Source organism: Microtus pennsylvanicus, chromosome 4 (genome assembly GCF_037038515.1).
Source record: "Microtus pennsylvanicus isolate mMicPen1 chromosome 4, mMicPen1.hap1, whole genome shotgun sequence".
NCBI lineage: Eukaryota > Metazoa > Chordata > Mammalia > Rodentia > Cricetidae > Microtus > Microtus pennsylvanicus.
In genome coordinates this window covers 132,182,002-132,234,960 of record NC_134582.1, presented here as the reverse complement: position 1 = coordinate 132,234,960, position 52,959 = coordinate 132,182,002, and the positions used below count along the sequence as shown (strand labels likewise).

General features: G+C 42.2%; 1 protein-coding gene and 1 pseudogene across 2 annotated transcripts; one reads left to right on the top strand and one right to left on the bottom strand.

Annotated features, from left to right (window-relative positions):
- Nucleotides 1-1,139: 1,139 nt before the first annotated feature.
- On the bottom strand, nt 1,140-51,758 carry Tmem236 (transmembrane protein 236). Of its 2 annotated transcripts, XR_012910419.1 has the most exons (5): nt 51,439-51,758; nt 32,940-33,012; nt 28,776-28,920; nt 1,884-4,610; nt 1,140-1,380 (listed from the first exon to the last, which is right to left on the bottom strand). XR_012910419.1 is itself a non-coding variant. In XM_075970533.1 (4 exons), the coding sequence occupies exons 1-4, from the start codon at nt 51,693-51,695 to the stop codon at nt 4,042-4,044; spliced, it is 1,044 nt and encodes a 347-aa protein (XP_075826648.1). In that variant the 5' UTR covers nt 51,696-51,758; the 3' UTR covers nt 1,747-4,041. The 2 variants fall into 2 exon arrangements, 1 of the variants encoding a protein (XP_075826648.1); XM_075970533.1 differs by lacking the exon at nt 1,140-1,380 and having other exon boundaries at nt 1,747-4,610.
- Nucleotides 5,196-6,684, top strand: LOC142848939 (holocytochrome c-type synthase pseudogene; annotated as a pseudogene).
- Nucleotides 51,759-52,959: the final 1,201 nt, after the last annotated feature.

The window sequence follows — 52,959 nt, the reverse complement described above, 5'->3', positions numbered from 1 at the left end:
TGCACAGCCCATGTCTGCACACACAGCAAGTGTCTGCACACAGCCCATGTCTGCACACACAGCAAGTGTCTGCACACAGCCCATGTCTGCACACACAGCAAGTGTCTGCACACAGCCCATGTCTGCACACACAGCAAGTGTCTGCACACAGCCCATGTCTGCACACACAGCAAGTGTCTGCACAGCCCATGTCTGCACACACAGCAAGTGTCTGCACACAGCCCATGTCTTCACACACAGCAAGTGTCTGCACACAGCCCATGTCCCCACACAGCAAGTGTCTGCACACAGCCCATGTCTGCACACACAGCAAGTGTCTGCACAGCCCATGTCTGCACACACAGCAAGTGTCTGCACACAGCCCATGTCTGCACACACAGCAAGTGTCTGCACAGCCCATGTCTGCACACACAGCAAGTGTCTGCACAGCCCATGTCTGCACACACAGCAAGTGTCTGCACAGCCCATGTCTGCACACACAGCAAGTGTCTGCACACAGCCCATGTCTGCACACACAGCAAGTGTCTGCACACAGCCCATGTCCCCACACAGCAAGTGTCTGCACACAGCCCATGTCTGCACACACAGCAAGTGTCTGCACAGCCCATGTCTGCACACACAGCAAGTGTCTGCACACAGCCCATGTCCCCCACACAGCAAGTGTCTGCACACAGCCCATGTCCCCACACAGCAAGTGTCTGCACACAGCCCATGTCTGCACACACAGCAAGTGTCTGTACAGCCCATGTCTGCACACACAGCAAGTGTCTGCACACAGCCCATGTCTGCACACACAGCAAGTGTCTGCACAGCCCATGTCTGCACACAGCATGCTGCATTTTCCCTCTTTCCATGCTTGCACCTAGGGTAAAGGCCACTCAGTGAGTAGAGTGCTTACTGGACAGCTCAGGTTGTAATACTAACACACTGTAAATGTAAACACCAACTTACAGAAAGAAAAGGCACCAAAAAAATTACATCTTTATTAAAACAGTTAGATGGTATTAGTTGAGTCGTAGATGCATTTTTATGCGTCTCAACAATTAAGCTTATATGGAGTTGACATTTGATGAAGACATAATTATCATCCCAGGTTTTATCTGGAGTAAAATACTATATAGTCTAGTACAGATCTGGCATTCACACTTGACAGCAGAAATTAAGCTTTTTATTAGGACACAAAACCTTAATACCAACAACTATAAAAGCTATGAAAATTACAGTATCATTTAGTAATATAGGTTTTAATTACATAGTGTAGAACTATCAGTAATATATTAGCATAATTTCTTATACTATCTCTTAAATACCATTAAACTTTATAACCATCTATACACTCAGTTAGGCTCGAGATTCAAGGCTTTTCCTGCCTTACATGATCTGTCGTACATGCCTTCATTATCTGTATCAAGGGTTGCCCACATGTCGTACATGCCTTCATTATCTGTATCAAGGGTTGCCCACATGTCGTACATGCCTTCATTATCTGTATCAAGGGTTGCCCACATGTCGTACATGCCTTCATTATCTGTATCAAGGGTTGCCCACATGTCGTACATGCCTTCATTATCTGTATCAAGGGTTGCCCACATGTCGTACATGCCTTCATTATCTGTATCAAGGGTTGCCCACATGTCGTACATGCCTTCATTATCTGTATCAAGGGTTGCCCACATGTCGTACATGCCTTCATTATCTGTATCAGGGTTGCCCACATGTCGTACATGCCTTCATTATCTGTATCAAGGGTTGCCCACATGTCGTACATGCCTTCATTATCTGTATCAAGGGTTGCCCACATGTCGTACATGCCTTCATTATCTGTATCAAGGGTTGCCCACATGTCGTACATGCCTTCATTATCTGTATCAAGGGTTGCCCACATGTCGTACATGCCTTCATTATCTGTATCAAGGGTTGCCCACACCCCCAGATATCAGGCGTATTCATGTTCAGCTGTCAGATACAAATGCAGGTTAAGCTCACGGAATACTTCAGAGTATACTGAGTGCCATTCACTGTATTTTTACAAATTAAAGATATATACATTGATATAATGAGTTTCACATTTATGGATATTGTAAATTAGTCACTTGGTTATAGGCCTCTCTTACTTTTAAAAGATATACAGTATGCATTTTATGTTAGAAATATTGGTGGAGATAGAGGTGTGGCTAACCATGTCGCTCTCAGGCTTTCTCTTACAAGGGTGACAAGTTAATGAGGAACCAAGAAAAGTAAATATATAATCAAATGCTTTCAAAAACAAAAAGTGCAGTCTAGGGGTTTGGCTTAGTGACCGATGGCTTATATGGTACTGGGGAGCTGGAGAGGCTGTGTTTAACCCTCAGCAATGCAAAATAAAAAGACCCTGTGTTGGGTGGATGGCACATACTTGCAATTCTAGCATTGGGGAGGTGGAGGCAGGAGGGTGGGGAGAGTTCCTATAAGCTGAGCTACACAGTGAGTTCAGAACAGCCTGGGTTACGTACCGAGACCCTGAAAACTCATAGAAGTTCTGTTCAAATGGAAGAATGAATTCTCACACTCACTTCCATCTAAATATTTAACAGATCATTCACAACTGACTACAAGAGTAACTGATTAAAAAGAACTAGTAGTCAGGGTAACCTTAAGATTTTACATGTTATGTCTCACAAACGTTGGGTATAAACTATTATTCCCAAAGGGTGGGCAGGAATGTGGCTTAGCATCCACTAAGGTGTTATTGTTTATCAAACACTGTGTTGAGAGTGTTCCAAATCCTCCAATCACCCAAAACTATTACAGCAGTATTTATATTGTGTTCATCTATTCAAGGATAACACTCAAGGAACCAGCCCCAAATGGCAGAGAGGGCAAGCAAGGCTTAATAATTACACGTAGACTTGTTCTGCAGTGTGATAACCATGAGACACTGGAAAAGTGCCCATGGACCTCAGTGCAGAGGCCAGGAATACCCAGATTATCCATGTATTCATAAGCTTCTTGTTTCCACGCATCAAGGAGGAGCTGGTGACATGGGTCATTGCCCTGCACACATAACCCTCTTACAACCCTCTCGTAACCGAGACCCTCTGCTGTGGCTACGACATCTGTGCCAGCACAGCATGTGCAGAGCTCATGACCTAGTGCAAGATAACACGCCTTTACCATCGTGCTAAGTTCAAGCTATCATTTTCAATATGGCTTGTACAGGATATTTTTTTTATGACGGCATCAAATTCCATAACTATTACCTGTTTACACTTTGTCTTTGGTTTCTGGTTTCCATTATAGACTTTATCTAGGAATCACAGTGCTCCTTGTCTCCATTACACTCAACACAGAAGCACTGCCCTGCATACCAGCCTGAGAGGCCTTAATGAAGCCCTGCTATGCTGGCATCAGCTCAAGTCCCCTGTTTTCTGTAGTTTTTTTGTTTGGTTGGTTGGTTTTTTTTTTTTTTTTTGCTTTTGATTTTTTACACAATGAGTTGGATAGAGGTCACTGTAGTAGGGCAAAAAAAATAATGTATTTCTAAGACTAAAAATGCAGCTCATTGGTAGAGTGCTAAAATAGTGTGCCCAGGGCCCTGGTTCAGGTCCTCACTGCTGAAAACAAAACACACGGGGGGGGCAGGGAGGGGGCAGTCGGAGTAATTGAATGTTTTGAAGGAGACCCTAAAGCTACAGTTTTCAGATTTTCAAGCAAACTCTAAAGTCTATTCAATATCTTCAGGTTATGTTTTTAAATAATTTCAGTTAATTAAGCCATGAAAGGTTCTTCAATGTACATGTGATAAAAATCTCATTCTTAAGCTAGCTCACGGTTCCCACCACTTAAAAAGGCTTTATTGAGGGGTTATTTCTAGCAAAACGTGGGACAGGCATGACTAAAATCAACGACTAAGGTTTCTAGAAGCCCGGAAGAGCCAATTCGGAAGAATATGACTTTGCTTCAATATATTTAGGGTCTGGAAGTGGTTAATTCTATACTGTGCAAGAGCTTATGCCTGGAAAGACTTTACAATCAAGAGGGCTGACTCTTAACATTGGCTGCTTAAAACGGAGAGGTTTCAAAGGCTGAGAAAGGCCTGAGCTTGGTTAAATGATTGAAGTAGATATAGGAGATCGTCACTAGGATGTTTTTACAAAGGCCCAGTACTGGCGTGATCGTCCCCAGGGTAACGATTAAGCTGAGTCTAAGGAAAATAAAGGGAAAATCCTGCAGCAGGACCCCCAGGAAGCCGAGAAGAGGGTTCTTAGGTGTGAAGACCATTCGAAGGAGAGATATAAAACTGAATATGTAGACCGGGTACACCCAGCCCGATTTGTACACCTCTGGGAGCCCAGCCACACGCATCATTTCTATAGTGTCCGACCATGTGAGGAAGCTTCTCAGAAACAGCTCGGCCCGGACATCTCTGTGAGACATCGTCCTCCGGAATCCAGAGTCATAGTAGGGCTCTATGGGCCCCGCCAGTGCACCCGTATTGTTGTGAGGCAGGGACATCATGGTAGGCTTGGCTGTCTGGGCAGGTGCAGGATTCTTATTACCACGTCCCACCTGTTCCGCCACGGTTTTTACCTGCTGCAAAGATGTTATATAGATGTTTGTGTCTTCATAACCTGGAAAACATTGATTAATTTGCATTTTAAGTACCTCTTTACTCTAAAAATGTTTGATTTACTTGTTACTAGAAAGAGTTTGATGGCAACCCTATAATCCCAGTAAGGGAAGGAGGACATGGAGGTTGGAGGATGGCAAAATGTAGGCTAATCTAGGGTACATAGCAAGACCCTGTCTCAAAAAAAGACAATGTAGCAGATAGATAGGTGATAAATGATTGATAGAAGACAGACAGCTAAGGCAATATTGATCAGTTAATAAAATCTCTTGTCAGGCAACATTGATGACCTAAGTTCAATGCCCAGAATTGACTACCGAAAGTTCTCTGTCCTCCGAATGCCCATCTTGGCAAAAGCATGCCTGCACAGCAGAGATGATTTGTCCCATTCCTTCAGAGGATCCAAGGAACCTGAGTTTGGTTCCCAGTACCCATGTCTGGTGGTTCACCATATCAGCACCTGCATCTCCGGGGAGCCTCCAGTCCTCCCTCCTCAGTGTGTAACTGCATCCACACATGCATATCCATCTACACACATACGGACACGTAACAAAAACAAATCCTAAATTTTAATCCTTAGAGCGGTGACCCCCTTTGGGGTAAAGAGGAGGAGGAGGCGGCGGCTGCGGCTGCGGCTGCGGCGGTTGGTCGCTGTGGTGAGTATCCGGCTTGGCGGTTCACCGCAGTGGCCTCCGGGGCCAGTCCGGGGGGAGACTGAGGTGGAAATTTGAGACCGGGAGTCATCCCTGTGGTTCCAGCCATGGGTTCCTCCACATCTACTCCTGCTGCTGCAGTGAACACCTCAAACGGTTCAGATCTTCAGCCCCCTTCACCGCCTTCCGGATGCCCGATGCTTGAAGTCCGGAGGAGGAAAGGCTGTCCCATGACTGCAGTAGCATCTGATCCAACCGGTGAGAGCAAAGCACACTCTGTGCCTGCCCACCAAGATCGGACCTATGAATACGTGGAGTGCCCTGTTACTGGTGCTGCAGCTAAGAATAAGGAGAACCTAGATCCTTCAAACCTGATGCCACCGCCTAATCAGACCCCAACCCCAGGGCAGCCATTTACTTTGTCTACCTCAAGAGAGGAGTCATCTATTCCAAGATCAGACTCCAAGAAAAAGTGGGTTTAACTTTCTGAACAGATGTTTTGGAATGCCATGCTACGGAAAGGGTGGAAGTGGAAGGATGATGATATTAGTCAGAAAGATATGTATAATATCATTAGAATTCACAATCAGAATAATGAGCAGGCTTGGAAGGAGATTTTGAAGTGGGAAGCTCTTCATGCTCATGAGTGTCCTTGTGGCCCATCATTGGTCCGATTTGGAGGCAAAGCCAGAAAATATTCACCAAGGGCAAGAATTCGTTCCTGGATGGGGTATGAGTTGCCTTTCAACAGACATGACTGGATCATCAACCGTTGTGGCACAGAAGTTGGTATGTCATTGATTACTATGATGGTGGTGAGGTTAACAAGGACTACCAGTTCACCATCCTGGATGTGCGTCCTGCCTTTGATTCATTCTCACCAGTATGGGACAGAATGAAGGTTGCTTGGTGGCGCTGGACTTCGTAACCACTGTTTTGTTTGTTATGAAAAAACTGAAACTTTTTTTTTCTGAGAAAGATGTTAAAACTAAATGCATTCATAATGTCACCATGGGTACTTTAAAAGTGTGTAATCAAACTTGATCTTTCATGCAAAGATGCTATGCTCCATTAAAGTTATATTGGATAAGTGTAAGAATTCACAAGAAGTGGGTTTTTTTTTGTGGAATGTTTCCATCAATTCACCATCAGTTTTATCTTTGTTTTAAGCAAGACTAAGTTTGCTGCTGAAAACTTGTTTTAATTTTAATTATAGCAGCATGTTAGAAATAACTTGTTTTCTTAAGTGCTGATACAATGAAAATATAATTTATCCTAAATACTGTAGAATTAAATTAGTGGATGGTGTTTGTATCTTTGAGTTACTAATTTGATGTAGATTTCTTTGTTATATGATGCTTAAAATCCAACATTTAAAAATATCTGTATTTTTTAAATGAAGCTGACAGTTGAAAGATTCAAAAAAAATTAATCCTTAGAAGTCTAAAGTTTTGACATGGGAAAAACAATAACTGAGTAATATACTAAAAAAATCAGAGATTCTAGGCACTGTGGCATTTTTTTCTGGATATGGAACCTAAGTTATATTCACATTTTGACAGAAGGGCATAATTGATTAGTTATTGGCTCCTTGAAACAAATGAAGAAATGACTATCAGTCAATTTTACAGATCTAGCATCTGAAGCCCATGAGGCTAAATGATGCTCAAATTCAAACTCAGTGGCAGAGGTGGAGCCCTCTGCCTGAATTGCTCAACTCCAAATGACAGACTTTTAACACCATGGCTGCCATTGTCAATGTAGAAGCAAGACAGTGTGCACTAGTTATAAAAGATAAGTAGGAAAACCAAGTGAATTGACAAGCTTACCAGTTCAAGACTGTCACTCTGTAAGATGAAACAGGCTCTCAGGACTGACTGAACCTTAATTCTCGAGCAGGGAAGTTCAGTACTAAGAAGGAATCTGTTTGACCCACAGAGAATCATGAAAATAATTCAGCTGTTCCTCCCCAGGAGTTTAAGAAGCAGCCAACAGGACTGGTAGGCTGAACCATCATGTTTGAATAATAAGACTGTATACTAATCCAGATACCTGTCAGATGAATGGGAAGATACCTGATCACTGTCACACTGTGTGTGTGCGTGTGTGTGTGTGTGTGCGTGTGTGTGTGTGTGTGTGCGTGCAGATGAATGTGTGTGTGCAAAGGTGTATGTATGTGGATGGGAGCAGTTAACTCTGAGTGTTGTTCCTCCAGTGATGCCCACCTTGGTTTATGGTACTAGATCTCTCGCTGAGAACAGGGTTGGACTGTCTAGGCAGAAATACCAAGAAAGTCTATCTGTCTCCACCTCCCCAGTGTTAGGCTTACAAGTACTTACAATAGCCAATATTTTTACATTTCTTTGAGAGTTGTTTATTTCATTTTATTTGCATGGGTATGTTGCCTACATGTTTGTCTCTACCATACATGTATCTGGTGCCTACAGAGGCCAGAAGAGGACATTAGACCTTTTGCAACTGGAGTTACAGGTGGTTGTGAGCCACCATGTAGGTGCTAAGAGTCAAAGCCCTGTTCTCTGGAAGAGCAGCCAGTGCTCTCACTTGCTAAGCCATCTCTCTAGCCCCATGTCCAGACTGTATGTGGGTTCTGGGGACTGAGTCAGGAACTAATGCATGCTTGCAAGTCCATCACTGGCTGAGCTACCTCCTGAGCCCTATAGCACACCATTTGCCAAACACCCATCCACTTAAACATCATTTTGTTGTTGTTGTTGCTAAGATTTTATCAGCCTGGCACAGTTTACTGGGAAAACATCCTGAGAGGTCCTGCTACCTCAGAAGACAAAAGGTAAAGGGAGTGTTAGGGAGGAAGAACTGAAAGTCAAAGAGATGATTGATGTCAAGAAAAACTTGTTGGACTCAACGTGAAAACATTGTGAGAAAAGTAAATTTTGATTCATGACTAAGACACTTAGTTACTAAGTTAAGAGTATTGAGTATTCAATAAACCTCTGTGATTTTTCGAACTAAGTATTTTTATAAACTACAAAGATTAAATATTTTTCTTTTGTTTATATGTGTATATGACTGGGTGTAGTATGTGCATATGTATATGTGTGCATGTGTGCATGTGTGTGCATGTGTGTGTGCGTGTGTGTGTATGTGCGTGTGTGTGCATGTGTGTGCATGTGTGTGTGTGCATGTGTGTGCATGTGTGTGTGCATGTGTGTGTTTGTATGCGTGTGTGCGTGCGTGTGTGCATGTGTGTACATGTGTGAGTGTGTGTGTGCATGTGTGCGTGTGTGTGCACGTGTGCGTGTGTGTGCATGTGTGAGTGTGTGCGTGTGTGTGTGTGCATGTGTGCGTGTGTGTGCATGTGTGTGCATGTGTGTGTGCATGTGTGCGTGTGTGTGCACGTGTGCGTGTGTGTGCATGTGTGAGTGTGTGCGTGTGTATGTGTGCATGTGTGCATGTGTGTGCATGTGTGTGCATGTGTGCGTGTGTGTGTGCATGTGTGCGTGTGTGTGTGCATGTGTGCATGTGTGTGCGTGCGTGTGTGTGCGTGTGTGTGCATGTGTGTGTGTGTGTGTGTGTGTGTGTGTATGTTTAGAAGCCAGAGGTCAACTTTAGGGGCCTTCCACAATTGTTCACTTTCTTTCTCTCTCTTTTTTAAAAATAAAATGTAATTTTTTCCCTTTGTTAAAAATAGAATTTTTTCTTACGTAATATATCTTTATTACAGTTTACTAACCTTCTATCCCTCCCAGTTCCTTCCTACTTCTCCATTCAGATCTACTCCCTTTCTGTCTCTCATTAGAAAAAAAAACCAGGATTTTCCAAGATAATAACAAAATATAGTATAAAATAATATACATATATATATATACATTGGAACTGGACAAGACAAACAGAAGGAAAAGAGTTCGGGAGAAGACAAAAGATCTAGAGACACACTCAGGGGTCCCACAAAAACACCAAATTGGAAATCATAATATACACAGAGGGCCTGGTGCACTCATGCAGGCCCTGTGCATGTTGCTTTGGTCTCTGTGAGTTCACATGAGCTCTGTCTTGTTATTCTGGTGTCCTCCATCACCTCTGACTCTTATACTTTTCCAGCCTTGTCTTCTGGGGGGTTCTCTGAACCCTGCAGGTAGGGATTAGATGGAGACTTCCCATTTAGGGCTGAGCATTCCAAGGTCTCTCACTCTCTGCATAATATCTGGATGTAGATCTTCGTATTCTCTGAGTGTGGCTGAGCAACAGTTTTGGTGACCAAGAACCAGAGAGTAGACAGTCCAGGAACTTAGGGTAAAACTAAATTTTACTGTTCTGGAGAAAAGAAGTAGCAACAAAATAACTCCTAAAGACATTCAGTTATGCTCATAGATCAGTGTTTTCCACATTTTTAAAAAAAAATTTATTTAAAATTTTTTCAATTTATCTTGACTACATTCTTTCATTTCCTCAAACTCCTCCCAGATCTCTTCCCACCTTGCTACCCACCTAACTTGATGTTTGTTCCCTCTCTTTGATTTTTTTGTTCATAAAAGGTAAACAACTAATTCCCATGTCTCACCATTTTTCCTGTGCATGTTGTGTACTCTGGTTATCCCAATTTTCTGATCAGTTTTCATGTTATTGAAGTCCAGCCTTAGTAACTTATATTTCTAAAAATTTTACTTATTATTGCTACCAGTTGTTTTTATTTATTTAGTTTTTTTTTTTAAGAAAATGTCTCTCACTGAACCTGGAGCTCACTGGTTTGCTAAGACTGGTTGGCCATAAGCTTCATATCTGTCCTTCTCCATACCCCTCTCTGTATATACCTCAGCACCCTGGTGCCTGGTTTTCTGCTTTCGTCTAGGGATCCATAAGAACATGGATCTAATACTTGTCTGTAACCCATAGGTACCTCTTTACCCAAATTAGAAGCCACAGTGCCTGAATAGGTAGCATTTCACAAACAATACTAAGAAAATGTGGCATTCCATAACTTATTATTGCTTTAAAATCTGTAAAATTCTCTCTTTAAACTCAAATGTTCACTTCTATATTTCGCTAACTTTTAAAGAATTCAGTAGACGGTTGAAGAGATAGCTCAGCTGGTGGAGTACTTGCTATGAAAGCATGCCAACCTGGGTTTGGTCCCAGAAGTCACATTTAAAAAAAAAAGTTCTGGATGTGGATAAATGGAGACAGGCAGCAAGGATTTAATGGGCAGCCAGCCTATCAAAATTATCAAGGACCAAATCTGTGGGGAATCTTTTTTCAAAAACACAGGGAGCTCAGGTTGACCTCTGAGCTCTCTATGTATATGCTGCTGAGTAACAATTTCCTCCATGATTGAAACAGTCCCTCCTATAGGAAAGCTCTTTAAGCAGGGAGGCAAAGAACTCAAAACAGCTTTAGGAAGTCCCTGAAGCTGATCAGATTCACTAGGCCCCTCCCTGCCGGAGGAAACAAAGTTGAGAGTCCCTCTCAGACTAAGGAAGCTGAGCCGCAAAAAAGACTCTGTAGTCAGACCAAGCTACCTGGAAAAGATTTAGACCAACTGAGGCACCCAGGAAAGACACTCTTCCAAACTGTTGAGCTGCCTGGAGGCTGTGCTGTATGCTCCAGGTTCCCAACTTTTGTGAGCTCTTACCCATACTGGGTTGGGCTTTGGTGACACAGCTGTCTTTGAGTCATTTACCCACAATGGGATGGGCTTTGGTGACACAGCTGTCTTTGAGTCATTTCTGCTTCTGTAAGTAACCACTCAACCATATTCCTGTAAGTAACCCTAGTTAAATTCATTGGTTCATCAAGTGGGACTTCAGTGGTATCTGTACTTTGTTCTGTTGTGGGCTCCCTATCTGAGGTGAATAGATGTGGGTGCTACATCTCCCCTTAAAAAAGGTTTTATTTTTCACATAACACATGCATATATGTATATATATATATACATATATATGTATATATATATATATGAAAGAAGTCAAGAGAAATTTTATTTCGTAGAGTATGCAGTGGCATAGAGAATTCTTCTTTGCTCACTTAGAAGACAAAGTTGTTTGTATGAACAACTAAATCTTGAAAGTTGTAGACTTTAGAAAATCATGAGACAAATGGCATGGAAACGGAGCTCACAGTAAAGACGCTGAGTCTCCTGTAGTCAAAGCAACTAGGATAAAATAATACACGGTGGTGAAACTTGAAAGGGAAAGTACAGTCATCCCATGGGATTGGTTCCTAGAATGTTCACGGGATGCCAGATCCAAGGACGTTCTAGCTCGTGATAAAAATGATGCAACGTTTACAAATAAGTGATTTATATCCTCCTGTAGGGTTCTCTCTATTCCTAGTAAATATGATACAGCAAGAATGTCCTATGGTTGTTATGATATATGGTTTTTAAGGAATGATAAAAATAATTCAGTGTGTGGTCAATGCACCTGTAGTTTTTCTCAGACCTTTGCTTTTTGATATGTGCTCCTGTGTGTGCACACTAGCAAGTGGGTGTCCTACTCAGTTGTGCTCCTGTGTGTGCACACTAGCGAGTGGGTGTTGTACTCAGTTGTGTGCTCCTGTGTGTGCACACTAGCAAGTGGGTGTCGTACTCAGTTGTGCTTCTGTGTGTGCACACTAGCGAGTGGGTGTCCTACTCAGTTGTGCTTCTGTGTGTGCACACTAGCGAGTGGGTGTCCTACTCAGTTGTGCTCCTGTGTGTGCACACTAGCAAGTGGATGTTGTACTCAGTTGTGCTCCTGTGTGTGCACACTAGCAAGTGGGTGTCCTACTCAGTTGTGCTTCTGTGTGTGCACACTAGCGAGTGGGTGTTGTACTCAGTTGTGTGCTCCTGTGTGTGCACACTAGCGAGTGGGTGTTGTACTCAGTTGTGCTCCTGTGTGTGCACACTAGCCAGTGGGTGTTGTACTCAGTTGTGCTTCTGTGTGTGCACACTAGCAAGTGGGTGTTGTACTCAGTTGTGCTCCTGTGTGTGCACACTAGCAAGTGGATGTTGTACTCAGTTGTGCTTCTGTGTGTGCACACTAGCAAGTGGGTGTCCTACTCAGTTGTGCTTCTGTGTGTGCACACTAGCGAGTGGGTGTTGTACTCAGTTGTGCTTCTGTGTGTGCACACTAGCGAGTGGGTGTTGTACTCAGTTGTGCTTCTGTGTGTGCACACTAGCGAGTGGGTGTTGTACTCAGTTGTGCTCCTGTGTGTGCACACTAGCGAGTGGGTGTTGTACTCAGTTGTGCTCCTGTGTGTGCACACTAGCGAGTGGGTGTTGTACTCAGTTGTGCTCCTGTGTGTGCACACTAGCGAGTGGGTGTCCTACTCAGTTGTGCTCCTGTGTGTGCACACTAGCCAGTGGGTGTTGTACTCAGTTGTGCTTCTGTGTGTGCACATTAGCAAGTGGGTGTTGTACTCAGTTGTGCTCCTGTGTGTGCACACTAGCGAGTGGGTGTTGTACTCAGTTGTGCTTCTGTGTGTGCACATTAGCAAGTGGGTGTTGTACTCAGTTGTGCTTCTGTGTGTGCACACTAGCAAGTGGATGTTGTACTCAGTTGTGCTCCTGTGTGTGCACACTAGCAAGTGGGTGTCCTACTCAGTTGTGCTTCTGTGTGTGCACACTAGCGAGTGGGTGTTGTACTCAGTTGTGCTCCCGTGTGTGCACACTAGCAAGTGGGTGTCCTACTCAGTTGTGCTTCTGTGTGTGCACACTAGCGAGTGGGTGTTGTACTCAGTTGTGCTTCTGTGTGTGCACACTAGCGAGTGGGTGTTGTACTCAGTTGTGCTCCTGTGTGTGCACACTAGCAAGTGGGTGTCCTACTCAGTTGTGCTCCTGTGTGTGCACACTAGCGAGTGGGTGTTGTACTCAGTTGTGCTTCTGTGTGTGCACACTAGCGAGTGGGTGTTGTACTCAGTTGTGCTCCTGTGTGTGCACACTAGCGAGTGGGTGTTGTACTCAGTTGTGCTCCTGTGTGTGCACACTAGCAAGTGGGTGTCCTACTCAGTTGTGCTTCTGTGTGTGCACACTAGCAAGTGGGTGTTGTACTCAGTTGTGCTCCTGTGTGTGCACACTAGCGAGTGGGTGTTGTACTCAGTTGTGCTCCTGTGTGTGCACACTAGCGAGTGGATGTTGTACTCAGTTGTGCTCCTGTGTGTGCACACTAGCGAGTGGGTGTTGTACTCAGTTGTGCTTCTGTGTGTGCACACTAGCGAGTGGGTGTTGTACTCAGTTGTGCTCCTGTGTGTGCACACTAGCGAGTGGATGTTGTACTCAGTTGTGCTCCTGTGTGTGCACACTAGCAAGTGGGTGTCCTACTCAGTTGTGCTCCTGTGTGTGCACACTAGCGAGTGGGTGTTGTACTCAGTTGTGCTTCTGTGTGTGCACACTAGCGAGTGGGTGTTGTACTCAGTTGTGCTCCTGTGTGTGCACACTAGCAAGTGGGTGTTGTACTCAGTTGTGTGCTTCTGTGTGTGCACACTAGCGAGTGGGTGTTGTACTCAGTTGTGCTCCTGTGTGTGCACACTAGCAAGTGGGTGTTGTACTCAGTTGTGCTCCTGTGTGTGCACACTAGCAAGTGGATGTTGTACTCAGTTGTGCTCCTGTGTGTGCACACTAGCAAGTGGGTGTCCTACTCAGTTGTGCTTCTGTGTGTGCACACTAGCGAGTGGGTGTTGTACTCAGTTGTGTGCTCCTGTGTGTGCACACTAGCAAGTGGATGTTGTACTCAGTTGTGCTCCTGTGTGTGCACACTAGCAAGTGGGTGTCCTACTCAGTTGTGCTCCTGTGTGTGCACACTAGCGAGTGGGTGTTGTACTCAGTTGTGCTTCTGTGTGTGCACACTAGCAAGTGGGTGTCCTACTCAGTTGTGTGCTCCCGTGTGTGCACACTAGCAAGTGGGTGTCCTACTCAGTTGTGCTCCTGTGTGTGCACACTAGCGAGTGGGTGTTGTACTCAGTTGTGCTCCTGTGTGTGCACACTAGCCAGTGGGTGTTGTACTCAGTTGTGCTCCTGTGTGTGCACACTAGCGAGTGGGTGTTGTACTCAGTTGTGCTCCTGTGTGTGCACACTAGCCAGTGGGTGTTGTACTCAGTTGTGCTCCTGTGTGTGCACACTAGCCAGTGGGTGTCGTACTCAGTTGTGCTCCTGTGTGTGCACACTAGCGAGTGGGTGTTGTACTCAGTTGTGCTCCTGTGTGTGCACACTAGCAAGTGGGTGTCCTACTCAGTTGTGCTTCTGTGTGTGCACACTAGCGAGTGGGTGTTGTACTCAGTTGTGCTTCTGTGTGTGCACACTAGCGAGTGGGTGTTGTACTCAGTTGTGCTCCTGTGTGTGCACACTAGCAAGTGGGTGTTGTACTCAGTTGTGCTTCTGTGTGTGCACACTAGCGAGTGGGTGTTGTACTCAGTTGTGCTCCTGTGTGTGCACACTAGCAAGTGGGTGTCCTACTCAGTTGTGCTCCTGTGTGTGCACACTAGCGAGTGGGTGTTGTACTCAGTTGTGCTTCTGTGTGTGCACACTAGCGAGTGGGTGTTGTACTCAGTTGTGCTCCTGTGTGTGCACACTAGCAAGTGGGTGTTGTACTCAGTTGTGCTCCTGTGTGTGCACACTAGCGAGTGGGTGTTGTACTCAGTTGTGCTCCTGTGTGTGCACACTAGCCAGTGGGTGTTGTACTCAGTTGTGTGCTCCTGTGTGTGCACACTAGCAAGTGGGTGTCCTACTCAGTTGTGCTCCTGTGTGTGCACACTAGCAAGTGGGTGTTGTACTCAGTTGTGCTCCTGTGTGTGCACACTAGCGAGTGGGTGTTGTACTCAGTTGTGCTCCTGTGTGTGCACACTAGCCAGTGGGTGTTGTACTCAGTTGTGCTCCTGTGTGTGCACACTAGCCAGTGGGTGTTGTACTCAGTTGTGCTCCTGTGTGTGCACACTAGCAAGTGGGTGTCCTACTCACTTGCTCTCTACGTTATTTTTTTGTCAGGCAGAATATCTCACTGAAGCTAGAGCTAACAGATTCAGTCAGATCTAATGGCCAGCAAATTTTAAAGATTCTCTTGTCTCCATTGTCCCAGCTCTGGGATTACAAGCCCCTGACTTTTTATACATGGATTCTAGGGGTTTAAACTTGGGTTTTGCCTGCCTGCACAGCAAGTACATTGCCCACGGAGCCATCACCCCAGACCTCTCAAACATTTCTGATGTAGGGTTGGTGAATCTGTAGAAGCAGAAACCATGGCTGGTGGGGAAGACAGTCAACTGTATAGTCTGTGATGAAATGCAATCATGGGGGTCTCCAAACAGTCACAGGAGTCAAGGGAAGAGCTCCTCTGAGCAGTGACAGATGCAGAAGGAACTCGACAGGAAATGGGAATATCCTTCAGTTATCAGAAATGAAAAGTGTTGCTGAGAGACTGGAAAAGCAGAATAGAAATGCCATGGGGAGCTAACTTTCTTTCTTCTGTGCATCAGGCACAATTCTAAGCTCTTTTTTTTAAAAAGAAAAAACCCAACCATATGAAGAACATTGTTTTCTCATTACAATTGTGAGTGAAGTGAGAACAGAGAGATTAAGTGCTATTTCCAGTGTCACAAAATTCACAAACAGAAAGAACAGAACTAGAGTCCCAATCCTGTAAAAACTATACAACAATATCTGTGGTAGACATAGATTAAATAAAACATTTGGGGGCCAAGATTGTTTCAGACTTTATTCTGAATTAGGTAGTAGAAACTTTAAAACAAGGATCTGAGCAAGAGAAAAGCCCGCATTAAGGAGAAAAGAGGTCAAAGAGGACCAGTGAGGTCAGCAAAGGCACAACTGACAGTAAGGGCTCGGTTATCCAGACACAAAGAATTACTCAGAAAAAAAAAATGGTATTAGTCTTTCAACAGTCTCTAAACTGCTTTCTCTGAGAGTAACACATTCTAAAGAAAACTAATCTATGATTCACACAGAACATTGTGAAAAACTACAGAAAATTAACTGTTGTTTTAATATTTCTTTAAGACAAAAACAGGCAGTCACAAAGCTTATTTCAGCAGAACACTTTCAGAAGACAGGAGGAAAAGAAGGCAACACATTTGAGTGTGTGCCAAAGGAAATAACGGGCATTTTGAGTTTAACACTACAAACTCCTTGCGGCAGGAAAGACAAACAATAATGCCAACTAACCAATGATGAGGGGTGCCTCCTACCTCACAAGGCCCCTTCAAAGTAGGACTAGGTTGATGTCTAAGAATATTGGCTAGAGTGTGACCCCTACAACAGCTATAGATGTGTTTAAAAACAAACGGCAAAAATAGCTTAACAAAACTTTAATCTAACTGGAGAAGAACAGAAAGTCAAGAAGGTGAAGCAAACAAGTGAACAGAAGCTTGTCACATTGTGGTTGTGGGTAGCTTGGTGCCTATGGGGAAAGTCCAAAAGTTTGAGAAATAGGGTAACACGGCTGTCTTAACAAAATCATGAGATGATTCCTTGTATTTTCCCATCCTCACCGCAAAGAAGGATGCACCCCAAATCCCCATAGATAGAATATCTGGAGTAGAGGCAGCTTATACCCTCCAACAAGAGCTCACAGTGTGCACCAACTCCCAATTCTGTGATCAGTAGACAGGGATTCATCTTGGTTTGTGTATTGGTTTTTGTAGGTATGTTTACAACACAGAAACTGGCAAGTACTATGAATCGGGGGCTGGGAGGTGGCTCTTAGCTAAAGTGTTTGCTATACAGGAGGACCTGAGTTTTGATGCCACGCATCCACATAAAAGATATTGGGGAGGCAGAGACTGAAAAATCATGAGGGGTCACTGGCCAGTCAGTCTAGCCAATCTGGCAAGCTCTAGATTTAGTAAGAGACCCTGTCTTAAAAAAAAAAAAACTGGGTGGATGACAGAGGTAGACATCCTGGCATTAATTTCTGCTCTCCACATGTACACACACATGTGCCTATGCACCATCACACACATACACACATGCACACATACATATGAACATGTATACACACACAAACACAAAACTAGTAGTCACCTTCCCCACTTAGAGTTCTACCCTGGAGAGCAGCTAGTTAAACAGTGACCAACATAATATTGACTGTTTCCAAAACCATATGAAATTTCCCCCAAAATGATGAAGGGGAGGAGGGGGGAAAGCAAGAGGTGGAAGAGAAGGAGAGGAAGAAGAAGGCATGAGAATAACGGCAATGAAGAAAAAGAGCAACAACTCAGGGCAACCAGCCCACCATGGTTTCGGGAAGGGCTCATGAACACACAGTCCTAGCTGTGAAATAGCTGCACCAATTCCATGCAACAGACAATGCATTGTTATTCGGAAAATTCAGAAAGCCCAGTGTCCACTTTCAGTTCCCTGTTGAGCACTGCACGAGTCTGCTCATAAAAGCATGTGCCATCTCTGGTTTTTAGGCAGTGGGACTCGTATCTGAGGGCACAACTGGAAGGTTGGAGGTTTAGATGGGTCTAACACCGATCAAGAACTGCTGAGACCTGGTGCAACCGTGTTTGGAAAAAGGGATTCCATTTTTTAAATGTTGAAAAAGCTTCCAGATCTGAACTTTCTAGCCCCCAGCTTCTCATGCAGGCTGTTCTGGCGTTTTTCCACAGTTAAAATAAGGTTGGAAAATAGGGATGCCTTACTATGTGTATAAATAGAAAAATCACAATAGTATACATTTATAGCATATGTATTCCTAAATATGTTATTTAATATATATATATATATATAATGTAAAATAGTGTGCCAAGTAATTTTAAGTATTTTTAACCTTTGAAGGTAAAACACTTAGTATTTCCTGTACTGCTGCAAATAATTGGGGGATTCTAGACAGAGACTAGAGTTAGAAATGCTGATAGGAGCCCCAGCTGAGTGACAAATGGTGACACACAGGAAAATAAACTCATTCCCTGTCTTCAGGGTACCCATCTCAGTTTTATTTACACATACTCAGTAGAGTCTGTTAGCACCGGGGAACAACGAGCCTCCTGGGAAAGAAACAACTCACAGTAAGGTAGCAAGCCAAAGCGTGGTCCAAAAACAACGCTCCTGACTCAACAGACAAAAGCACTGGAGTCCTGCATAGTCTCTATCACTGAGATTGGCCCCGGGCCCCTTCTTACCCAGGCTGTATGACTGAGTCTCTTCTGGAACCCTTGAGAACATCAAGAAAAGCTGGCACGGTGGTCTGAGAATCTATGTAGCTCTACAGTGAGAGATGTGGCAGGGACTTGGACCCAGAAAAGAACGACAGCACAGTGCAGCATTTGTATAGCCCCACAGAACCCAGGAAGACAGAGGTTCCACCGGCAGCAGCTGTCATTCACCCGATTGCAGAGGCCTCTCAGATTCGAGCAGCGCTGAGGGTCCTGGAGCTAGGAAATGGAAGTGCTGATGTGTTTACTATTCCGAAAAGACTGTAAGCTCATAGAAAGCAGCTTTTCCTCATTTCCCCCAGACCAACCATGCACACCCAGTGAAATGGGGGGCCGTGGTGGAAGCAGAGCAGAAGAAAAACAAGGTTCCCAGAGATAGGATCCCACCTTCCACATGCACACAATATAAACAGAGAGCAAATGTGCTCATTGTGCAAACAGTCCCCACCTGTCTAAGGTAAGAACACAGAGACATAAAAACTCAATAGCCCAAGCCTGGCATCTTAAACTTGTCTCGGCTAATATAGCTGTGGAAAACGGCGCTTGCTCTTTATCGTAAAAGAATACACACTGCATTCTTTATATCCCTTTACTTTTATCTCTCTGAAAATCTTAATATTTATTTCCAAAGTATATTGCAAATATATTGTATTCTTGCTTTCTATGCTATAATTGTTCATGGCTCTTTGCCCACTGTAGGCAAAAGTAAGCATTTTGTAACACACTGTTAAAAGCATCTAAGGCTGAAGCTTTGGGGATGGCTCAGGGAATACAGCACGTGTTTGCTGGCATTGGGAGCTGAATCTGACCAATGCCAACACACAAATCTGGGGAAGGGTTGGTACATGCTAATCTTCATACTGGGAAGGCGGGGGCAGGCAGATCCCTGATACTTCCAGACAAGCCAGCCTAGCCCAGTTAGTGAGCCCCAAGCCAGTAAGAGGCTAGGTCTCAAAATTCAAGAACAGTTCCTGAGGACCAACAGAGAAGATTGAACTCTGGCCTCCAGACACATGCCTGTATGTGTGCACACATCACACACACACACACACACACACACAGCCAACCTAATCAAATGGAGCCTAAACTCAAGGCGATTTAGCACTAATGCCCTATGTCTGCTGGCATGAGGCCGATGCTTGGAGCTCTAATACTGACAGCCAGTGCGTCATTAGGAGACAAAATCAGAAATGTCACTCTACTCTCCCCCATAATCCTGGAAATGGTCACTTATTTCTCCAGAAAAGGGAAAAAAAATATCCTAGAACTACAGTGTTCTGAAACTTCCTTCTCTGTAGCAAAGGGACAGCAAGGAAGGAAACACTCATTCTTGGCACAGCCCTGAACACAGTGTTCCTCAGACTCAGTCCCAAGCAATTGCAAAACCACACATCATAGAAACCCAGCTCACACTGTATGTGTGCATATTGTTTAATAAGCTATTCCTTAAGAAGAAGCAAAGAGGAACTCAAAATGGCATTTTTATTCAGAAAAAAAATATCCTGTGCCCCTTCCTGTTTGTGGGGGTTTAATACGTATACACAATCTATTGTGATTATATTCCCTCCATTGCCCTCTGGTAACCCTACTCCTTCACTTTGACACCCTTCTTCTTTCCTGAATCCCCACTGGCTGGACCAGAACAGAAAATGACACCTCTTTTCACTTTGCTTCTTTTAACCTTTTTAAATAAAACCACATGTTTTATATTCAATTTAGTTAAAGTGGGATGAGCTGCATTCTAAAGAAATTTGGGAGGTAATTAAGTCCTTTGTATTTGGATCTAGTCCCTCAGAGTTGAAGTGGTATTTGCCATAATCCCCACTACTTCCTGACTCCAGGCAGTCTCATCAGAGTAGAAACTCAGTGGTCTGGGGCACTTTAAAAAGCTTGCAGGTGGCAGAGTGTGTCTGCCTGTGTTTGGATTAGTGAGTACATATGTACTCTCAATTTTTAAATTTATTTTTTCATACACACTACATTTTGATTATATTTTCTCCTCCCCCAGCTCCTCCCAGTTCCTCTCCACTCAGCTTCATGTTCTTTCTTCCTCTCAACCCCCCAAAAAACAAAAATCAAAAGTAAATAAACAACCAAAAAAACCAATAGGACAAAGTAATATAAAACAAAAAGTGCACAAAAAAACATGTGTTGGCCAACTACTCCTTGGCACAGGACCTGCCCTCAAGAGTAGCTGAGATACCCAATGGCACTCTATTAGAGAAAACACTTGGCTTTGGCAGAGGGTATCAATCACAGAGAGCTTCCTGTGTGGGAGTGGGACTTTGTGTCCACTTCCCCTTCTCAGTTCTGGGATTTTTGTCTGGTTTGAACCTGTATAGGTCTTGGGCGAGCTCTCACAATTCCTGTGGGTTCCCTTGTGCATCAGCCTTCTTGTGTCTGGACAACACTGCCACTATCTGTAGCACTTACGATCTTTCTGCCTCCTCTTTGGCATAGATCCCTGAGCCCTGAAGGAAGAGGTCTAGCAAACACAACTTAGGGTGCTTTTTTATTTTGATGTCTTACTATATAGTCCACGCTTGCTGTCTTCCTGCCTCACTATCCAAGTGGAGAGAGTATAGCATGAAACATGCATACTAAGTTTGAAGAGACTCTCTTGGGGGTTTGACTTTTAAGGCCCCTCATATATGTTAACAGGTGGTTTTGGGTTCAGCACAAATAACTTAAAAGTCCCACTGCATTACCATTGTCATTCAGTTAAGACTTTATGTTTGGGGGCTGGGGATTTAGTTTGGTGGTAGAACATGTGGTTAGTGTATACAAGGACATAGGTTCACTCTATAGCACAGAAACAGGAAGAGAGTTTAAGGAGGAGGAGAGTGAGGAAGAGAGAGAGATAGGAATTACATTTTGATAAACCCTATCAGGAAGACAGCCAGAGGGAGGGTTCCTTTCTTGCTTCCCTCCCTTCCCTACAAGCTGCTGAAGCTGGATCAGTTCGCTCATTTTACCTTTTCTACAGCTGATGTGCAGATTTCTCAGCGTGCCTGAACAAAGTCATCTACTGCCAATTGGAAGCGGAAGAAATTTTTTCCACATTGTTCCCAACAAGTTGCTCATGATCCTGTTAACCTCTCCCTTACCTGTATCACCCCTGTTCCCCCTAACATGAGCCCAGGGCTTCCCTAGTTGCACACTCCCCTTCCAGCCATCTCTATTGCTCTCCACACTAAGTGGGCATCCTATTGCATGAGGAAGCTGTGACAACACCGCTGTCAGTTACCCCTGGTTTATTTCTCCCTTTCCTTATTTTCACAGTTGAAAGCCACCTAGAAAGCTTTAAAAGTCATTAGTCCTGTGTACGAACATTAAATAACAGAATAATATATAGCCTCTAAAACAACTGCTATAGCCACAGCCTTGCTGCTCAAAATACATATTAGCTGTCGCTGGATGCAGCCTGGGTTTCAAAAAACACAGACCCCTTAATTGATTCTAATAGATAGCTGAGGATGAATACAGCTGCTCTTAATTTAAGACACACAGTCTCATCTGGTGAGGTTTTTAGTTTAACAATCCACACGTGCCGGGCGGTGGTGGCGCACGCCTTTAATCCCAGCACTCGGGAGGCAGAGGCAGGAGGATCTCAGGGAGTTCGAGGCCAGCCTGGTCTACAAGAGCTAGTTCCGGGACGGGCACCAAGGCTACAGAGAAACCCTGTCTCGAAAAACCAAAAAACAAAAAACAAAAAAACAATCCACACGTGTTCAGTCCGGCCCCAGAAGCTCTAGATCAGCCACTGGAATACTTAGCTCTAATATCTTTAATGTTATTAAGGAACTTATTTTAATTTCATGTGGTGTATGTGTGTGTGTGTGTGTGTGTGTGTGTGTGTGTGTGTGTGTGTGTAGTATACACATGCATGCAGAGCACAGAGGAGAATACTGAGTATTTACCACACTCAGCCTAAGTCCCCTAAATCAGAGCTTCGCATTGAATCTGAAGTTGGCTGGCTGACTGGCAGCCATTAACCTCCATAGACCATAGTACTGTAGTTACGGACACATGAAGAGCCTCCCTGACACATGAACACATGAACAGCCATAACCAGCTTTTTATGTGGGTGCTGAGGATTTGAACTCATATGCCCTTGCTTAGGAAGCAAGTGTTCTTACCTACTGGGCTATCTCCCCAACTGCTGTAGGTGATTTTATATGCTACATCCATCAGAGAAGTAGAAATAGAAGAGGCATAAGTTGAAAACCTCTACTGAGTCAAGTAAATTAATGTATTATATTACTTAATTTATTAACTATTTGTGAATTAGCAAATTTATCTCCTATACAGAATTCAATGGGCAGGGTCTCTCTATGTAGCAAAGACTGACATGCAACCTAGAATTCTCTTGCTTGAGACAGTAGAGTATTAGGATTGCAAGGGTGGCCGTCAGGCCCAGGTCAACTTTTCCTTGTTAGACTTCATCAGACTAAGTTTTCATGTAGAGAAAAAGAAGACTTTTAACCATAATGACAAAGACCAAACAAATAAGGAGAAATTGGCAGCCTGAACCAAGAAAAAAAAAATTCTTTCTATCAGAACCACCATGACAAAATTGAAAGGCACTGATGCTGTAGCTATGGAAGGCAGAGCTTAGCTTCCCTAACATTCATGCCATAACCACCCACTGTGGAAAAAATCATATTTCATTACTAAGAACTAAAAGTTACCAATGAAACAAAACGATGCTGACTAGCACTATAATTTTAACTAATGTAAACTCTGAAAGTCATATGATACATTTTGCCTCTGAAATCGGCAAAAACAGGATAAAAGACAAAGTCGAGAAGGCAAGTGCATGTGCTGGCCCTACTACTTAGGAAGTGAATTAGGGCATTTGGAGAGAGCCATTTGGCTACATATATTAAAAGTCTTACAATCTTATGTGTACTTTGTGTCAGAACTCCTACACAGGAGCATGTAACCTAAAGAAATATTCACCTTAGCTACTGAGGTCCCTGCAGTGCTTAGCCCGGGGCTGTAAGTCAAAAAGAAGGCACAAAGGAGCTGGACTAGGGCCCTTGTGAGCAGATTTATTGGAAAACCTTACCCTGCCAACATCATACCTGGCACCACCTTCGCTCTGCAGAGCACTGAGGTTTTCCACTCAAATAGCCTGTTGACCTCATCTCCAGCAAGCCTTTGGGTACGCAGAAAGCTTGAATGCAGTCCAAACACTATTGCCACACACCACCCTGGCTTCCCGTCCCCTTCTATATTTCCCTGTGTGAGCCGCCAGCCTGTAGTAGTCCCTGTCTTCTGGCAACGTGGTTGCCAAGGAGTCTGGGCATGAACAGATGCTCCGGGTCTTCTGAGGACACTCTGCAGTCATCATCCTGATATCTTTAGGCTACAGTCCAGAGGTGCTTAACTCTTTCCATTCCCAGCTTCTGTTTGCCCATTCACCTCCCTGAGAGCCTTCTAATTCCCCCACACAGTGCAGGGTTACTTTAAATCAGGTCACTATACATGTGTTCTGCCCTTAATGTGTCTTCTCCTTCCCAGGTCAAACAAACATTGCTTGACTTGCTCTAACCACACCCCTGTCATTCTGTAACAACAGTGCCCATCAATCATAAATCTCTAATTTGTATCATATAGCTATAGTTGGTTAATTTGTTTTCCTTTTTAGGACCTTATATTATAACCTCTTTAGATGAATATATATTGTTTTTGAAAAATAAAGTCTCAATGAAAGATTCAAAATATTGTAATGAAAAAGTTGCGTGGTTTCCAAGAGCACTGTGCCTCAACCGTGTGTATTCCATCGGGATAGGCTTGCTGGGCCTACAGGCTGAGTAAGCATAGGTTCTGAGCATCAGGAGCCACAGCGAGGCTTTGTGTGGGGCTCCTTCTGCTTTAGATGGTACAGAACCATGCTTTCCTGGGAGCCTGGTCTACAGAGCGACCAGGCTGCTTCAGTCACAGCACTGCCCTACAGGAGGCTCAGTCTACAGCTCAGAACAAGCTCCTGGATTAGTGGTCTTCAAACCTTTGGCAGAAAAACCTCCTGTTATCTCCAGACAGAACTTCATGTAAAACATCTCCTAAACAAAGGCCCTGTTGTCTGGCTGAAGCAGGGACTGCGACTGAGACCTTTGATCTTATTAAACCTCCTTCACTTCCTTCTCCAAGTCCTCTCCCCCAGAGTTTACATGGCACCTCTTGAAGCTGTTTTGCAGGTTTGCAAAGTGACAAATTGACAGACTAGTCATAGATGGTTTTAAGAAGGCAGCTTCTGTTCCAGTAAAAGGTTTGTTGACTGATGGTATGACATCAAGCTGAGTTACTTTTACTTCTGGAGCACACCCATGGGTTACATGCACTCTTGACTTCCTTGAGGTCTGAGCTTGGTCAATGGTTTAAGATTCCTCTCTGCTCACCTACAAATCTGCAAAACTCAGACCCCTCCCTTGGTCTCTGTTGGCCTCTAGCCCCTTATATGACCTGAGTGTTCCTTCACCTGTAGTACAACATAGTATTTACACACAGACCCTCTAGCACTTTAACAATATACTCTTAACATTTTGCAACATGGGTTCCAAACTAGACTACAAACTCTAATTAGCTGAGCTAGGCTGATAGGACTAAAACCTCCCACTTAGCCATTGATATTATTGTGTTTATGTCTGCATCTTCCTGTTTCTATGGGGTTGAGAGATCTTGATAGAGACAGGGGAGGAATCAAATGATAGATATCATTAGGATTCAGGCGATGGAATATCTATTATAAATTCTGAAGTAAGGAGACTTCTGACTCCTCTAGAAAAGTTACTTCAAATGAAATCTGACTCTAATAGATCCAGTTTCAGGTCTTTTGGTAGGAGAGAATAGTATGTTGTCCAGCCGAAAGTAATGGGTATTGTTTGAAATCCCTGAAGCCCAGGCAACATGTTAGCACCTGTACATTCTACAGCCAAAGGGCTGTGTTTCTACATGACTTCCCATCTTCTGTTTGCAGCTTCTCCAGAAAAGTAAACTTTGGTGGAAGAAGTCAGTATTCCAGCTGGCAGGAAAAGAGACAATCTACCCAAATACAGAAAGCATATCAAGGCTTGTTGCAGACGCTAAGCACGGGGCTAACCGTGTTTGGATCTGAGCAGGGTAAGCAACCACACGCCAAGGACAACTATTCTAAAAGCGGGACTTCTGGAACAGTCACTAGTCTGAACAGACAGGAACACAGGAGACTCAGAAGGAGCTGGGGTCTGAAATGAGAACAAGATGGCCACTGAAAACAAAGTAGAAGTGGTTGATACTCAGCTATCTGGACCCACGAGTAAGAGCACAAAATAATCAGCATGAGCCTTCTCTTAAAGTAAGAGCAAGAACAAGATGGCAGAGGATGAGGAAGTAGAAGTGCCATCATTAATAGGAGAGCCAGCTAGAAATGAGAGCTTTGGGCTATTTTTTTGCATTCTTGTCATTTGTTGTCATATCTGGACATACAGAGATCCATGTGCCTGCAGACTACTCCCATGGGGGTTCGTTTTAGGTGAAACACTGCACTTAGATACCATGGTGTCATATCTTTGGACACCTTGGCATTCTCGCTGGTGCACACCTGTAATTAAAGCCTCGGGTGATGGAGGCAAGAAGATGAGGAGCTAAAGGTCAGCCTGGACTACACAGCTAGCCTGTCTTTGCAAAAATGATTTTTAAAACCAATGTGTTTAAACAGTAAGTTTTAGAGGATAAAGGAAAGTATACTAGTGACTCAAAAATCATGGGATTTATTGTACTAATATGCATACTAAAATCTGAGTTCAAAATCTACATAAATTGATGGAGGAAGGTCATTGGTTAAGTAATAAAGAAACTGCCTTGGTCCATTTTATTGGTTAGAACATAGGTGGGTGGAGTAAACAGAACAGAATGCTGGGAGGAAGAGGAAGTGAGCTCAGAGAGGCCATGCTCCCCTCTCCTGGGCAGATGCACGTGATGAAGCAAGCCACCAGGTCAGACATGCTGAATCTTTCCCAGTAAGACTGGTGCTACACAGTTTATTAGAGATGGGTTGATTGGGATATCAGAATTAGCTGAGAAGAGGCTAGATATAATGGGCCAAGCAGTGTTTAAATGAACACAATTTGTGTGTTGTTATTTCTGGTGTAAAGCTAGCCATGTGGGAGCCGGGCTGTGGGAAGAGGCCCGCCGCTCCTAACACAACAATAAATATTAAATATACTTGACATTAATGTTTTTAAAAGCATTTTGAACAAGTTCTAGCTTTTAAAGGGTGATTTTATTATTGAATTGCAGAGCTAATACAATATATTTTAGTCAACCCTCTTAAGTTTGGGCAGAAAGGGGCTGGGGGAGGGTCTCAACTAAGAAGTGCGGGACTTTGTTTTGTTCTAGTCCCCTTCCCAAGACTGATTTCAAAGCCTTTATTTAGTTTTTATCACTGTTGGATACAGAATATGGATTCCAATAATCACTATAGATAATAAAGTGCCATTAACTTGTACTAAAAAAATATGTAGGTGCATTTAAAAAAAAAGAATCTTCATTTGGGCAGAAAGTTCACACCAATATGCAAAATAAAGAGTCCTCAAGAATAGAAAAATCTGAAAACAGATCTGCAGCTTTAAGGAACTAGAGATGTCCCAAATACTTAACTAAGACACTTGGGTTTAGAGGGAAGCTGGAGCTTGGGAGAACTTTTCCTCAGCAGGAGGCCCCTGGATTGCTATTGAATTGTCACTAGCACAATTTTGAACATAATGGCACACAATCTCCTACCCAAGGACAGAGTGGAAGATGAAAGACTCTGCTTTCCTGGTGGCATACAGGACAATCTACCTTTCAATGTCCAGAGCAAGAGTGACTGCACAATGGTTCTGTGTGGTCTGTAAATGGCTGGCTGTCTCTGCTGTTATCCTTGTCACTGTGAAGCCTTACTACATCCATGTTGCAGGATGGTCTCCCAGTATCCACTCATTTCCAGCATACTCTCGCAACAAAAGTTGATTCTTATAATACAGCATGTCAGTCACTGCAGGCGGAGTTTCTCTGTGTCCCAGCAGCCCTTTCATAATAATCACACTGAGCCTTAATTTTAATTATAAATGCTCAGTCAATAGCTCAGGCTTGTTACTAATTGGCTCTTACAACTTTATCCAGTTCTATTAGTTTACATGCTGCCCCATACCTTGTGGCTTTTACCTCTATCCCTCTTTGTGTGTCTGGCTTGTTCTCTGTCTAACTGGTGACTCCTCCGACTCTGCCCTTCCTCATCCCATCATTCTCAGTTGGGCTTTCCCACTTAATTTTATCCTGTTCAGCTATTGGACAGTCAGCTTGTTTATTAAGCCAATCATAGTGACATATATTCACACAGTGCACAGAAGGATTATTCCACAGCAAGTCATACTTTGGCACATGAAATAAATGGAACTGAAAAGAATTTATGTCTGAACAAAGAGTAATCAACTAATGAGATACATTTTTAAAGGCCAATCTATATTTAATTTCAACTTTTCACTTAGTAGGAATGTGGTTTGTCTCTGTTTTACTAATGTGAATATTTGCCTTTTTTAAAATCCATAATAGACAATTCTCTAAGACATAAGTGGGATTTATGCTATTATACTCATTCTTGTAGCAAGCGTATTCAAACAAAGAGACTTTTTTATTTTAATTTATTTATTTATTAAGGATTTCTGCCTCCTCCCGCAACCGCCTCCCATTTCCCTCCCCCTCCCCCAATCAAGTCACCCTCCCTCATCTGCTCAAAGAGCAATCAGGGTTCCCTGACCTGTGGGAAGCCCAAGGACCGCCCACCTCTATCCAGGTCTCCTAAGGTGAGCATCCAAACTGCCTAGGCTCCCCCAAAGCCAGGACGTGCAGTAGGATCAAAAACCCACTGTGATTGTTCTTGAGTTCTCAGTATTCCTCATTGTCCTCTATGTTCAGCTAGTCCGGATTTGTCCCATGCTTTTTCAGACTTCCATTGTTTCTTTTTTGAGAAAGGATCTGTCTTTGTAACTAGGCTGGTTTTCAACTCTTTGTCCTCCTACCTCAGCTGAGAACATAGGTGTGTGCCATCAAACCAGGTTCAATTTTATTTTATTCTTTAAAATTTAAGGACTTAAGAACATTTCTAAAATAATATGTCAATGTTTTCTTCCTAGAGCAAGTATTAAGCTTTAATGGTATTAAATATTTGATTATTTTACAGATCTATAGGCACTACCAATATACAACTAAGTAATAATGACTGATATCAAAGTATGTTTTAAAATATTTATGTCTAGGTATCTTCATTTTCAATCTTCTCTCAGTGGTGTTACTCCTAAGAAACACTGTCATTATTGTTCATTAAGCAACAGGATAGCAGAAAGATAAAAGATAAGTAAAGGGCTACTTACTCATTTGACGCCCTCTTAGAGGATATATCCTGAGTCTCTCAATAATATCAACCACTATCAGGGACAATAGAATCAGAGACACTGGCAGGTCAAGGAAGGGACCAGTCGGTAAAACTGGAACTGTTCCGTTGTCATCCTTTTGAACCTATTTTCAGAGAGTCATTTAAGCACATTTAATTAGTTTGCTTTATTTGTTCTAAATTCTGTCAATAGTCAGCAGACAGTGCTAAATTTATCATAAATATATTTACTGAAAAATTAAAACTCTGTTTTTAGCTTCTCAGGTTTTAAACACAAGGCTTTGAACCATTTCTAAATATGCAAAGGGGTTTCACACAAGTGGAATCATTTTTTATTAAAAGTAGAGCCTCCCAGATGAATGAAAAATACAATAATAAAAGACTGTGTATATAACTCAGTTGGTAAAGCACTTACATGGCATACATGAGGCCCTGAATTTGATCCTCATTCTGTGTGTGTGTGTGTGTGTGTGTGTGTGTGTGTGTTGGTGTGTCTGTGTCTATATCTGGGTGTCTGTGTTTCTGCCTGTGGATGTGACAGCTTGAAAGAAAACAGCCCCCAAGAAAGTGATACTAACAGGAGGTGTGGCTTTGTTCTCTTTGGCTTAAGCTTCGCTCAGTGTGACACTTAAACCATTTCCTGTTGCTTGCAAGATATAGGACTCTCTACTTCTCCAGCACCATGTCTGCCTGCATGCGGCCGTGCTCCCATGATGATAGTGGACTGAACCTCTGAAACTGTAAACTAGCCTCCCCAATTAAATGTTTTTCTTATAAGGGTTACCATGGTCACAGTCTTCATAGCAGTAGAAATCCTAATAGATTGTATGTCTGTGTGAATGTGTGTGTGTGCATGTGTCTGCGTGTGTATATCTGTATCTCTCTGTGTGGATGTGTATGCATGTATATGTATGTAAGTGTGTGTGTGTCTATGGATGGGTGTGTTTTCTCTGTAAAGATGAAATAGACCACTCCTTCCAAGTCTACTTCTAAAGAGAGCCCTGAAATTACCAGGTAAGCTCAGCTAAGCTTTCTTCTGCATCTGCTTATGGTATCTATAAACAATACAGCAAAACAAGCCTGGGTGCATCATATTCTTGGTGAAACATTGGAAGTTTTCTCTCAGAAACAAAACAAAGATACCTTTGTGACCAATGTTAGTCAACTTGTCTTGGATATTTCAATATCAATTCGCTCCTCTGGCTCTGTAGAACATTTATAAAGCTATAGAATAAGTCGTGAGGTGTGAGTTAGCACAGAACAAACAGCTAGGCAAAGTGGCGACACTAGATGCTTAGGGACAGGTCAAACACATGGACACCTGGCTTATAACAAAGAGAACTCTGTTGAAGCAGACAAAGGAGTTTTTAAAGCATGGTTCTCTACTCGATAGAAAAAAAAAACTTGACCCACCCCTATACAACATAACAAACAACCATTAAAGTCAGACTGTGAATCTAAAAGAAAGAGAAGAAATATATTTTCTAAAAGATGAGATAAGTTCATGATAAGATCTTTAGGACTTTGTAGTTTAGATTCTGAAATCTTAATTCTTTCACCAGAAGCATTTTACACAGATGAAAGAAGCTGATAAAGCAGACTGTTTCAAAGCAAAAAGCTTCTTATCAAAAGACATCAGTAAAAGTGTAAAGGCGAGTTCCAGGGTGAACATATTTATGGTACCTACATTTTAAAAGAAATGGGTTAATCAAGATGTGAGAGTTAGCCAGTAAGAGGATGGAACTAATGGGCCAAGTGGTTTTAAAAGAATAAGGTTTCCGTGTAATTATTTTGGGTAAAGCTAGCCAGTGGCCGGGAGCTGGGAGGCAAGTAGTGGCCCGACACTCCTCATTACAGAGTAGACGTGGAGAGAGCAGACAGCCTTGTCTATTTCCTGATTTAGTGGAACTGCTTGGGTAGCAGACTTCTAGCAATAGGGGATGCATAGCCTAAACTGCTCATCTCCTGTGGCCAGGCAAGAATTCTGTGGAGGGATCGGAACACCAATCCAGCCACAAAAACATCAACCTACAATTTGTTCTACCTATAAGATGAGCTTGGGTAAAAAGGAGCAGAAATTGTGGTCTAGCCTGAGACCTATGCCACTAGAGAACCTGACCCTGACACTGCCAGATAGGTCAGTATCCAAAGGCTGGATAGCCCATCCTACGATAGAACCAAACATAACTAGAAAAAAAATCAATGGAATTATGCCTAGTGATGTTCTGTTATACCCATAGATTGATGCCTAGTCCCATTGTCATTAGAGAGGCTTCATCCAGCAACTGGTGGAAACAGATGCTGCCACCCACAACCAAACATTAGGCAGAGATCAAAAAATACTATGGAAGATGGAGAGGGAAGACTGTATGAGCCAGAGGAGTTATGAACACCACAAGAAAACCCCCAGAATCAACTAACCTGGTCTTATAGGGGCTCACAGAGACTGAATTGACAACCAGGGAGTTGCATGGGACTGACCTAGGCCCTCTGCACCTATGTTGCAGTTGTGTGACTTGGTCTTTTTGTGGAACTCCTAAGAGTGAGCAGCAGCTGTCTCTGACTCTTTTACTAGCTTTTGAGCCTCTATTCCTCATACTGGGTCACCTTATTCAGTTAATAATGGAGGAGGTGCTTAGTCTTACTACAACTTGATATGCCATGTTTGATTGATATCCATGGGAAGCCTGCCCTTTTCTAAAGAGAAATGAAGGACAAGTAGATGGGGGACAGAGTGGGGATAGGGATTAGGGACTGGGAGGAGAAGAGGAAGGGAAAACTGTGACTGGCATGTATTAATAATAATAAATCATTTTTTAAAAGAGAACAGCACTGATAGAACTGAGAACGCAGTTCAGTGCTAGAAGCTTGCCTTCTACGTCCTGCCCCCAGGTTCAATCCTCACTATAGCAGCAGCAGCAACAACGTAATGGAACTGTATAACTAAAGTGTAAACTGCAGTATTGGGCTAGGCTGGTCAACCTTGGATGTACTTAGCACCAAAGGTTCAATCCCAACACCATAAATAAATAAATAAATTGCGATAGCTTTTAAGATGAAATACTTGAGTCTTATAGCAATGAAAATATGTAAACCTATAGCTAGACATAAAAGTATGAATGGCCTTCACATCATTCTTTTGAATAAGATAGAAGACATACACTATAATCATAAATTATAACCATAATAAATGTGGTTATAATTTGAATTCTCCTAACAGAAAATTCAAAATATAGGTAAATGGCTCTGTTATAGAAGTCATGGTCAAAGTAATCTTGTGAGGGAGGGAGGGAGGGAGGGAGGGAGGGAGGGAGGGAGGGAGGGAGGGAGGGAGAAAAAGGAGACAGAGCCTGTGGGGCTGCAGCTGCTCAAGCTGCATTTCTTGACCTGAGTGGTGTTGGCACAAGGATCTGTTTTGTGACATTCCATTGATACTATACACTTATGCTTCAAGCACTTTAATGGAAATGTAATAAAAAGAGGAGAGGTAACTCTAAAATGAATGAGACCACTTAGTATATAACAAAAAACAGCTACCATATCCCAGATATGCCATCATTTTATGAACTGAAATTAGAACTTCTGGGAAAGCCTCCGTAGCTCCCTCCCGCAAGCTGATGATGCTGTCCTCTTTCCCAACACCTTGCAAGTGAATGACATCATTGGTAAGGCCTTTGCTGACTTCTGTTGAAAGTGAGGCTGTTTGCTTCCAATCATCCTGTCCTAAGGTGTGGTTGTCTCCGGGAAACCTATTGGAGCTCTGGTTTATTGAAACAAAAGACTATCAGCATAATTAACATGTGTAAAATATTTATCAGTGGGTAACTTACCAAAGATAATTGTATAAGACAGTAGATTGCTTGAGTTTTTTATTCTTTGCAACTTTGAAAAATACTCTTATGTCATATATGTAAGTACAGAAGTAATATGTGTTTTAAAATGCCAAACTATCCCTCAAATCACAGAGGTATAAATTATCTTACAATAAGGATTACACATATATGTACATATATTTCAATTTGGAAGAAGATTGGATTGGAATAAACTTTGGAAAATGTTTTGGGCATACTACTCTCTTGAGAATCAAAACCACGGCATTTTAAGACCACAACATCCCGCAGTAGAAGAAATGAAAATTGCATACCTCGGTGGCTGCTATGGAAAAGCTGAAGCTGGGAAGAGTGGTGAGCACCACACACATCATCAGAACAGGTCTCCTAGCAAAGGAGAAAAAATAAGCAACAGCAATAACAGCACATTGACAGTTCCTGTTATATGTCGCTGACTTCAGAGTTCCTCTTTCATTCATCTATGTTTTTTTCCTAAGAAGCTCACTGCTTCCCTATTTCCATTTCCCAAATGTTTGAATATGGCAAAAAGTAATGTGTGCAGAAAATAAAGAACAGCTTTCTCTTCTCCAACAGAGGGATGAGAGATTTCCAAATAGCCCAAATAGTAAACTAGTGATTGAGACATAAAATAAATATCACACTGTGTTTTATGACAGGGAAGACTCAATGAATGCTTACTATCTTGAATTAATAAACAAGACAAAAGATAGTCAGAGATTTGGGGTGTGCAAACATATATACAGTGCAGCAGGTGTCTGGAAGTCAGAGGATAGCTTGGGTATTGGCCTCACCTCCACCTTGTTTGAGGTAGGGTTTATGGTTATTTTAACACTGGGTGTGGTGATCCAGCCCATGAGTTTCTGGAGAGTCTCCTGTCCCTGTCTCCTAACTCCCATAAAAGCAGAGTCTGCCCCTTTATAAAGGTTCTAGAGAACTGAATTCAAGTCCTTATGCTTGGGCAATAAACATGTTAGCCATGTGAGTCATGGTGCCAGCCTAGCAAATCTTTTTTTTTGTTGTTGTTGTTACAATAAAACATTTATCCCCTCTTTCCCTGAACATTTTAAATTAACTCTGTTCATATAAAGTGCCCCACAATGTAAGAGCTATTGAATAGTTTTGAGTTGTTTTCCTTACTTCTGCCAAGCCTCTCTATCTTAGACACAGGCATAACTAACAAAGGAGACAGCATCCCTCTGTAAGCCACACCCAGTGCATATGGCGAATGCTAAGTACAATGGGATTTAAAGCTGGCACATCAGAAACTAGTCATTTTGTTCTTTTTAGTAAAGTAAAATATAGAGAAGGAAGTTGGTGGCTACTCTTTCTGTCTCAGACCAAAACTACATTCCTGCAACATGAGGCTACCTAAGAGACCATGGCTAAGCATACACGGGGTTCTCGTCCTTATAACCTGACCTCTGAAAAAGGATAATGTACAGAGGATATTCCTGAGCTTTTCCCTAAATAATCTCCCCCGATTACTACCCTCATTCTCATGTTTTTAATTATTAACCTACTTTCCCAAGACACTCAATACATAGTGTACCAACTGGCATCCCTACCTGAATGTTACAGAGGCGGTTCAGACTAAATGCGTCTGAAAGACGAGAAGAGTCCTTCCCCACACCACGCTAACACATCACCCCATCCTCTCTGACTTCCTGCTGCAATCCAAGGCCTACCCACCCTCTGCTCATACAGTCCATTCACCATCGTCTCCCATCTGTGCTTCTCTAACAGGATTTCCTGATAGAGTTTCCCGTTCCTGAAACCAGAGTGTCTTCCTCTACTGATCTCTGCCTTATACCTTGAGACAGAGACTCTTGCTGAACCTGAACTTCACCGTTTCAGCTAGACTCTGAGCCCCGTGATTTCTCTGTACCGCCTGTCTCAGCCCCCACAATGCTGGAGTTATGATACACATAGGAATCCATACCAAGCTTTTTCTATGAATGCTGGGGATTCGAACCCAGTTTCTCATGCTGCCACCCTTCTCCATCTCATCCCTGAGATCACATTTAAAATGTAAAACTCATTTTGTCACTATATCTCCAAAGATAGGAGGCTAGGGGCAGGGGTGGGGAATTTGTATTTAATGGGGACAAAGATTCAGTCTTGAAAGATCAGAAAGGTTTATGGACAGATGGTTGACAGTGATGGTAGCCCAGCAACACAAATGCATTTAATACCTCTGGGCAGTACACAAAATGGTGAAGGTCATAAATTTTATGCTATGTATATTTTACTACAATCACAGATATCGCTAATGGATGCACGATGCAATTGGAATACAATGGAGTCTTCTCACCCAAGCCCTTCTTCAAGAAATCCTTTCTCTTTGATCTCCTTTTTTCTGCCTTTGAAACGATCTGCCTTCCCCCTACTTATCTCCAGCCATTCTAGCTTTCTGGTTATCTCAGGACCTCTCCATGTGGACTTCTCCTCAGTCTGACCAGAGTTGCACACTATCGTCTGTTCTTCCTGCTGGGGGCGCTCTACCAAACCCACTTCGGTAGAGTCTGGTACCACACTGTCACCTATTTCTTCATTTGGCCATTTTCCTACATTCCTTCTGTACATGATTTGTGTACTTGATTGACCCTTATGACAACTTGAAATCCTGTTGGTTTTCTTCTGTTTTTTGGTGGTGATGGTGGCAGTGGTGTTTTTGTTTTTGTGTTGTTTTACTTTGTTTTATTTTTTTCCCAAGACAGGATTTTTCTGTGCATCTCTGGCAGTCCTCGAACTAGCTCTATAGACCAGGCTGGCTTTGCACTCCAAAGATCCTGCCTCTGCCTCCTTGGGTGCTGGGATTAAAGGCGTGTGCCACCACCACCCAGCTTTTCTTCTGTTTTTATTGCTTTCCCTTTTCCTTTTCCTTCATATCACTTAACTGAACTTAAATAGCTTATTCTTTGTTTCCAGCACCTAGGATACAGTTTCTGAATCATTTTACGTATATAAACCAGCTGAGAATCTAGTGAATCCTGAGGTATCCTCTTGGGATAAAATCTAAATGAGTAAAATAAAATACAGACTTTCATAACAAATTAAATTGAAATTATCTATAACTCTTTTTAAAATAATCCCATAGGCCTCCAACCTTCTTACAGAATTACATACAATTATTCGAGTTCTCCCAGATTTTTAATGCACGTACCTCCCTACTGATGCATTTCCCCAGCTGTGGAGTACTTAAAGCCTGATAGGAACTGTAATCACTTATAATAGCAATGTAGTCACTATTTCGGACCAGATTCTAAAGTATCTGCTGCACCTACTGCGTGGTAAGTTGTGGTTCCTGGTCATAGTGTTATAGGGTGTTGCCAACATTTATATTAGCGAGCTTTCAATTACAAGATATTTATTGATTACCTATTCCATTAGTTTGGTATGGTGTTGCAAAATATCTGCTACATATAAACTAATGGGATTGCTAATATGTAAACACCAACCCCTATTTATGTTTCTTTAAAATGCTCACATATTGCTAGGTCCTGCTTATAATTTATTAGTAAGGAACATGAATTAAATAACGTACTTACCTAAAAGACACACTGAAATTCCAACTCCCCAGTACCTTGGAACACAACCTTATTTTGAAATCAATTTTTATACAGAATGATCCCATTAACATAAGATCATTTGGGTGGGCCCTAACTTAATATAATCTATATTACAGGCTAGCATAGAAAAAAAAAGACACGGAAACATTGGAAGGATGCCATCTGGCAGTAAAAGCAAAAATCTTTGGTGATTTCCATATTAACCAAGGAGTGCCATGGACTACCTAAACCCAGCAGAGGCTAGGACAAAGGTCAGTAATAAAGGTCCCTCACATAACCCAGCACTAATCCAGCTGACACCTTGTCTCCGGCTCCTGGACTCTAGTCCAATGAACAGTAACCTTGTGTTGCATATATCATGTGGCTGAGGGCACTCTGTTCTAGCAAGCAGGGAAAGAAACAGAGCTATGCCATGGGGGGGGGGGGCGGAGATGCTGTTGAAATATCCGAAAAAGCAGGCATGTCTCTGGAAGTGAGTGGTGGGGATCTTGGGAGTTGTGCATCAGAAAAGCCCAGAACACCGTGGAGGGGTTGGTGGTGGAAACGTAGACGGATGGGAGATTCTGAACAGCTCAGAAAAGGCAGAGGAAGGCTCAGGAAAAAAAAATGTATCATCTCAGAAAATAGACGTGCCAGAGGTGCTTTTGTGAACAGATGGCTGCTAGACATTTGACCGGCAAGGTCCTTCTGATGTGTGAGGTAGAGACCATCGTAATGCACAAAGCACGCTGTAGCTCATGGAAGTAGGGCGTGGTAGAGTTCTCACACGGCCACGGACAAGAAGCAGAAAGCCCTAGAGTGGAACCCGGGCAGGTCTGCCCTTCAGACCTCTAGTCACCTCCTTCCAGCAGCCAGACCCCTATCTCCTAAGACCCTCACAGTTGGGAACCATGTGCTATGAGCCTGTGGGAACCTCCCAGACTCAAACCTCAACAACGAGCAAGCAGTGAACCAGACACAGCACGGAGTACATCACTCGGCAGAGAACTGAAGGTGTAGTCTGTCTCCTCCCTCTTGCTTGTGGTAAAAAAAAAAAATGTAGCTGAAGAACAATAAATTGAATAAATAATTAAATAAATTGAAGAAAGAAGTGTGAGAAGGACACTAAAACTTTACTATGTAGAAAATTCTTACCCCAGCCATATGGCGGGGGCGCGGGTTACATGTTCAGAAGAGACCATCAGGATTGTGGCTGTGAGTTCAGTCCACCACATCAGCAGAAACCATTGGGCGGAAGACGGTGGGGACACTGGCTCTCGGGCTTCTGAGACTCTACAGAAGAAATGAGCTGGTAGAGCTGTTTGGCTCCAAACATGTCCCTAGAGGGAGGAGTGGCTCTGACGGATCAGAGACTGAACAAGCTGAGGTTTCTATATACATTCAGAAAGCAGAGGCCACCAACCAGGAGTCAGCATAGCTGGGCCTAGAAGGTAGATCCAGAGAGCAGAGCATCCAGCAACAGAAAATCATCCTCAAGACTTCGAACTGAATGGGATTTTTTTTTCTAGGCTTGATCTTTATTGGAAATCATTGCTTTCCCCTTCCCTATTTATCTGTCAAAGAATGATAATGTCTACTGTCCCACCATTGGAAGCAATTTACTTTTTAAAGATTTGTATTTACTTTTTAAAGATTTGTATTTTTTTTAATCTATGAATGTGTGTGTATGTATTTGTGCAGGTGCCTGAAAAAGCCAGAAGAGGCCATCAGATCCCCTGAAGCTAAATGCTGGAAACTGGACTTAAGTTTCCCAAAAGAGAACCAAGCGTTCTTTGTACATCTCTCTGGGCCCTGTAGCCCACTTTTCATCTGTTTCTCATGGATTCCTGATAGAAAGGAATTTTGGCCCAGGACCGTATGTCTAAGCCTTGTTCATAGATGGTGAGTTGGGGCACTTTGAGATGATGTTTAGAGGAGCTCTTGACTGCAGAATTAATACTGGAATGAGTAAGAATTTCTGAGATACTAGAATGAATGCATTTTCCGCAAGAAAACAATATGAAGTTTGGGGGTTCAGAGGATGGGATGCTGTGGGGTTAAGTTTTTACCCCAGTTATTACTGAATCCCTATTCTTTTTTTAGTCCCTCAAAAAAATAAGCTATTTGAAAATAATGTTTTTCTAAAGTAACTAAGTTAAAATAGCGTATCAGGATGGATTATAAGTCAATATTACGGGGACATTTCTGAAAGCAGACAAGCATGAAAGGACTTCTAAGAGAGGAAAGATCAGGAAAATGCCATGTGAACATGGAAATCAAGATTGGAGAGTGGCAAGATGGCTGGTCCCCACTCTACACTTCCCAGGGGGCATGGGAAACACTCCTCTTTGACTCTTCAGAAGGAACAGCCTTGCTAATGGTTCGGCTGCAGAATCCTAAGTCTCTGAAACTTTGAGACAGCAAATTCTGCTATATCAGCAAGCTTAAACACTTTGCTCTAGCAATTCTAGAACATTGCAGAATAAGAGAATTTCGGCTAGAGATACCAGCGAATCTTTGAATGTCTCCTTATGTTTAAACTAACACGATACCACTATTCTACATACAGCATGGAGGGAAGAAAAACTTGTGAGCACAGCGACAGGTGCATGCTGGAAAAGCGCATGCTCCGTGACATCAACAGCCACTATCGCTGAATGGACAATGAGAAGACTCTCCCAGGAATTGAGCCCATGATTAGAAGACAAACTCAGCCACAATGGGTTAAAACTTCCTGTTTGTGCAGCAATTTCTTGCCCTGAGATTACTCATGGAGGAAGCTTGGTGGGGCAGAGGTCAGATAATTACTTGGGAAATGACTCTCTGCTCAGAAACTTGTAAGATTTTCTTTTCCCTAAGTCAAAGTTTCCTGCCAGAGGCTCCCTTGAATCTGCTCCTAATGCCGTCAAACAGAACACTCCTGTACCTTCTTCTAAGTTGCTACTGAATGCCAAACACTGTGGTGAAACATGGTGTTTCCGACACTCAGATGCCACACAAAGCCTCCCACTGACGATGAAGCTGATTCTGAAGGTTTAATTAATTTACTCCTTGTCATCCCCTAGGATGTTAAAGCTGAGTTCTAATCCAAGATGTACTGACTGCAAATCTCCTATTCCCAATGACCGTGATGCTACCTGGCTCTTTCTTTCTGCTAGTTCCCTTCAAAACACATTGATCCCCTCCCACCCCTTAAAACAAGCATGCTTCTTTCCCTGTCAGTGCATTATATGCCCTTACCTGTGGGGATGTCTTCTACCCTCATCTTTCCAAGTCCAGCTCAAACTCTATACTGTGAGCTTTCTCTCTACTCTGTGGCCACACACATCCAAACCTGAAAACCTGCTGAATGCAAGGCACCATGACGGAGCAAGACAGGGTGGGGTATAAAGAATAATTTTTGAAGAGGGTGGGGAAGGAACTAGAAAGCGCTTGCTGTGCAGGTGTAAAGGAGCCAGGCACTGCAGTGTTCCTGTGAGGCTCAGCACCAGGGAGGCAGAAACAGACAAAGGATCCTAGGGCCATTCAAGGCCAAAATAGCAAGATCCTGGTTTAGTGAGAAATTCTATCTAACAAGAAAAAAATTAGACACCAATAGAAAAAGACACCTGGCATCAACCTCTGGGCTTCACACATGCACACATATATGATATAGGAGGTTCTTCTGTTTGTGTGTTGCTTTCATTGGTTAATGAATAAAGGAACTGCCTTGGCTTAGTTGATAGGGTGGAACTTAGGTAGGTGGAGAAAACAAAACTGAATGCTGGGAGGAAGAGAGCAGAGTCACAGGAACGCCATGGATATTCTGCCTGAGATGGATGCTGGTTAGAATCTTGCTGGTAAGCCACAGTCATGTGGCGATACACAGATTAATAGAAATGGGTTAAATTAAGACGTAAGAATTAGCCAATAAGAAACTAGAGCTAATGGGCCAAGCAGTGATTTAATTAATACAATTTTTGTGTGGTTATTTCAGGTATAAACTGGCTGGGCAACCAGGACAAATAACAAGCCACCTCTCCTTGCAACACAAATGTATACCACAAATACACACATATAACTGCCAGAGTTATATCATTATTTTCCCTGCATAAATGTGCAATTTCTAGAGTAGAGCCCAAATCTTTGAGAAAGGATGCAGTATCCAATGTGGTGAGAGACGTAGTTGCTTGTAATGAGCAAGAACTGAATGAAGCATTTGTGTAATGAGATAGTTTGGAGAGGTGTGTGGAGGTTAGAGGGTAGACAGTCTTGAATGTGAGGCTAATCCTGGGATATGGTCATTAGACTCCTGATGTCAGTTTGGGAACAAGCCTGCCAGGCAGCCAATGGCTAATCTGTAAATGTTTATTTAGAAGAAGATTGCACTAATGAGAAGTGGGAATTACAAAGAAGTTCAGATAGCTGAATTTATCATTATGTATGTAAACCTCTCATTTGCTTAAGCCAGAAGAGGAGACTGTTAGATTATTGTGAACCTGAAGAATTTCTGGTAACATCATTTAGTTTAAGACATTTTATGTAACTTGGCGGGAGTTAAGGAAGTTACTTCCTTGCAGACATCACAAGATACAGTCAACTCTGAGTGACACTATCCAGATGTTAAAGGTGTCACTGAATAGAGAAGTCATTAAACAGGTATAGTTATATCCAATAGGAATGCGAGTGAACTACTGGCAGGTAGGCCAGTCGCCTGCTGACCTCCCCACTCTCTCAGGTCATGCCTGCCAGAAGACCAGGTGGGCTTCCCACAGTCCTCCCCCACTCTCTCAATGCTCCCCCACACTATCCCTAAGCCCCTCCCTCCTTGTCACCATATCCCAGGCCCCAACTCAGGCAGAAACTCCCTGTTGCACCATAGGCCATACTAGCCACCAGAAGTCCAGGTAGAATGGCTGCCTATAGATCTCCTCTACACTCTCAGTGCTTCCCCGCCGCAAACACAATCCCGGGATCCTCTTCCCGCTTCTCATTGACATATACCATTCTGCAACTCAGGCAGAGACCCCCTGCTTAACCTCAGGCCACACAGGCCAGAAGACCAGAGAAGAAACAGAAACCAAGGAACCAAAAACACCTAACCAACAAAAATAAACCTAGAATTCAGCACCTAGACCTATAATCACTCCAAACCCAGATGTGTAGATGCCAGCATAAGAACATAATAAACAATATCCAGAGCTGAGGTATCCTACTATAGCAAGTCCCGAATATTCCAACACAGTGGAAGCACAGAAAAAGACAGTAAAACCAACTTTATGAAGCTGATAGAGATCCTTAAAAAAGAAATGAATAAATTACTTAAAGAAATCAAGGAAAAGATGATCAAGAAAATGGAAGAAATAAATTCTTTAAGAAAAGTCAAGAAAAAATGAACAGTTGGAGGATACTAATAAAACTGTTCAATACCTGAAAATGGAAGCACAAACTATAAAGAAAACACAGACTGAGGGAATTCTAGAAAAGGAAAATCTAGGTAACTAAACAGGAACTGCAGAGAAAAGCACCAGCAGAGTACAAGAGATAAAAGAGAGGATCTCAGGCATCGAAGATACAATAGAAGAAATAGATTCACCAGTCAAAGAAAATGTTAAATATAAAAATTCCCTGACACAAAACATCTAGGAAATCTGGGATACTATGAAAAGACCAACCCTAAAAGTAATAGGAATAGAAGAAGGAGAAGAATCCAAACTCAAAGGCACAGAAAATATCTTCAACAAACTCATAGAAGAAAGTTATCTTAACCTAAAGAAGGAAATACCTATAAAGGTAAAAGAAGCATACTTGTGGTGGTTTGAATAATTATGGACCCCATGAACTCATGAGCGTGAATGCTTGGCCATAGAAAGTAGCACTATTAAGAAGTGTGGCCTTGTTGGAGGAATTGTGTCACTGTGGGGACAGGGTTTGGGGTCTTATATATGCTCAAGCCATGCCTAGTATAGCAATCTCTCCTTCTGCTGCCTGCAGATGAAGATGTAACTCTCAGCTCCTCCAGCATCATGTCTGCCTGCACATCAACATGTCCTGCCATGACAATAATGAACTAAACCTTTGAAACTGTAAATGAGTCATCCCAATTAAATGTTTTTATAAGAGTTTCTGTGGTCATGTTGTCTCTTCACAGCAATAGAAACCCTAACTACAGAAACCAAATAGACTAGACCAAAAAAGAAGTCCCCTCTCCACATAATAATCAAAACACTAAAGATACAGAACAAAAGAAAGAATATTAAAAGTTGCAAGGGGAAAAAAGCAAGTAACATAAAAGCAGACCTATTAGAATTATACCCAACTTGTAAACAGAAACTCTAAAAGCCAGACAAATCTGCACAAATGTCCTACAGGCTGCAGAAACCTCAGTTGCATGCCCAGGCTACTGTACCCAGCAAAATTTTCTGTCACCATAGATTGAGAAAACAAGATATTCCATAATAAAATCAAATTTACACAATATCTATCTACAAATCCAGCCCTGCAGAAAATACTAGAAAGAAAATTCCAACCCAAGGAGATTAACTCCACCCATGAAAACACCAGTGAAACCCAAAGGGAAACCACACACACACACATGCACACACACATACTCACATACTACCACTACCACCACCAAAAAAATAACAGCTATTATCCTTTGTCATTTAAATCCTTCATTATCAATGGTCTCAATTCTCTAATAAAAAGACATAGACTAACAGAGTGGATGTGAAAACAGGATCCATCCTTCTGCTGCGTGTAAGAAACACACCTCAAAATAAAGATAGACAATACCTCAGAGAAAAGGGTTGGGAAAAGCTTTTCTAAGCAAATAGACCTAAGAAGCAAACTGGTGTAGCTATTCTAATATCTAACAAAATAGACTTCAAACCAAAGTTAATCAAAAGATGGGGAAGGATATTTCATATTCATCAAAGGAAAAATCCACTGAGATGATGCTTTAGTTCTTAATATCTATGCCCCCAAATAAAGGTACTCACATTTGCAAAAGAAATGTTATTAAAGCTTAAATTATATATCAACCCCACACACATTGATAGTGGGAGAGTTCTATATCCAACTCTTACCAACAGACAAGTCATCCAGACAAAAACCAAACAGAGAAATACTGGAGCTAACAGACATTATAAACCAAATGAACCTAACAGACACCCACAGAACATTTCACCAAAACACAAAAGAACACATCTTCTCCTCAGCATCTTATGAAGCTTTCCCCAAAAGTGACCACATAATCCATTATGAAGCAAGTCTCACCACATACAAGAAAACTGAAATAAACCCCTGCATCCTATCAGATCACCACAGACTGAAGTTGGATTTCAGAAACAACAGAAAGTCTACAAACTCACGAAAAGTAAACAACTCTCTACTGAATGACTGCTGGGTAAAGACAGAAATAAAGAAAGACATTAAAGACTTCCTAGGATTCAATGAAAATGAATTCACAGCACACCCAAACATACGGGACATAATGAAAGCAGCGCTAAGAGGAAAGTTCACAACACTAAGTGCCTTCATAGGGAAACTACAGAGATTTCATACTAGCAACTTAATAGCACACCTGAAAACTCTAGAATAAAAGAAGCACACCCAAGAGTAGACAGCAGTTAGTCAAACTGAAATAGAAACAAATAAAACAATACAAAGAATCAATAAAACAGTTGATATTTTGAGGAAATCAACAAGATGGTCAAACCCTCATCTAAACTAACTAAAAGATGAGAGAGATCTCCAAATTAACAAAATCAGAAATGAAAAGGGGGACATAACAACAAACACTGATAAAATCCAAAGAATCATGAGGTGATACATTAAAAGTTTGTACTCCATAAAATTGGAAAATCTAAAAGAAATGGATAATTTTCTTCATAGATACCACTTAGCAAAGATCAGATAAACAACATAAATTGACCTATACCCCTAAGGAAATAAAGGCAGTCATTAAAGGTCTCCCAATCAAAAAGGGGGGAGGAAGGATTGTAGAATCCAGAGGGGTAAAAGACACCACAAGAATGTGACCCATAGAAATCAATTAAGCAGGGCTCAAAGGGCTCACAAAGATTGAATTGACAATGACAGATCCTACGTGAGTCTACATTAGGTCCTCTGAATATATGTTGTAGTTGTTGTGAAGTTAGTCTTTTAGAAGTCTCTACCTTGAAGCAAATCTTCTAGAAGTTTCAATTGACTAGACTCTTAGTTATAAAGCTAGTGGTATGACTACATATGAAGTCAATGGTATTGAACCGATGGTTGAAGTCAGCATTTTCATCAAAAGTATATCAAGATATGATATCCAGTCATTAGAAAGCCAGCCAGCATCCAAAGAAGACTTCCAAAACTGCACAAAGCTTAGGAACTATGGAGCAGGAAGGACTGTAGGGATTCGGCAAACTGAATTTGGCTAGCTAGGGCCACATCTGAGGACAGTGGGTGACAATGACCTTGCTGTGTCTGAAAAATGTTGGGACAGATAGATACAGTATGCCTATAAAAGTTGCCCTGGAGATAAAATCACAGAAATGGCAGCTTGTGTTTTTGGCAATGGATAATAAGTTTAAGGAACATAGAGAGGAGGTGTTGAGGAACAATGGCAGCTTTCCTGGTCATGGCCAAGCCCACTGATATATAAAGAGAGGCAAAGTCTTAAAAGTGAATCAGGAGGGGTGCTACATGGTGGCAGGCTTTGTCTGATAAATACCAGGACTGAAGACAATCCTGATAATTAGAGAACCATAGAACATACTAAGTTCCCTGTTTTAAAGAGTTGGGGGAGGTAAGAAACAGCCTAGACACTGAGTTCTCAGATTTCTTCCAGCCACCAAGTTGATTTTTAAGGGGCAAAGCTGATGTTCAGAAACCCTTCTTCAAGAGGAATGCAGCCACAGGCCACAAAGTGAGGATGCAGACAATGTGTGACATATATTACAGTAATCTCAAAAGATGACAATGGAGTGAAAAAACTCCTCTCACCTGGTGAGGTCATAGCCAGATTATAGTCCTAGAACAAGAATTTACTCACACATTTATGGTGATGTATACTATATGTATTGTGCTGCCAATCATAAAGTAGGTCACATACAATCTGTGCAGCATATAATATCAAAATGATGATAAGCATGGTAGTAGTCTCTGCATTTACTATCCAAAACTTTTATTGTTGTTTTATATAGTACTGCTACTTATTAAACAAGTTTCTAGGCATGGTAGGAGGAGTGCAGAGGTGGAATTTATGGAGCAAGGATGGTGAAGGGGTACAGAGGTGCAGATTGATGGGAAAAATAAAAATAGGATGGCACAGTTAACACATTAGCTAAGTATTTCAAATACAAGAGAAAATGAGTATTTCCAGTGCAAAGTTGAAGACATCTAAAGACATATACATATATATGCTAGTTACCCTAACCTGCTCTTTATACATCAAATACATGTATTGAAATGCCTCAGTGTGCCTCCAAAATGGGCATCATTATTATGTGAGAATTTAAAATAAAATAGACTTAAATATTTCAATTTTAAAAAAAAACTTTCTTTATCTTGACATAGTGGTACATACCTCTAATTCTAGCACTTTGGAGATGGATGCAGGGATACAATGAATTCTAGGCCTCAAGTATAAAAAGCAAATAATAAACTGGGGTGTAGCTCGGTGATAGAAGACTAGCCAGTCTAGCATGCAGAAGGCCTTGGGTTTGATCCTCAGTACTCCAAATAAATAAAAATAACCTCAACAGTACACAGTATGTGTAGAGGACTCAAATACTTACTTCTTGAAGCATCAAGAAACCCATTTCTCAGAAGGTGTTCCATCTTTAAACACACATGACTGCACTGTGATATTAAAAAGGACTTGGCAAGGCTGAGGGATGAACAGACTTTAGAACCCTAGCCATAATTAACAAAATGTTCTTTGTGTTTCCTTAAACAAACTCAGGACAGGGGCCTGAGACTGCATCTGAATATATAATCATGCCAGGAAATCAAATCCTTGGTGGGACTGGAAATGAAAGTCCAACTGGGGTGAGATAAACAGTCACAGGGAACACGGAGCTGGTTCACAGGAGAAGAAACGCTGGACTATGGTGGCGGGTAAAGGCCAAAAGAATGACTCTTGCTGACTTATGGGATAGAGAAAAGAAGGAAATACAGACCCGAATGATAAAGTCACTGATTCTTCCTAGAGAGGAAAGTGACAGCCGCATGGGAGCACTGGTAAAGAAAATTACTCTAAAGCACCAGTACTGGTATGAAAGTGTTGACGCAGCTCTGTTGGCAGGCTGCATGTCTAGTGTGAAAAAGATCTCGGTTTGGATCCCCAGCACTGCACAAAACTGGGAGTGGGTGTGAATTCCTATGATCCAAGCAATTGGGAGGTGGAGGCAAGAGGTTCAAGAATTCAGCTACACACCAAATTTGAAGTGCTTCTGTGCTACATGAGGTCCTACCTTAAAAGCACCATCATAATCATAAACAATAACAACAACAATAATAACAGCACAATGGTTGCTGATACCCCACTGAAAACAGTGGGCTGCATTCCCTGCAGGTTAGCCAGTCTGTGCAGTACAGTACAGAAGCTACAGGTGCTGTGTGTCTTACCAGCGGACTCTGCAGACAGTCATCCAAGGGCTATTCTTACACCTCTTGTTTGTGTGACCTGTTAATTTCTATGACTCAATTTCCTCATTTATAAGAGGGGAGCTATGCTTGTTAAGTATCAAGTTTAGGGAGTTGACTGAACAGATGTAGATAAGATGTCTGGAAGTGCACATGGCATCTAGCAAGTGATCAAGTGTTGGTTCCTGTTTAACTATGATGACACCTACCACCATTACCATTCCTGTTACCTAAAAAAGCGACAGCAAAATCACAGCAAACTAAAATGTCATTCAAAGTATGGCCTTTGAAACTTTGCAGGCCCGCAGACTCCTGATACATCATAGTCTGAAAGAATCCTCTTGTGAAGAAGAGTAGGAAGAATCCCTGAAACACAGCTCTGGACCCTTAGGCAATCTGGGAATTTCCACACATCCTCCAGAGCTGTCCTGTCCCTGGTGAGCCTTCTGATCCACCCAGGATAAGATCTCTCTTATCGACTGGCAGACACACTTGAGTATTTACTTACAGGCTTTTCTCTATTCCACCCAGCTTCTCCCTAATCCACATGAATGACAATAGGCAGTGAAGAAAGGAACAATGATTCTGAAAGAATGAGGAAGTGTTTTGCACAAGTGAAAGTTCAGTCTCTGCTGTTGACTTAGTGTAAGTCCTCAGCTCTATGACTCACTTCCTCTTTATAAAAGATTTATAGCCACCTGGTCAACTCAGAGCATCGTCCAGTGGGTCACAGAGAAAGAGAAACTCCAAGCACTTGTGTAAATGCAAAAGTTGCTTTTAAGAGTATCACTATACGGGTTCTTATGCTCAAATGACAAAAAAAGATCCGACAAACAAAATTCCTCAGATTCTAGGAGTACCACAGACAGCATCTACTTTGCTTCAGTTTTATCATAACGTTGTCCATTTCTCATGATTACTCTATGGATTAAACAAGTTCGCAGTTTAAATGGAATTAACCAGTTCAGGGGAGTCACTAACACTGATGTCCATAGTGCTCCGAGGCACCGGAATAGCAATTTTAGATACACAATCTTACGTTGTTTTTTTTTTTTTTGTCTTTTTTTTTTTTTTTAATCCCCCATATGGAAACTAATAGTGTCCCTGTTTGGTTCTTGAGAAAATTAAAGCTCAGAGAATATAAATAACTCACATAAGACAATGTCAAAGCTGAGATTTGAGTCCATGTCTGCTCTTTCTTACCCATGTCCTTTGGACAGATTCTTATCAATGCTCTGGTCCCTCTCTCTGATGACCAGTTTTATAGGGTTCATGTGGGCCTTTGGGGGATTTTCTCAAATAGTCTCATCAATATCAAACCTATGAATTTAAGGATCTGTGAAACTTTATATGAACAACTATCTACCTAGTTACTCAACAATTGTTGTGCCCAGTCTGTGGGGACCCCAAAAGACCACCAGGGAGACTGACTCACCTATATGCAAAAGCAAGGTTTATTATCGTGCACATAATTGCAAGCCAGCTGGCAGGGACCTAGTCAGCACAGCAGCAAGAAGAGGTACCCCACCCTTCTAGAGAGCACTATTTAAAGACAAGAAACAGAAAGATTACATTAGCAGAGCTTGGGGGGATGGGTTCAATCCTGATTGGCTAGAATTTGTCTACTGGTGTCCTGCTGAAAAGCGATGGGCGTGTGCTGGCAGGTGAGGCTATCTACAATGGTTGGAACGTTAGGAATTTCCTTTGGATGGTCTGTTCCTGGGTGGTGCCCGGGTAGTCTCAGTTTATGGTCTTTCTTGCAACCAGGTATTGTCTTAGGGAAAACTACTGAGACTCAGACCTCTATTGAGCTTTGACTGGGTCCTACATTACACAATAAAGAATAAATTAAAACAATAATGTTTGTGATCCCCTCTACTGTTTTTTAAAACTTTTTTTTTTGAGCCTGAGTAGCTTTGGAGCCTGTCTTGGAACTAGCTGTTATAGACCAGGCTGGTCTTGAACTCTCCGAGATCCACCTGCCTCTGCCTCCCAAGTGCTGGGATTAAAGGCATGCAACACCCACACCTGGCTAAAACTATCTTCTTTCTTAAAGCTATCTTCACGTAGAAACTAAGGTTTAATGTCCTGTATATGATGGCACGTGTATAAATACAAAAACAACTTTGAGGTTATAATGGTATCACTATGCTGCCTCTCATGTGTTCAAATGACAAAATATCTTTGGAAATCATGTTATGAGTACTAAGGAAATGTACATCTTTTGGAGAAATATATTCTAATGCCATTTAAGTAAACCATGGTTGGCCTTCAAAATCAAAAGGAAGAAAGAAAATAAAATTCTGAAAACAGAAGGACTTGCACAGAATTTGACAACTCTGGGCTTGCAGATCCCAGACCCACTTCAAGGCAGCTGTATCTCTTAACAAAGCTATCGCTTTAAGTTTCTATTTCTCCAGCTAGAACATGAGGACAGCAGCACCCAACTTCACTGAGTTGCCATAAAGTCTAAATTTAGCTTTGCTGAGCATATAAAATGCCTACAAGTTTCTTTCATGAGCTGTTTCTTCTCTTTAATGGCCCTAAGAGGTCACCACTAGATAGGGTGCATGAATGAGCCCATGAGGAAATAGTTGCAGAGTTCACCGAAATTACAGATAGACTGATATCTATGTAAAGCCATTTACAGCACCTGGGGCCAGCCTCACCCACATATAGAAACTAAAGGCAGGGAAAGGATTCCCCAGAAGAGATCACTGAGAGATGAAGTTGTGGCAACAAACCAAGACCCTTTGATGTATGGACTACTCAGGACAGACGTGTACCATGAAGTTGGAGCAGACAGCAAAAAGGGTGAGAATACAACATGCATTGAACACTAGGAGCAAAAGACTTCTCCTCAATCTCAATTGCCCTAGAGACCCAAGTTCATCAGAGATAGTCTACAATAGTGGTTGGAATATCAGGCATGGACTGCGATAGGCCAATGTCTAATATTCAGTTCTATCACTTACTAGACTGGCTTTGGGAAAGTTGCTAAGTTCTTCTGAGTATCAGTTTCCTTTTGGGAATACTGATACACTTATTAAAAATATCTACCTTTTGAGGCAAAATACTTGTATGAGGTGGCACAGAATTAAGAAATAAAAATCTATGTATAACACCCTCAACACACAGGATCTGTGAAAAAGCAATTAGAGCTTAATACTCATCATATTGATAATACATTATATGTGAAAGTTGGGCATCTGAATGACATTAAGAGCATAAGGTGCTAGAGAAATGATCAAGGTCCAAGCAAGCCATCAAAGCCAAGAGCCTTGGGGACAGAGGCCCTGCAGTGGGTTACTGTCCTACTTCACTCTCGCCGTCATTGGGAATTGCCACCATGGCCTCAAAATCCTTTAACAGTCTTGGACAGTTTGAGGAAACTGGGGTATATGGTCCACCTCTAAGACTTTCCATTTGTGAACCTCAGCTAGGGTTGGAAAGTCTCTGCCTTCCACTGACAAAAGCGATGCCAACCACAAAATGATTTAGGTCTGAGAAGCCTTTGCCTTAGGGAACAGAAAGTGCCCTGGCAAGGTTCAGGGAGCCACATCCAGTGTCAGTACCTAAGAGGCCCTGGGTTAACTCAGCTCTCCGTGTCAGCATCCTTCCAAAGATCACTCTGGCACTGCATGGAAGGCTTTTTTACATTGCTGCCTGAAATTATATCACAGCGCTCAGCTCTCCCTTTTTCAAATTCTCTCTACACTGCCCACCTGTAAAGTCAAGGATCAGCAACAAAGTAACAAAGAGAATTTAATTCATCAGAGGAAATAAAGAAGTCCCAGACAAGTGAGAACCAGATCTGAAGACCTACAAGGAAAAATGCCATAAGAACAGGGATTGCTCTCAAGCTCACCAGTCAAAGCTGACAGTTAATGCAGAGTAAGGCGACTTTGTTGTTGCTGTTGTGTTCACTTTTCTTGCTCTTGAGAGTCTGGCCTTGTTATGTAGCCCACCCTGACCTAGAACCTTGGATTGTGCTATCTCAGCCTCCTGACCGCTGGGTATAGGCATATGCCACTGAACCTAACAACATCAACTCTTTATCTAAGGTACTTCTGTATTACCACAGACATATTCTCTCCCTGCAAGGGTTAATATGGCTTACCAACACTTTAAGCATTCTTTTATTTATTTTTTAATCTTAGAAATCAAGCTCCTAAAACATCTCAGTTAATGATCGGCCAAATTGTGCCTTAGACCCACGAAGTACTATGTAAACTCTTAGAAGAAGATGTTACTTTCAGTTTGACACAAAAGTGAAATTCTGTCTGCTAATCATCTGATCATGATGTCTGTAGGGCAACTCTGGAGACTTTGTACGGTTCAATGTGCTGGGAAGTATTGGCAACATTCAAATCAACATATCTTGCAATTTGTTATTCAGAAAAGAAAAGATCATAGAAAATGTAGCAATAGCATAACATCAATATTTGTATATAGAAAATATAAAAGATACCACAACATCAATACATTTAAAGACAGTGAATGCGAGTCATCATTAATCTAGCACACATTAGCTCTAAATTCATATGCTTAGCACACACATACACATCACATTCATGGATTAAAAACATGGCGGGACTCCCTGCTAATGAGCTCTCTTACTTACCATCCTACAATGTTTTTGTAAAGATGCCGCTTCTTGAATAAGATAACTTTTATCGGAACCCAGATCAAGAGACTCACTGCAGCCACATAGGCAATGGAGCAGGAAACAATGAGCCAATAGTGCGTTCTTTCAGCTTCGTTCCTTGTTTTCTGATACGCAGCAGCAAACTGTTCCATTATCACAAGGGTAGGAACGGAGAAGGCAGCAAACTCAAGAAGCTCAAAAAAAGCCAGCTTAATTTTTCTGCCAGAAACCATCCTGAAGAGCAGCAGCAAGCAGCCAAGGCTCTGGCACTCCTCTGTTGACTCTGAGCAGCACACGAACACACACTGGGATCAAGTTCCTTGTACTTGAATCGCTAACCAGTGGTTTTATTCTTTTATTGACCCTCATATGCTTCAATGATCTTTTGACTTAACAACCACAGTCTCTTAAAGAAACAGAACCACTGTGGAGTGATGATCAAATGTATTTACACATCTCTTATTAGAAGTTAGAAGAGCTCTCAAGCAAGGAACACTGGCAAAAACCGAGGATTTTTTGTATGCTTTTTTAATGTAATGTTTGTAGGTGATTTTGACATACCATCTATATAATAGTTAACCCTTATTAGTTAGAACCATTAGAATAATGCAATTCTAAAGTTGAAAAGAATAGCTCTCATTTACAATATTACATCTATGCTTTCAGTCCCGTTTTTACATACAAGTAAATTCATCAGAGAGGTATTCAAATTCCTAAGTCTTCATCTTCAAAACGACTCTTTATAATTCTTCAAAGTTCTGAGAAAGGGATTCAATTTATCAGCTTCCTAACCTGGATCCCACCTGATATTATCTCCATTCATTATTGAATGCTGATGGGTGTGCAACACAAATTTACACTGTTCTTCAAACTGCCATGATATCACTAGAAACCTGTTATCAGGATTTCCACATTCGGAACTCTGTATGTTGCCTAAAAATCACACACAATGTGTAAAATGCATATCCATCTGTGAAGCATAAAATTTACTTGACGCTGCATGATGATCATCGTTCTTGGTTTTATGGGGTGATGATGAGCAACAGGGCTGTCCGTTCTGAAAGTGTTCAGAGTCCAATAGAGAAACAAGCCTATAAAGAACATCAGAGAGCAAGGGCCAAAGGTGTAAACTACATGATACAATAAAGCTATAGCAGGAGACAACGTTGTCTTTGGGCCATGGGAAAGGAAAGGGAAGATAAAGGATGACTAAGATGAGGGAGAGATGTTGGTGACACTTCAGACAGAAAACCACCAAGGGAGCAGCAATGGTCAGCAAGAGCCAGCCGTGTAGAGCAGGGGTAGCAGAAGGTGACATTAGAATACTCCACTGAGTCCCGACAGAAATAGATATCCCGTAAGCGTAGAGCAGTGACATGGAACTTATTTTTAAAAAAAAAATCCATGTTTTCTTTTTTAACTTCTCTCTCTCTCTCTCTCTCTCTCTCTCTCTCTCTCTCTCTCTCTGTGTGTGTGTGTGTGTGTGTGTGTATGTGT

What these genes read in the sequence shown, in the direction of transcription:
- Tmem236 (XM_075970533.1), bottom strand. Translation starts at nt 51,695, where the DNA reads ATGGTTTCTGGCAGAAAAATTAAGCTGGCTTTTTTTGAGCTTCTTGAG. An exon ending in TTTCCATAGCAGCCACCGAG is followed by an intron (nt 28,921 to 32,939) that starts GTATGCAATTTT and finishes CTCTGAAAATAG; the next exon opens with GTTCAAAAGGATGACAACGG. An exon ending in TCTAAGAGGGCGTCAAATGA is followed by an intron (nt 4,611 to 28,775) that starts GTAAGTAGCCCT and finishes AATGTTTTCCAG; the next exon opens with GTTATGAAGACACAAACATC.